Source organism: Glycine soja, chromosome 13 (assembly GCF_004193775.1).
Source record: "Glycine soja cultivar W05 chromosome 13, ASM419377v2, whole genome shotgun sequence".
NCBI classification, from domain to species: domain Eukaryota; kingdom Viridiplantae; phylum Streptophyta; class Magnoliopsida; order Fabales; family Fabaceae; genus Glycine; species Glycine soja.
The window spans coordinates 20745977-20806924 of NC_041014.1; the positions used below are offsets into that span (position 1 = coordinate 20745977).

General features: G+C 31.4%; 5 protein-coding genes and 1 pseudogene across 7 annotated transcripts; 2 read left to right on the forward strand and 4 right to left on the reverse strand.

The window, feature by feature from the left end:
- Positions 1-6612: 6612 nt before the first annotated feature.
- LOC114381198 lies at positions 6613-10735 on the reverse strand. The gene is made up of 10 exons (XM_028340394.1): positions 10674-10735; positions 10401-10516; positions 9989-10127; positions 9801-9887; positions 9068-9195; positions 7987-8083; positions 7809-7886; positions 7496-7721; positions 7107-7330; positions 6613-6995 (listed from the first exon to the last, which is right to left on the reverse strand). The coding sequence occupies exons 2-10, from the start codon at positions 10475-10477 to the stop codon at positions 6951-6953; spliced, it is 1101 nt and encodes a 366-aa protein (XP_028196195.1). The 5' UTR covers positions 10478-10516; positions 10674-10735; the 3' UTR covers positions 6613-6950.
- A 1627-nt stretch (positions 10736-12362) lies between these two features.
- On the reverse strand, positions 12363-16533 carry LOC114381457 (annotated as a pseudogene).
- A 1524-nt stretch (positions 16534-18057) lies between these two features.
- LOC114382502 lies at positions 18058-22421 on the forward strand. 3 transcript variants are annotated; one of them, XR_003660256.1, is made up of 7 exons: positions 18058-18187; positions 18269-18693; positions 18931-19023; positions 20142-20201; positions 20341-20415; positions 20784-21649; positions 21983-22121. XR_003660256.1 is itself a non-coding variant. In XM_028341971.1 (7 exons), exons 1-7 carry the CDS (start codon positions 18076-18078, stop codon positions 22355-22357), a joined length of 1221 nt encoding a protein of 406 aa, XP_028197772.1. In that variant the 5' UTR covers positions 18058-18075; the 3' UTR covers positions 22358-22421. The 3 variants fall into 3 exon arrangements, 1 of the variants encoding a protein (XP_028197772.1); XR_003660257.1 differs by having other exon boundaries at positions 20784-20958; positions 21983-22111; XM_028341971.1 differs by having other exon boundaries at positions 20784-20864; positions 21983-22421.
- A 12769-nt stretch (positions 22422-35190) lies between these two features.
- On the forward strand, positions 35191-43316 carry LOC114382244 (diacylglycerol kinase 7-like). The gene is made up of 13 exons (XM_028341527.1): positions 35191-35287; positions 35397-35789; positions 36184-36306; positions 36752-36889; positions 36972-37057; positions 37342-37429; positions 38011-38086; positions 38528-38610; positions 38878-38948; positions 40572-40649; positions 41274-41361; positions 41547-41663; positions 42853-43316. The coding sequence occupies exons 2-13, from the start codon at positions 35454-35456 to the stop codon at positions 43009-43011; spliced, it is 1443 nt and encodes a 480-aa protein (XP_028197328.1). The 5' UTR covers positions 35191-35287; positions 35397-35453; the 3' UTR covers positions 43012-43316.
- Positions 43317-47500: 4184 nt separating this feature from the next.
- LOC114382124 (glutamate receptor 2.8-like) lies at positions 47501-49570 on the reverse strand. Its single transcript, XM_028341361.1, has 3 exons — positions 49025-49570; positions 48434-48834; positions 47501-48081 (listed from the first exon to the last, which is right to left on the reverse strand). The coding sequence occupies exons 1-3, from the start codon at positions 49359-49361 to the stop codon at positions 47713-47715; spliced, it is 1107 nt and encodes a 368-aa protein (XP_028197162.1). The 5' UTR covers positions 49362-49570; the 3' UTR covers positions 47501-47712.
- An 8958-nt stretch (positions 49571-58528) lies between these two features.
- On the reverse strand, positions 58529-60724 carry LOC114381507 (glutamate receptor 2.8-like). Its single transcript, XM_028340781.1, has 4 exons — positions 60345-60724; positions 59885-60209; positions 59387-59796; positions 58529-59199 (listed from the first exon to the last, which is right to left on the reverse strand). Exons 1-4 carry the CDS (start codon positions 60690-60692, stop codon positions 58834-58836), a joined length of 1449 nt encoding a protein of 482 aa, XP_028196582.1. The 5' UTR covers positions 60693-60724; the 3' UTR covers positions 58529-58833.
- Positions 60725-60948: the final 224 nt, after the last annotated feature.

Consider the following 60948-nt stretch of genomic DNA (forward strand, 5'->3'; position numbering starts at 1 on the left):
TTTTATGTTATTAATGAATTATAAATTGCTTTAGTTTGAATTTTAAAAAATTTATTATAAGAGTTAACAAGTTCATCGTTATGACACACTTTGTGAATGAATAAAAATGTGAAAAACCTTTACATCGTCTAGTTGTATAGTATTTATTCATAATATAAGTATTGGGAACAAATTATTGAATGTATATGTTTGAAATTTTATTGCAGCAGTATTTAATCTATGTATTGAATTAGATAAATTTTTATTTTTATATTGTGTAAATTTTATTTTAACTTTATGAAGAACAATTAAAATTGTGGTCTAAATTTGTATTAATAATAATTTGCTAAGTAGTTGAAGAATGCATAGAATGCGTATTAATAATAACTAAAAAGTGAAATATAATCCATAGAATAATATATGATTTTTTTAATATTTTTCTTATACATACAATAAAGAAATGAAAAAAGCATTTATTATTTATTTAAATAATTTAAATATTTAAAAAATTATAATTTTAAGATATAAAAAATCATTTGATTATTTTTAATGTGTTCTTAAGACACAAACTAAAAATTAAACCTTATACGTGTGAGAGATCTCAAATGCCATATTGATTGAATGCTTAGATTTTGTTTTTGTTTTTCTGGTTGTTGATGTTAATTATTTATTGAGTATTTCAATAATAAATCTCTACTAGGAAACTTGTGTGTGAATCTGAATCTGAATCTGGTATAATTCAATTGGATGACATGTTGGTTGCTTAGTATATGATTATATTCAGTAATTCATATATGGAGTGAATTTTTAAAATTCAAACAAAACATAAAATTTAAATTAAAAGATAATTTAAAAAATTATAATTATAATTAATTAAAAAATGTTTAAGTTATATAAGATATATCCATATATAATAATTAATTAAAAGTTTGTATTCATACGAAAATACAAGAAATGCATAATTTGCTTTAAATTATTCAATAGACAAAATAAAAAATTAAGAATGATACATGTCATTTTGTATGGATAATAACCTAAATGACTATGACATTTTAAAGAGAGATGACATATTACAAATAAATCATAAATATTTATTTTATTATGTTATTGATATAAAATATGTATTTTTTTTATTGATGATTAATCTTTATCAGAAGATTTGACTGATTATTTTTTATGGAATTTTTTTTTCCTTTGAATTATATTTTTTTTTCATCCACAATATTCAATCTTAAAATTTTACTTAAATGATCAATGCAATTAACAACTTGTTGATAAAATATTTGACACTTGATACTAGTAATATCTCTAGTATCATATTTATAAAAATTTGACATTTGATTAACTAGATTGAAAGGAGATAAGCATATAAATTAAATATATATTGATAAAAATCAATTAAGGAATTTAATTTAGAAATTACAAAATCATAATATAATAAAAATATTAATTCCATTTCCTAATTTGTATTTTAACCTAATAAAGAAAGAAAAGAAAAAAATATGAACTTGTTTGGATAAAAAAAAAATTGTAAGTAGGAGATATTTTTTTTGTAAATTAAATCATAAATCACAAGTTGAATTATAATTTAATTTGTAAATTTTTTCTCATATTAGCTTCTTGAAAAAATTGATTTTCAACTTATGTATAAATTAGTTTTAGTTAAATAAATATTTTTTCCTTCTCTTGGAAGTGTTTAAAAAAAGTTTATGAAAATAAGCTTTATGTACGTTAATCAAAATGTCACCTTCAAGGTGGGGTGTTCCTCTAAAAATCACTGAATATAGTATTGGACATTTATTTAACCAATTTCCCAAAAAATCCCTATGTTGATTATATAATGTGGTTGCCGGTCGTTGTAGCAATAAATGATATTGTAATTGCAATTTATAAGAACCTCATGTGTTTATTATTTTATTGCTAAGTTGTTAAGTTTAACTGCACGAAATGACGGACGACGACTTGACTGATTGACTTGAAGCTACATTAAATTAACTATCCAGAGATTTCTCTAAACAATAATAAGAGTTCAATTCGTCGATCTAATTTAAATAAATTTAAAAGTTAATATTAAAATTAATATTCAAAAGATGATTTTTTTTTGCTAAATTCGATCAGCTTATAGTTTTTTTAAAATATATCTAAATAAAATTTATACATGTTTTTATTTATTTTTATCATAGAAATATTTATCATTAATCTTTTAATTTAATTTTTTTTATCAAATTAAAAATTAATTTACTGACTTAACTTTTCTTAAACATTAGAATTATATATTATACTAATTTTTCTTTAATTAATCTAACGTGATTGTGGAATCTCAATTTCTCAACTATCAATTTCAAATTTAAATATTAGATACTGAGGGACCATTCACTCAATCAGGTATCTACATTTGTCATTGGCAGAATTTTATTATGTTTATATCTTGAGTTAAATGTATATGTATAGCTTTAGCATGTTATTTAATCCTATATTATTATTTGAATTATTTTAAAAATTAATAAATTTAGTGTATACGATAAATAATAATTAAATAATTATGTAAAACTTTTTTAGATAAAAATCTGATGATACTCTCCCCTATAACTTTGGTTTTGCAGAATTTCTCTCTCTCCTCAAATTGAAACCATTTATTTAATATTGTATCTATATTTGTCATTAGCAAAATTTATAATGTTTTTTTTATATATTATATAAAAATCTGGTAACAAAACTTATCTGATCCTGCTATTTGGACATTTGTAACCTGATAACACTTTGAAAAGAACAAAAATGAAAATTTTACTGTGGTCAATGAAACCTAGCTATGCGTGTTTATATAATTCTTTGTTGTCAGCATTGTGGCAATCCATCCACTTTGAAATTAACTTGAAAAGTACAATGCTACCACCTGACATTCTTTGGTAGCTTCTTTGAAATTTCCTCATAATCATTGTGTTTGTCTTCTACCCTCAGCCTCAGTCCTCTCAGGCCACACAATTCGCTGTTCTTGTCTCTCAACACCGATAATTAGACTTGAACTTCAACTTAATTATAATCTCGATCAGCTTGCATGGCGTAATGGGAATTCGGCACCCAATATTGAAAATAGAAATCAAACTTTCTTAATTAAACTAGATTTACAATTTGCTGCTTATAGGTAAACACTGCAAATTAATTTAACTCTGTCCTTCTACCTATACTTTATTAATCTTACATTTTCATTCACATATTTTTCCATGTCCTTCCTGCCTCCGCAAATTAAATGGACTTAACTTTTCTTTTCTGATCGGGACATGAGCTTAATTAATACTACATATATATTTTTTTTTAAATTTAATGATTATGTATTATCAGTATAAATTGCACTGCTAATCAATAGTAGATTATCGTTAATATGATTTTTAATATAATTATTTAAAGTATTATAAGTATATAAGCTATTTTCTCTTATTTTTTAGTTATATTATTTTAATAATTAATCATTAAATCAAGTCTAATTATATATATTTTTTAAATTGAGATTGTTCATTTTCTTAAATTTTAAATGTTAGGTATGTCTGAATACCCTTTCTGAATGTATGTATTATGAAACTTTTCCACCAAATTTATAAAAGTGAGTTAGAAACTAGTTGGAAAAAAAAGGTAGAAACTAGTTATATCATGTATTAGATTTGATTTGATTCGATGTACGTCAGTCATCTCTTACGGGCAACCAAGATGTTAGATATTTTGAAAAAATTTCCTTAATTCTTATACACAATCTTAAACTGTAAATATTTGAAAACACGCATAATTTATTCATTTAAAGAAAGAGCAGCTCAGAGTGCCAAGAAGGGGAATAAAGAAAGAAGATAAAAAAAAAAAAGCTGAATGGAGTCAGAAACTTTCAGGTCAGAAACTAGTGAAAAGCAAGGCAATGATGTTGATTCCTTTGAGGTCTTGCTGGTGGAAGGGGAAAGAGAAAAAAAGAAAGACACATGCATATAACAGTTAGTACATTTGAAAGGCTTTATCTTTCCAAAACTATCATAAGTGTTAGGATAGGCTTATGCATTTATGCCACAGTATAACTGCTAGTACTATGCCCTTGACTTTTCCTTCTCCGTTAAATAAAATAAAACAGATATTTATCTATTTATGTGGTTCACCCTTTTCTCACATTCTTTTTCATTGAAGATCTTTTCCACGTTAAATAAACAACACAACAGTGGGAGTCAAAGTCCACCAATCAAGGAGAAAGAGAGAGAAGTACGTGGCAGTTAATGCAAAAACGTGAAATGGGTTGGTGCGAATTGTGAAAAAAAGCAAACGGAGGAAGCCCCTGAAAAATGACACCGACACTGTGTTGGAGTGCATGGCGAATTGACGTTGTTGTGATACGTGTATTGTGCGTACCATGTAACATGTCACACTTTCACGCCTGTGACTCTGATTTGCTCTCGGATCTTCTTATAATACAACAGCGTTCATAAATCTCTTGACTCTTGTTGCGTTCACTCATTCGGTGAATTTTTCCTTCATTCGACCACCAATTCAAAGATTTAAGAAAAAACAAAGAAATTATTTATTTCTATCTCATTGCCCCATTGATTTTGAAGGTTTTTGTACGGATCAATCATAGAGATACCGCTAAGCTTTTAGTTTCTGTATAGCATTGATTATCTAAAAATCTGACAGTGAAATTATTAGAGTTTTTTAATCTTACAATCCCTCTCCCATAACATAATATTTGTTAGCTGGAAATTAACTTTAAAAATAGTAGGGAATAGGGATTTTATGTAATTATTTATAGTTCTTTTGGTAATAAACTTGGCTTTTAATTCCAAGAAAACATATAAATTAATAAAAAAAAACCAGCATTGAAAATATTCCTAGTTTACTTGTAAAAATAAATAAATAATACTATTAATACTCAAAAAAGTTTCTCCATATTTCCTCGTTATTTATTTGGCAAAATTACAAATTGGTTCCCCAGTTGTAAAATCATGCAATGTTGGTCTCTCAGGCCACAATTAGACTTAACAAGTGATGTTGACAACTACGTGTTATGTTATTATTGAATGATGACGGTCACGTGTCATGTTCTGATTAGATGTCAACTCCATGAAAGATGAAATGAATTGTTGTTTTCATTGACCAATCAAAACATGACATGCGACAGTCATCATCCAATAAAAACGTGACATTCAACATCACTTATTAACGATCAACATCCAATTGTAACCTGAAAGATCAACATCCAATTGTAGCCTGGAAGATCAACATTACACGATTTTATAAAATAGGAGAACCAAATTTGTGAATTAAATTATTGGATGACTAAATCCGAAACTAAAGATAAACTGGAGGATAAAAATACAATTTTGCCTATTTATTTTTGAGGGGGTTAGATGTCCGTCTTTGTGTTGCCTAGGTTTGGCCCCACGCTGACCACCACAACTTTAGTTCCCTTACGTATGTTTCTTCAATTAAATGATTTTTTTTACATCTTTTTCGCTTTGGGAGCATTGAATTCTGGGTTCAACCACAACCTCTGATATTTTCTCTTTTTTGTCTTTATTCATCCGCCTTAAATTGCTAGATTTTTAGGCCTAGGCCCATCATGTGATTCATAACAAGGCATTTTTGTTGCTTTTGTTTTCGTTTATTAATTTATTCATTCGTCTTAAATTACTAAATTTATAAGCCCAGGCCCATCGCTTTCATAAAGAGGCCTTTTATCCGTATTACTAGACTTCTACAAAATGCTAAGACAATTCCTATAGTCACTACCCCCTCCCGCTAATACACTACCCTTTTAATTTTTCATTCCAATTATACCCAAAAAAAACTACACTTCCTTGATCATTTGAAAAGCTTCTCTAGATTACACCTCCCTCTTCGATCAAATCAAAAGCACACATTTTAGAGTCAAAATCCATAAACACCATTCCTTCTCCCCACAACAAGGGTTGAAATCCAAAGAGTTCTTCACGGCACCAAACTTGTTTTTGGTGACAAACAAAAGGGAATATGCCCCTTGAAGCTTTTTGCAGGCATCGAGAATTTCCATAGACCACATTGAAACAAGCCAAATTGAATGATGCTTCATGCATTCGAAATTGTAGTTCCTGCTGCCCGTGCACCAAAGCCAACAACAACAAAATTAGCCCTTTTGTACACCAAGGCTCCAAACCTATCCAGAATTGAATAGGCACCGTGCTCAAACATGATGATGATGATGTCATGGAAGGTTTCAAGTGCCAACAAATACACGAGAGTGAAATTGAGAATAGCCCCCAACAACCAAGTTCATTCAATCCAAAATTTGGCCTTGAAGCCTTGAAAAGACAAACGCACAGGTCATGGAGAGACGAGTGACAAATGAGGAGTGTATTTGTCAGGGTATTTTTGAATAAAACCAAGCAAAAGGGAGTGTATTAGCAGAAGGGAGAGTAGAAATAGTAATTCCCAAAGCAAATCATGAACCTTTATTAGGCCCATGTGTGTTATCAACGTGTTACTTTTTGTACTCCCACAATTGCTTCCTAGTGCACCCCATTGCATTCCGAATTGAGGTGCAGCATGAAGCATGAAGCAATAGTAGGAGTGCAGGAAATTTTGTGGGAATCTTTCTGACATGTTGAAAAAGACACAATAGTCTCATGGGCTGAAACAAAGTAAAATTATTATTATATGATCCTTGTCTGAACATTAATTTTGGGGAAGGGGATCTTTCTCTTTGTCCTAGTCAAATTGTCAAAATATCAAACACAACCAAGTTACTTGACACTAACATTTGACTTATAAACTCCTGAAAACTACCTATAAGCTACCAACTTACCCTTGTGAAAAAAAAGAAGAAAAAAAGACATTAATGTTATTTTTAGAGATTAGATGAAAACATTGAATCAATTTGGGCCATAGTCATTGCGTTATTTATCTGTAACTGCTGATACAAAAAGGCCATACATATTGCAGACATTAATGTTATCTCTGCCTGCCTATCAGAAACAAGTAGATTTGCATCGCCTTGGCCTAACAACAACGTGCTGTACAAATTAAAATAAGGAAAGGAGGTTAGTCATATCAAGACCTTGCAGAATAATGCTATGGAAGGAAAGAAAGAATTTGCTACTGCTATACAAATTTGAAGCCTTTACCTTAATTTGTGTCCTTTTATATGTATAAGTGACATGTACTCGCCCATCACTTGCTTGAATAACAGCAGGATATGAGAATTCCATTCCCAATGTATCCTCCAATGTAAGTGCCTCATGCCAGGAATCACCATCATCCTCAGAGAGGGCAAGTTTAAGCACACCCCTTGAAATTGTATTATAAGCAAGCAATAGACGGCCATCTTTCAGTTTAACCCCATCAATACCTAATACAACAAAAGATGTTTCTTATATGAGCCACTGATGCATGCATGACAAGTAAGGAAAACTTAGCCAAAACTTCAAAAGTAGAGAGCAATTAAAGATCAACTTTGTTATTGTAGTTCAGTTAAATATTAGAGCATGCAACATGAATAGTTTGGAAAGTTAACCTGAGTTTGGGTTGGGGAGTTGTGTAGGCTTTGCATACCCCCAACTTTTGCCACCATCAAAGGATTCTGACATGTAAATCCTTCCGAGGCCGGTGAAGGATCTAAGCAAAACACGCAGTGTCCCCTTTGCAGTCTGGTATGGTACTGGCTGAATCACACCATGGGGCTTATTCTCAATGTAAATCGGGCCATACTTTCTCCATGTCCCGCCAAAATCTGTCGTAACCTGTTACCATGCCACAAAGCTATAGAAGTTAACTAGCTAATCAAGATCAATTGCAATTGCATGACTATGATCAGTTCCATTAGAAACCTCTGCCCATGCTCCCCAGGAGTTCCAGCTTTCAACAGAAGATCCACATAGTAAGTCACCATTTTCCAGCAAGAGAGGCTGAAAAACAGTAATTGAATTCAGAACTAAGAACATAAATTTGTCCTGAATGTGAGCTCCAACGCACAGACAAAATAATATGAAGTGGTTTTTGTTTCACCTTATTCTTGATAGGTCCTAATATACCAGAAGGAAGTTGTTCTCTTTCTGTCCAAGTAATTCCTTTATCATATGAGCGTTTCATGAATCCACTCCACCTGAAATTAAATAATCTAATTCTTCTCATTTGTTCCAAATTAATTAGAGCCTCCTACATTGGAGTATGATGACAACCATAACTGATTAAGATAAAAGCATTTTGATTAAAGAAGCAGAGCTGGAACTCTTTGGCATGCCATTTAAAATGAATCTTCAATTGATATTGTCTTCTTTAAAACAATTATTTGCTATAAAACCTAACTTTCAAATAAAGAGATTTCCTGTTTCTCAATTGCAAATCATTATAATTTAAAATAACCATTTCTGAAAGGAATCTGTGCATTACTGAAAAGATTAACACGAATTTAAAATTAAAACGGTTTTACTACAAAGTGATATTCAGTACCAAAACATGGATCTCAGTTAATGGATTGTCACACATTCATATTTGGGAACGTAGACATTCCATAATGTATGATGCTATCACTAGCTGAACTCAACTTCTTTATTACAGGGATTTCATCTTAGGTATTAGACTGCAACTTTCTTCCAAATTTCATTGTCAAATAATACACTTCACAGATTCATAACCATAAAAACATACAAAAGCACCAATGAAAACAAAAACCAAGCTGACACAGTTGGGAATCATAGTCAATGTATCCATCCTACTTTATGTAGGATTTGCAGAGTAAAGAAACAGGTGGGAAATGTTCTTATAATTGCAATTTTCCATACAATAATTGGTACAGTGAAACAATATTTTGACATTTTAATACAGAGCCGAGAAAGACCAGTCCCTCTTTACGAAGGAATAGAATTTTACGGAAATTGAGGATCATTTCTCAATTGTGAAGAACATAGCATTATTGGCCTGTTAAGTAGTCTAGTCTGGTGGTGTATAAAGCGATTGTAATAGTTAGGCTCAAATTGATACCCAATTGCTTAATCAGAGGAATTTTACTACCAAATAAAAGGGAATGGCAGCGAGCATAACAGATATCCACACACACACAAGAAGATTGTAAGGTTTGAAGCTTTACTTTTGAACATCTAGGCCTATTTTGTAGAACAGCAGTAACTCATTGGATGGAAGTTTGAACAGTACAGGGTTCCACATAGGAACATTTGGCTCTTCATCAGCAATTATAGGTGATTTCCATCTGCCACTCTACCAATCAAATTTGCATTCACAAACTAAAGCGAGTTGTCAAAACTTCAAAGCCAAGTAACATCTGCCCCCAAAGTTACAATGATAGGAATAGGAAACAATTAATACAACTTCTACAAGGATGATTACAATGTTACATGTCACTTTTGCAAATTTATGTACTTTCAAAGTTACATTTTTTGTTTTATGTATTCTGTAAATAAAAAATGGCCAAAGTAAAATTATTAATTTCAGTTCTACAGGAGATGCATCTCCATTGATGACATTCAAGTAGAACCTCCAACTCCTAGTATGTCACTAATTTTGTTTTGCAAGAGCAATCCACAGGCCATATGTATACTCTAGCCACAAACCAAAAAAGAATACTAAACCAGGAAATTCTGGCAGTAAAATTTGTAAAAAAAAAAAAAAAAACACGAGGTTTAGGTTTCGAATTAAACATCAAAATTACTCTGACTGCACAAGTGTGCCCAATCTCTTATGACTAGACAGATAGTGGCAATGGGTTTTTTTTTTTTTGATCGGCAAATGTTAGATAGATGACAATGTAACATTGTATCTATCTATATATACGGTAGATTTAATTATTTAATTAATGCATCTACCTTATACGTCTGCAACCATATTTTTACATCTGGTGCCCCCTCAGATGAGCCACCGAAATAGGCAACCAAAAAATGACCCTTCCCAACCTGGCGAAGTAAAAATAGATATTCTGTTATAATACTATGACAAAAACCCAATGATTATTTAAAACAAGGACCAGAACAAAAACTATTTTGTAATTTACAACCTCAACAATGGTAGAAGCATGACAGCTGTTGAAGGGGGTTGATCTTTCAGGAAAAGTGAATTCCTCCACAACAGGCCCTTTTATGTAGCTGCTGTTTTTATTGCCTAAGCTATCGGCACCTGAATTTGTAGAGTTTGGCCTGCATAAGTTTGCAACTTGATCATAGCTTATTACAAGAATATTGAAGAACTGTGAAACTTAATAATTGCTTCTCACTTGAGTCTCATTTTAGATCAGAATATTATAGTCTACTACCCATAGAAACTTATAGTGTCAAGCATCAAGGCTTGTGAACATGAGCAGAAAGGAGTCAAAGGACCAACATAAAAAAGAATCATAGTATGAAAACGATAAAATCAAATCATGGTTCTTTCTGCGGTATGAAAGAGGAAGAGGTAAGGGGATTGCATACCCAGAGAAGGAGTAAGCTCTCTGAATGATACTAGAGAGTATGAACACCAAATGTACAGAGGTAAGGAACAAAGACATGGTTCCACTTCCACACTCCCTCCAACTGAATATTGATACCTGCAAAGCAAACTGTGTTCAACGTGGGAGGGAAATAACACATTGTTAAAACTATATATTCATATATACTAAAATTATATTTTTATTTTTACTTCTCTCAGCACATCACTTATGCTAGTTGTAAAAAAAATTACTAGAAATATAGAATTTCCCTTACTCATTTGTTCTGGTCGGTTTGGAAGTTGACTGAAGATCAGCCCTAAAAAATGTCATCTTTTGCCGTTCATTTTATTTGATGTATTGACCGGACATCACATGTTCTGTTACTACTGGCACTGTGCTGTCCATTAAAATATTTGCATTCTACTGCACCCGATAAGCATGTTTGTGTTTATACAATTAAAAACAAATATTTCGTACTATATAAATAAGATGATATCGAAATATTTTATTGTAAATTACGTTTGTAAGTAAATGAAAATTATTAATTTCTAAATTGTTTTATCTATAATTTTGCTGCCTTCTTTACATGTCTAAATCACCTAAAAGTACTCAATATTTTCGTGTTTAAGAAATAAATACACTAATTATTTAAGATTTTTGTCGATGTAAAACCAACAGGATTCCAATGTTGTTTTTCAAAATAATTTCGAGTTTCTTTTGAAAATTGTTTAATGGTGTTACAAACTGGAATCCAAATTAGAATAAATAGAATAACACACAAACTTGAACCGGACTAGGACTGGTTTTGGGGGTTAATTTAATGCATAAGCTCGAACAGAGATGAGAAGTATTCTTCAATTATATAACTTAATCCTGATAGAGCCCTTGTGAAAGCAGAAGGTTCCAATCAAATCCTGATATAGCATATTTGTAACGAATAACGAAGTGGTGGCCTTCTATGTATGATTTTGGTTTTGAACCTCGTGAAAGTTTTTCCGGCAGTTTTTTTCTTTATAGCAAGTATATTTGTGGAAAAAAATATTTTATTAATCATAAAAGTTTACTATTTACTAAAAAATTCATTCCCCTCAAATATGTATCCAACTACTAGCAAATACATTTTCTTCGTTGCATTTTTTTTTAATTTTTATAAAGAAGGGAAATTGGTAATGGAAAAGCCAAATTCCCAACGTATGTGCGCTGTGGTCCATGGATAAATAGACCTGACTCTAGCATGTGTCTCTCTCTCTGCTGTGATTGGAAATTATATCACGTAACGTCTCTCACTATAGTGGTAATTTTATTTGTTTTTCTTCTTGGCAATGTTTAGTTCTATTTAGCAGTTACATAAATATAAATTATTCACAACAAACAAAAGGAGCATTTCCACAAATTAACTCTTAATATCCTTTACAAATTAGGTTAAAATAATATATTTTAAATGTAAACAAATATTAAATTATATTACATCAGTGTAAAAAATTAATATATTGATTAAACTTTTTGTTTATAAATAATATAACAAAATTAATATTGATTAGTACTACAAAAAAATTATAAATACTATATATATTTGTTAAGCTCAATTAATCAATGTCTTTAAAACACTAATAATTAGTAAGACCCAAAGAATATATTTTTTAAGTTTTTACTCTTTTTTTCAAAAGTTTGTTTTATTTACTCCGCCATTTTTATTTGCCATTTAATTATATAACACATAAATTAAGAAAAATAATTAAACTTCTCTATATTAATAAATTATTTATAGTTTCCTAATACATCATTTATCTCTCTCATTTACTACTTTGAAATTTTATTAGCTATTATGTTTTCTCTTTTCTTGATAAGAGTATAATTGATAACAAGCAAACTTTTAGTTAGCTTTTATTGATCGAAGGATAGTACATATGATAATGTAGATGAATTCAAAAAAAATTTATACCAAAAAAAAAACTGTCCCGTATAAAAAAAATCTTTAAAAAATTAAGAATAACTGTACCCCAAATATAAAAATTGGAAATAAGAAGTTTGTAATAAACAATGAATACTCATGCTTTTAGTCCTAGCTCATGTGCTTACAAGTTACATCTACTGATGACAGAAAAGGCCACATATGATCAGAGACGTATAGGATTGGTTGCTTCTGCTTTTTCTAAATTGAAACAATTTACTCCTCATCAACTTGGCCGAAGAACGACATGCTGCCAAAAAAGAAGATAGGAGGTTAATATTATTAGGAAATGCATGAAACCAATTGCAGATTAATTAACAAAAAGAACCTCAACCATTGCTGGAAAAAAAAGTCAACCATCCTCAAATTTTATTTTGAACATAAAGTGCTTATTTCATTTCACTCAAAAGAAGAAAATAAATATAACTTGGTATATGATCAAACAGTTGGACACTAGCTTAAGATCAAGACGCTCTTGCCAAAGAATGAGTTTGGAATATAGCTGAGATACAATCTACATCTAGACATAATAAGCTGGAACTCAGAATAAGCAGTGTTGCAACTGAAGAGACTGTCAGCCCTCCTCAAATTATAACAACTGAAACCTACAACTTAAAATCAACTACCACATAAAAATTTAAGTTTGTACCTTAATTTGTGTCCTATTATATGTATAGGTGATATGTATTCGCCCATCACTATCCTGGATTACAGCAGGATATGAGAATTCCATTCCCGATGTATCCTCCAATGTGAGAACCTCGCACCAGGAATCGCCATCATCCTTAGAGAGTGCCACTTTAAGCACACTCCTTGATACAGTATTATAAGCAAGCAATAACTGGCCATCTCTAAGCTTAACCCCATCAATACCTAGTAAACAATGATAGACAGATGTGCCATTAATGCACAAAATAGGTAAGTAGCAAAAGAATGAAAAGGGATACTCAGGGTGTAGTAAAAACTTCAAAATTGAAGTAATCCATGATCAACTTAGTTCTTACAGTTCAGTAAAAAAATGTCATAATTATGCAGCAAAAATTTGAATGCAATATAGTTTGCAAAATTGACCTGAATTTGGGTTGGGGAGCTGAGTAGGTTTTGCATATCCCCAAGTCTTGCCACCATCAGATGATTCTGACATACATACTCTACCAATGCCATCAAAGGATCGTAATAAGACGCACAGCTTCCCATCTGCAGTCTGATAAGGTACCGGTTGAATCACACTCAGAGGTTCATTTTCAATGTAAATTGGGCCATGCTTGCTCCATGACCTACCAAAATCTGTTGTTACCTATTGCACACAAGTAGTAATAAACGCCAGCAAGTTAACATTTCTAAGATCACTGAAACAAACAAGTCAACTAGGATGAGTTCATTTAAAACCTCCACCCTCGCACCCCAGGCAGGAGTTCCAGCTTTCAACTGATGATCCACAAAGCAAAATGCCATTTTCTAGCAAAATGGGCTGAAACATAATAAGCAAATTCAGAAGTAATGAAGAATAAATTAAATAAAGCTATAAAATTCCAAACCTCTTGCCATTGATAAAATACGGTGAAATAGATTCTGTTGTACCTTATTTTTTATAGGTCCTAATATACCAGAAGGAAGCTGTTCTCTTTCTGTCCAAGTTTTGCCTTTATCATATGAGCGTTTAATGAATCCACTCCACCTGAAATAAATACACCCATTCTGCTCATGTAAAGACAAATATTAAACTTAAAATTACCTAAAGTCCTATATGGTGAGAAGGGGAGGGGTGAATAAATAACTTCATCCTAGACAAAGCCCTCATTCAAACATTTCAATCTAATGGCAGCACTGCAGCTTACTAGGGGGTTACAGTGAATTATGCATACATCTTTCCAATATATTATTTGTCATGGAAACATTTCCATATAAATTTCTAATTTTTTTTCTTTACCAGTTAGAAATGATTCTATCCATAACTATGAACTTTCATGCAGAAATTTTTCTGTTTATAGTATTCTATGAATATATTCGATTGGAACTGAATTTACTGTATAGCAACTGACAATGAAAGCAAACAAATCAGAGATGGAAAACTTCTCTGCCCTGCAGCAACAGCCACCCAAAAATGATTCTCTCCTATTTCATTTTCCCTTTCTTCCCTATATCCTACAGCCACTAACTTTATCACCATGCTTCCCACACCTATTGCAACATCTACAAGTTTCGTATGGTCTAAGTGGATCCCATTCTTGCCCTTAACCATATGGGAGTGCCTAATAATATCATTCTAACCACCCAGTTACCAGGATTTTACTAAGGAGAAGAAGTAACACATATGAAAATGCTTATGATGTTCTATACAGCATAGTTTTATCTGGACCAAAAGCCAGAACCACCCATGAATTTTACATAGGGTGAAAAAATGCTCTTGTCATATCATAAGACTTACTAAACTGATTAATAATTTAGACATGCATATGTTTTTATGATATCTCCAATAAAGACATCATAGTTGGAAGAAAAAGGACCGAGGAAAAAGTTGTCTTAATGACATGCAGGATAAACCAAGTTGTCTTAACAACTACCATATATAAAAGCATTGCAGCAATGAATGTCTGTACTGTCCCAAAATAGATGTAAGAGGACTGAGGACAAAAACTTTACTTCTGAACTTCTTGGCCTATTTTGTAGAACAGAAGTAGCTCATCTGATGGAAGTTTGAACAGTGCAGGGTTCCACATAGGAACATTTGGTTCTTCATCAGCAATTACAGGTGTTTGCCATCTTCCATTCTATCCACCAAAATTGTGTTCAGAAAGTTAGTGCAGCATTCAAAATTTTAGAGCTCAGTACTCTCCTCCTAAAGATGAGGAACTATAAAGACAGTTTATGACAAACAGATTAGACATCAAAATTTGTTGCCACTTTCTTGAGACACATTTATAAAACTACTTAATAGCAAACCTGCATTACCACATGCACTTGTACAAATTAATTTCAGCTGCACAGTGCAGTAAAAATGATTTCATTAGTGTACCAGCCAGATAAAACTTAAACTCTCCATGTCATGCTGAATTTGCCAGGCAAAGCAAACAGATAGTACACACAATGTAAAATATAGAAAGAGAGAAAGAAAAGAAACCCTGGCAGAATATACTAAAGCTTAGTTTCCTAAATCAGACACCAAATTAATATAACAGTGTGAGAAAGTCCAGTTTCCTATGAATTGAAAGACTTGGGGGTACAGCATATACGTTTACCTTGTAAGTCTGCACCCATATTTTCACATCAGGTGCCCCCTCGAATGTACCCCCAAAATAAGCAACCAAAAAATGATCCTTATCAACCTACAAAACAACATAGTATTGAGTTCATTTGACAAAAATTGAAAAAATAAAGCGAAGAAAATCCATAATATCTTTTATATGGGCAACGATTTTTTGTACAGCATCACCTCGACAATGGTAGAAGCATGACAACTCTTGAAGGGAGCTGATCCTGCTTGATAAGTGAACTCCTCCACTAGTGGTCCTTCTATTGAACAATTGCTCGCCATGCTTAATGGTTGAACTTGCGAGGTTGCTATGTTTTTCACTTTTACACTGCTCGAAATAATCATCTACAAAATTTATCTTCTAGTTTTGGTTCATGCTTGTTTAAGTAGTGGAAAATCGAATTGTGAAAAATGACATAGGAAGTGAAAATAGAGTGGTACAAAAATGTGTTGATCTGCTCTCATTGTTGCTTAAAAAGTGTCCAAAACCACTTTCAACTTACTTTCCTACTAATCAAAATTGTGAAGTGTAAAATGAGTTACACTCCACTTTCAAGTATTCCTAGCCACTCAGTTAAACAGTTTTTCAGGTTTAATTAATAAGAAGAAGAATGGAGGGGATTTGATTTTCCAAAAACTAAAACGAGGTTTTACATTCTCAGAATGCATCGACTTCAAAAAATTATATATTATATAAATATAATAAACGGAAGCGGGGAAAAGAACAGAAAGAGTGAAGTGGCGGAAAAGATAAGGAAGCAATGCAATGCGAAAATAATGGAGACGAAAGCAATAAAGAGTGTGAATTGAATGTATCTGACACTGACACGGTGAATTCGCGATAGTGCTTTCCCCATTCAGATAGATCCGATGATGTAGCTTGATAGTTCAACACACAAAAATCGCATTCGCCACTCACAAACACTCAAGTTTTTTAATCCGGTGGGAAAAATAATAATTTTTTTAAGGGAATTATAAATTATGACTCACTTTATATCAAACACAAATTAAGATACTACACTAAAGGCATGCTTTAATTCATTTATCGCTTTTTATTTTAAAAAATGTTCTTTAAAATAATTTTATAAATTAATTGTTAAAAACTAAGAAAAAACAACTGAAAGATATTTTCTAACATTCTTTTTCTGTTTTTATTTTATTCAATTTCTCTCTCAATTTCATAATATATCATAAAGTATTTCATAAGTGTTTAAGCAACCTTATTTAGTTATATTTTGAAAACCAAAATGGTTTTTTAAATTAATAAAATTAAGAGTTTAATATTTATACATAGATTGTGTAAAATAATTTTACACTATCATTTAATCACAAGTTATTGATTGAATTACTTTAAGATAATTATTTTAAAAATCAATAAACTTGTCATACATGATAAGTTATGATTAGATGATTTTGTAAAACTTCATATGCTAGTACATCATAATCTTTTTTTCTAAAAAATTAAAAAACCTAAGATCAAAGTTTTTTTTAGAAATATTCATGGATACGGGTCATACATTAACTTAAATTGATCAAAATCAACCCAAATAGTTTGGGTTTGGTATCGAGTTTTGGGTTAAATAACGAATTTTAATATCTCAATCCATTGACCCATTAATTTGAATTATTATATATATATATATATATATATATATATATATATTAAAATTTACAAAAATCAGTTACTATTATTATCAGACTCAATAACTAAGAGTAAAATCATTTCTTTTTTTTTAGTTCTCACCATTTCACTTAGTCAATCTCATAAAACTAGGATTTCAACGATCAGTTAGTTGTAAAAAAATCTATTTTGCTCTTCAATTTATTTCAAATTATTTTAAATATAATTAAAGTTTTAGCTGCTTTACTCATTTCATTATTTGAGAACATTGAAATTTCCAAACTATGAAGTAATAGTTATAATTTGGGGGTTTTTAGACTTCTTGAATGTGGTGTTTAACCATATTTAAATTTTAAACTATGTTTAACCTAGCATGTCAATCTATATGATGATAACAACAATGCAATTTCTCTGATGACCTTTTATTTCATCATTTGATTATATACAAGCAACTCAACCCCAATCCAATTTGTTTACAAACATCTTATTTTGAGTTAGGTTTTTATTTTTTTTTCTTAAAAAACAACTCAATCTAAATTAAATCCAAACCAAATAAATTCATTTAAATTTGATTAGACTAAATCATAGATTTGATGAAATGCAATCCAGATCGGCCCCATACACACTCCTATTTTTTTTTTTATTGCGTGTGGGATGTAAACGCCTAAAATATACTTTTAGTTACTATGTTACTGTTTTTAATTAAGTTAAAAAAACACTAGTTAAAACTTTTGCAATATTAAATAAATTTGCAAAAAAGAAACTTATTACATGCCTAACTGGTCAATGACTCAACCTTTGACTTGAGTAGTCAACAAAGAAAAGAGAAGGGGGAGTATAAATAAACGAAGATGCATGAGAAGAAGTGGGTTATCGGAACTGAAGTGATGCGCGGCAACATTTGGGAAACACAATGGTTGACAGTGAGCATAACCGTAACAGTCACCGCCATTTCCATCTCTGGTAGGCATTCATTCATATATGCTATTTCAATCAATCACTCACCATGCTCATATCTCTCTCTCACTGGAATTAATTTTGCAGCATACGTATTAAAGAGAAAATGGAATCATCTGAACTCGAAAATCGAGGAGCTGGAAGCATCTCTCAAGTCTTGCTCCGACAAATGCGCCTCCGAAAGGCAAGGCCGAATTAGGGCTCAACTGGCCTTGAGAAAACAAGTAACACAGTCGCAACCTAAATCTCAAAACCTAAACCTCACTTCTTATCCCATGATACCAATTGGTGTCGTCCACTCATGCTTCTCCACCAGGAACGGGACCCCGAGGCAACCGTTACTCGTCCCACTTGCTAGGGCCTGTTTGGTTTTCAACACAACGCGCGTTCCGCCGGCGTCTCTGGAGGGTTTAGCGGAGTATTCTCATTGCTGGATTCTCTATGTGTTTCATTTAAATACGGATCTCGAGAAGCTCTGGAAGCATCCGTCTAAATCAGGGTTCAAGGCCAAGGTCCGTGCCTCTGCTTTCAATTAATCATTTAGGTTATAAACACTCACTTCAAATAAGCTTAAATCAATTTTTTATATACTTTAGTTTTTGGAGGATTTAGATGAGGGAGTTTTTATAAAAGTTAAGTGCTTGGGAGGGAATTTATCCAAACATGATTTTAATTTAGTACTGTCATAGTTATGGGGCGTTAGTTTTTATTTTATGGAAGTCTTTTCATATGGATCAGTGGATGAATAGGTGAGGGTTCCGAGACTGAAGGGTGGAAGAAAGGGATTGTTTGCCACACGATCGCCACATCGTCCATGCCCCATTGGACTCACAGTTGCAAAGGTAAGGACACATATTGGCACTATGGTGTGGAATGATGCTTCTCACAAATGACATTTCTCTTGATTGACACTATCACTCTGATATGCATATTGTTGAATTTCGGAAACCAGCAAACCAGAGTTTCTCAGAAAATAGCATCGTGTCCTTTATTAATTATTGTACAATGCACATTACTAAAATGTTGTAAGCCTATGACAAATTTATTTCCAAGAGAAAGTTTGGGATTTCAGATCCTTGTTGGTAAGATAATTGCTTTTCTGTCGTTGTGAAAGAAGTGATTCCGTGTTTTTGAATTAATAATTTCTGTGTTAACATTTAGTGTATGGTTATTGCATTAGTTCAACTCAACCCCTCCCCCCAAGTATGGATTCAGTGTGGTGTGTTGTCAAGAAACTATTTTTTGAAAATGCACGTCATAAGTATTTTTGTTTTGAAAGGCCAAAGATAATTAATATTAATAGCAGCAAATTTCTGTCACAAGATGTGAAGAGATCAGCCAAATAAGGTAACATACATCAAGGACAATGTCTCTTGATAAAGAAAAAGCAGCAAGAAAAAACTCGTGGTGAGGCATCACAGCACGTGATGATAAGTATATCCAAAAGAAAACTACGATGTTTTGAGGCAGTTCGATGCCTAACAACAATGATTTGGGTAAACAAGTTACTCTCACATGTCATTTTGCTTAAGATTGGATGATAAAGAGTATGAATCAGTTACAGAAAAAAGGAAGAGCAGATCATGGATAGGTAGAGTGACAACTTACAAAGTTCAAACCTACACTGTGGCATATTGAAATTTTGGCCACACTGCTGGTAGGAAATTGATTTGACCCTTGTTATTATGAATTATGAAAATCTTGGGGTTTTTTTAGTGGTTACTTGTTTTGCATCCAAAGTAAAAGGTATACATATGTTTTTGTGGTAATACTTTAAAAGAAACAGTATTTTGTACCACAGTCCACATCTATGCAAAGGCTCTTTTTTTGTGTGTGTGTGTTGTCTCTGTTTCCTTTTCCATCCAATCCCTAGAATTTCAACCTTTTGTCTTCAAACAAACAAAAACAAAATGATGGACCTAGTTTTGTGACTTTCATTTGATCTAACTGTGTACTGTAGGTAGAGGCTGTACTGGGAAATATGATTTTGCTCTCTGGCGTGGATCTGGTTGATGGAACTGTAAGCCTCCATTGTCAATCCATACTTTTTATACTAACCTTCCTGGGATTATGTGCCACTTGTGTTATTGTTATCTAATTATGAATTTTATGCTTTTCTGTGAATGCATAATCATGTTGCTTCTGAATCTCATCAACAGCCCGTGCTCGATATCAAGCCTTACCTACCATATTGTGACAGCATCCAAGAAGCTGCAGTGCCAAATTGGTTGATGGTAATGCTCCCTTGTCTGTTAGCTATATCTGTTGCTGCTTATATTGGTTTAGTTTTTTTAATTAATCTTCAACAGATTCTATCAATTTGATTCTTCAATGACTACAAGTAAACCTCAAGCAATTGTTAGCTTGATGTCAAATTTATCTTCCCATTTTGGAAAAATAATATATAATCAATTATCTATACCTTTTACTAGTCACGGAAACTCTTGTATTCTAATTCTTTGAAAGCTTTATGTTATCATCCACATTTAGAGTCACCAATGAAATTGAAATGTATTTTAGTAATATTATACTTTCTTACATCCCTTTGTAAAAGTTTAATAATTTATTATCTCATTGTAAGAAAAAAAATTGTAATTTTCAGGAGGATAACTTGCTTTCTGTAGCTTCTATTAGCTTTTCGGATCACTTTACTTCAGCACTCGAAGATTGCTGGATAATGGCGGTGAGTTGTTAAGTACTTATCGTGTCATGTCCACCCTTCCCCCAATCCAATGAAACACAACCTTAACTGTTCTATTTGGAGAACTCAGTTAATGGTAAGGATTACATTGAAATGAAATGGTAAACTAAGTGGCTCAAATGAAAGAAAAAGAAATAGAAAATGAGGGACTGATATGACCTAGCTTGAAATTATAAGGACTAAACTTAATTAAGCCTTGATTAATTATTTGTTTGAAATTATTGTTAAACAGAATGGATGCACCCCATCAGTCCTCACTGTATAATTTAACTTTTCTTCCAGGGTACATATTTTAAATTAAGGGGTATGACTCTGATCGTCATACTTCTCTTATGTCTTGCCTTTTGATTATTTTCACTTTTTTTAACCTTAAACTTAGTTATTCAGTGCTGCTGGTTTTACTTGCTTATATTTCAGTTTTATATTTGAAAATATTGTTTTAGCTTCTTAACTAGCCTTACATGTTTTTTTTTTAATCCTTAAAAGTACCATGCCAATTTGACTATCTTTTATTTTTATTTTTATTGCAAAATGTGGGTGAGCCATGGTGCAACAGTCAGGTTGCTACCTTGTGACCTAGAACTCATGGGTTCAAATCCTAGAAACAAGCTCTCCACTTGTGTCATCCCCTAACCCCGCTTCGTGGGACTTGGGAGCCTTGTGCATTAGGACTTGTAAGTCCCTGGTTCCTAGTTACTATTTAGAAGAGTTGGTCAAACGGAGGAAACCCCCTTAATTAAAGGGAGAGGAAGCCCTCAACATCTCAGGTGAAATTGTTAAAAAAATGATTCAGATCTATTTGGCCTCTAGGAAAATTTGTTTCTTAACAAAACACAATAATGTGATTTGATCTATGTAGTTGAAACCACCCAGTGGGAAAAGGCATTGGTTATTGTTTTGTATTGCTATTGCATAATTTGTATGTTATTGATCACATGATTTTTTTTTTCTTTTCTCAAAAAGGCATTGATTATTGTTTTGTATTGCTATTTCATAATGTGTATGTTATTGATCACATGATTTTTTTTTTCTTTACTCACAATTTTCAATCTTCTTGTTTTTGCTCTAATATGGGTGATGAGTCTCCCTCACTGCTTCAGGAAAAGAAGTCTCTTTATGCATCAACAAGTGAGTTCCAAAGCTTGATAAAGCAGGTTCTTTCATGGGATATTCGGTCATTGAGCCAGCGAAATCGGCCACATGATACTCTACTTAAGAAAGAAAACGATGAACTATTAGGTAATACTTCTGATGTTGATGAGCACCAAGAAGAAACAACTTTAGTCCGTGAAAGAGAGCAGAATGCTTTAAATTCTAACGAAATAATTTATCACCTGATTTTGGAGGGACTTGATGTCTCTTACAGAATTGATCATGATGGTTATGTCATTGTAGAAAAGATATCAACTTCTGATGTCCAGGACAATAAGCCTAATTTCTGTAATTACTTGACATGGAAAGACAAGATGCAGTGATTTCTATTATTGTACCCAATTTGCTTTTTAAGCGATACTAATTTTAATTTCTTGTTTTACAAAATTGTTTTTGCTCTTTTATAACTAATTCTATTGAAGAAGAAATGTAAGCTTTAGAGGTGTTTCGTTTCTCTTGTGTATTCATTTTTAATTCATGTTTTCCTTAAAATTACAAAAAGACCTTGTTTTTGTTAATTTTTATTTTCAAAATTGTAAGGAAATACGCAACATCCCTTGCTACTTGCTAGTTTAGGCTTTGACAGTGTGCTGTTATTATTTTATCATTGGCATTTGAATTCAAATATTTAGAATAAGCGAATATGGGATGCTGATTTAGGTGTTATTTTCAAATTCAAATTAAAATTTTTATTTCGATAATTTATACAATGAATGTCGGCCTTTAATATTGGATTAGAAGGTAAAACTTCAATTTTGAAGAACACAATATCTATAAAAGAAAATGCATATAAATTTTAAACATCACCAAAGGCAAGCTAGAAAATACAAAAGATAGCACAACTCGTTACTTTTTTATCAAGCGTGGGATCTACGAAAAATAAGAGCATCAGGTGCTTACTTGAGAAATAATTCTATTTTTTTTTTTGGTGAATTCTTGAGCAATTAATTCTAATCCCTGACAAATGCACTTATGAGTTGCTTTTGTAAAAACAATTAGTATTGGAGTTGTCCTAAGCTTTTTGAATTGATGGGACTACAATCAAGAATCTTGTAAAGTGTATTTGATGGATATTAAGATATTGTTTTAGATTTTACAGTGGTTTTATTTCATTTTTAGAAAAAAAAAACATTTTAATCCTAATTTTTAATGGAAAATTTTGAAAACATTATGAAGAAATACTGAAATGTTTTGGACCAAAAACACATTTAATAAGAGAAGAACAAAAGAACAATTGCTCGGTAAAAAAAAAAGGACGTGTTATTTCTACCTCCCTAATTTAATTGTATATCTCTCTTTATAAAAAAAAATCCTACTGTTCTTCTACCTAAAATACATACCCCTTCTCTACACCTGGTTAGTTAAATATTTTTAGGTTTTCGGTTTTCCACTGGGTGTGAAAAAAAAAACCCTTAAATCCACGTTAGAAAGCTGAATGTGCCACGTTGGAGAGCCTCTTTTTGTTAGAATAAGCCAATATTTTTATTGTACAACTCATTTATTGATTATTATTGTAGTTAGATTAGTTGTCAATTAATTACGCCGTTAGCTTAGTTAGTTACAACTAAATCTGCATTAATAGACTAATTCTGTTTCACAGCTTTATTAGCTTCTTAAACAATGTAACAGTTTCTGTATAAATAGGAAATTATTCCTCAATCAATAAAGTGAGTTCATTTTCACAAATCTAACATGGTATCAGTTGTTAATTGCTCTCTCTGATGAACTCTCTCTTTCTTGTGATTCACGCTTTTCGTGTTCGGCATGTCTTTCTTTTCATCTTGCGCCATTGATTCTCTGAGTTTTTCTTGCAATTCTTCATTCGCGATCTCTACGACTCTTTGATTGCAATCTTTCAATGGCTTCTTCTGCTTCCGCATCTTCTACTCCTTCAACCGCGGTGACTTCCACCGTTTCATATGTTCAAGATTTCTTCAATCCCTATTTCATACACTCTAATGAAAATCCTTCGAACAAGATTGTTACAACAGTGCTTGATGGATCGAATTACCACGACTGGGCGCAAGCGATGACCATGGTGTTCAAAATGAAGAACAAATTAAGGTTTATTGACGGTACAATACATAAACCTAGTGATTCCGATCCTAATTTCGCTCAATGGAAACGATGCAACAACCTGATTCGATCTTGGATCAATCATTCTGTGACACTAGAAATTGCAACCAGCGTCATTTGGCTCACTCAAGCCTCTGATGTGTGGAATGCACTGCGCAATCGGTTTTCTCAAGGCGACTACATTCGAATTCTTCAATTACATTCTAATCTTTATTCTTTGAAGCAAGGTGATCTCTCGATCACAAATTACTTCACTAAGGTCAAGATTCTCTAGGACAAACTTTGCAATTTCAGGCCGATACTTTCATGTGATTCTTCACCCACTGGTTCATGCAAATCAATTGTGGCTATGCAGAAATATCGAGACATTGATAGTGTCTTGTGTTTCCTTCAAGGCCTCAATGATCCTTACAACCAGGCTAGGTCTCAAATCCTTATGCTTGATCCCCTGCCTTCTCTTGATAAGGTTTTCTCCATCATCATACAACAAGAAAGGCATATGAATTTGGCAGTTCTTCCCACTCCTACTGTTGTGTTAGTTGTGCAGTCTACACCTTCATTTACTACTGCCTCTCTAGGTTGTGGCAGAGGATACTCTAAACAAGGCCAATCTCGTCATTGCACACATTGTGGCATAAACAATCATACAGTTGATACTTGCTTTGCAAAGCATGGTTATCCTCCTGGTTGGAAGTCCAAGAAGGCATCTGTTAATCAAATTTCTGCTTTTGCTTCCTCTTCTGAAGAATTGAATTCATCTACTATTTCTGAGGCATTTTCTGGTCTCTCCAAAGATCAACTCACTAATTTGATTGCTCTGCTTCCTAATGCAAAGCCTACTACCATTGTTGTGAGCTCAGCAAATTTGGTCAGCTCTCACAATATATCTGTTCAACCATCTTTAGGTACAACCCCTTGGCTTTTAGATTCTGGTGCTATAGATTACTTTACATGTTCACTACATTGGTTTTCCTCTTTTCAATCCATTAAACCAGTTCCTGTCTCTTTGTCAAATGGAAAAACTGTTGTGGCTTTATATAAGGGCACCATTGTTCTAACCGATTCTTTGATGTTGCACAATGTTCTTTATGTTGAACATTTTTCTGTGAATATCATTTCTGTGACCAAGCTCACCAAAGCCCTTGATTGTAGAGCTGTCTTCACCCATAATCTGTGTTTTTTGCAGATGAATACATGCCTGAAGATGATTGGTACTGATAAGGAATTCAAAGGTCTTTACTATTTGATTCTTCCTGAGCATTTTAATTTTCAGACAGTTTCTCAATTACACAATGTAAACACCACTACTAGTCATATTTCCACTCATGATGTGTGGCATTATAGATTAGGTCACCCTTCTCATTCTTGTTACAAAATTCTGCAGCAATTCCATTGTAATATTCCCACATATATCAACAAACCGTATGATACTTGTCACTTGTCCAAACAAAAGCATTTATCTTTTAATTCCAACACAACATTAATTGAGTCTACATTTGATTTAATACATGTTGACATTTGGGGGCCTTATGCCACTCCTTCCATTCAAGGTCACAAATACTTTCTTACCTTAGTTGATGAGAAATCTAAGTACACTTGGCTTAAACTCATGAAGACTAAAGCTGAAACTAGACAACATCTTATTGATTTTATTGCTTTAGTTGAAACTCAATTTCATAAAGTAATTAAAATCATTAGGAGTGATAATGGTCTTGAGTTTGCCATGCCTTCATTTTTCCAATCTAAAGGCATCATTCATCACACATCATGTGTTGAAACTCCTCAACAAAATGGTGTAGTTGAGAGAAAACATCAACACATTCTTAATATTGCTAGATCTCTCATGTTTCAATCTCACCTACCTATATGTTTTTGGTCCTTTTCCGTAACACATGTTGTCCATATCATTAACACGCTGCCCACACCACTCTTAAACAATCACTCTCCTCATTTTCATGTTTACCATGATCATCTTGATCTGAGTAATCTTAGAGTTTTTGGTACTCTTTGCTTTGCTTCCACTCTTCAAGCCCATAGGACTAAGTTTCAGCCTTGAGCCAAGAAATGCATATACCTTGGTCATTCCTTTGGTACCAAGGGTTTCTTACTTTTTGATTTGCATACTAGAGAAATATTTGTGTCTAGACATGTTATTTTCTATGAGACTATTTTTCCTTATCATGACAATACATCTTCTTTCTCAGTTGATTCTATTTTCCCACTCAATTTACCTGTTATTGACATCAATTTTGATGTTGTCAATTCTGCTCCAGTTTCTTGCATTCTCTTAACCGAGTCTAACTCTTCTGGTACAGAGGCACCCATTGTTGTATCATCCTCCATTGATGATCACTTTGTATCAGCCCTTCTTCTCCTGTTTCGGCCTCATTGCCTGCTAATTCTGCAGCTTCAACTGTAGTCCTTGCAGATTCTATTTTTCCTGCAGCTAATGCAGCCCCTGTCCCAACCAGATTTTCTACTAGAATCAAAACTACTCCTAAATACCTGAATGAATACAAATGTAATGTACTTAATTCCTTGGGCAGTGAACATCATCATTCAGGTACACCTTATCCCCTAACAGATTTTACCTCTTTTACTCATTTATCTTCTCCTCACATTGCATATTTACTTTCTTTGTCCATTGTCCTTGAGCCTCAGACATATACTCAAGCTGTGAAACATGCTTGTTGGATAGATGCTATGGACAAAGAAATTGTAGCCTTGGAGAGTAACAGAACCTGGACTCTTACTGCCTTGCCTTTTGGTAAAAAGCCTATTGGTTCTAAATGGGTTTATAAGATCAAGAGGAAAACAGATGGAAGTATAGAGAGGTATAAGGCTTGTTTGGTTGCCAAGGGATATACACAACTTGAGGGTGTTGATTACAGTGAGACTTTTTCTTCGGTTGTTAAACTTACCATGGTTTGACTAGTTCTTGCCTTAGCAGCAGCTAAAAATTGGTTTTTACATCAACTCGATGTAAATAATGCATTTTTACATGGTGATATAATTAAAGATGTCTACATGATGGTGCCACTTGGTTTTCAAACGCCTAAAGAAGGTTTAGTGTGCAAGCTTCAAAAATCTCTTTACGGTTTGAAGCAAGCAATAAGGCAGTGGAATGCCAAACTTACTATTGCACTGCTGTTTTTGGGGTACCACCAGTCTTCCTCTGATCATTCTATGTTTCTTAAGACTCAAGACAAATTGATTACTATTCTTTTGGTCTATGTGGATGACATAGTCTTGACTGGGAATAATTTGGATGAAATTGTGGTCGTTAAAGCCTTTTTGGATAAGCAATTCAAAATTAAGGACCTCGGATCTCTTAAATTCTTTATAGGCTTAGAGGTTGCTCGGTCAAAATCAGGCATAATGTTGTCTCAAAGAAAATATGCACTTGAATTGTTGGATGATGCTGGTCTTTTGGGCTGCAAACCAGCCTCGGTTCCCATGATGTCTAATTTTAAGCTTGAGATTTCTGCTGATACTCTGCTGCCCAATCCAACAAGCTATAGGAGACTCATTGGGAGGCTTATCTACCTTACAAATACTCGGCTAGATCTGTGTTTTTTTGTGCATAAACTCAGCCAATACCTTGCTTCTCCTCATCAAAGTCATTATGATGCAGCACTTCATATACTTAGGTATGTCAAGGGCTGTCCAGGGAAAGGTCTTTTCTTCTCTTCCACTAATGATCTTAAGCTCACGGCCTTCAGTGATTAGTGATTTGGACTGGGCAGCTTGTCTGGATACCAGAAAATCTATAACTGGTTATTGTGTATTTCTTGGTCCTTCTTTGATTTCATGGAAGTCCAAGAAGCAACCTATAGTTTCAAGAAATTCAAGTGAAGTTGAGGATAGAGCACTCACAAATACTGCATGTGAAGTTCAGTGGCTGCAGTACCTTCTTACAGATTTACATCAAATTGCATCTCTCCCAATTCACTTATATTGTGACAATCAATCCGCCATCAAAATTGCCCAAAATCAAATTTCCATGAAAGGACCAAACATATAGAGATTGATTGTCACTTAATCAGAGAGAAAGTACAAAATGGAATCATTCATCTCATGCCTATTGCCTCCAAGGATCAATGGGCTGATATTCACACCAAGGCTCTTTCATTTCCTAGCTTTTCTACTCTTCTTTTCAAGCTGAATATGGTTGATATCCATGATCTAGCTTAAGGGGGGTTGTTAGAATAAACCAATATTTTCATTGTATAGCTCATTTATTGGTTATGATTGTAGTTAGATTAGCTGTCAATTAATTATGCAATTAACTTAATCAGTTACAATTAATTCTACATCTGTTAATAGACTAATTCTGTTTTACAGCTTTATTAACTTCTTAGCCAATGTAACAGTTCCTATATAAATAGGGAATTATTCCCCAATCAATAAAGTGGGTTCATTTTCACAAATCTAACATTTGGCAATCTACACACCTAGTTAATACTATGTGACTTTTTTTTATTTAGCGTAAATACTACGTTACTAGAAGCAATCCACGGCTGAATCTCAGGCAAGGCTTTGGGAAGTAAAATTATTTTAGGTGAAATCCATGTTATGAGGAACCTTTTTTTTTCCCATAACCAACCTTTTTGTGGGAGGAAGATTAAGACAAATAGAATCAACCCCAATGAATAAAAGATTAACTCCCCTTTTTTGTAAAGGTGAAGGTCAATCAACCATTTCTAGAAGCTAGTCCCTTAATTTGATTTGCATAAGCTTCACGTGTTCATTGTTGTTGTAATCCACCATCTCCCCACTACTCATGTTAAACTTATATCAACTGATCAATGACCTCCACTTTGTGTTGCCATAGAATCCCCACAACCTACGACCTCGCATCTGTAACCAACTCACTGGACAAGCTTTTTGTTCCATGTGGTAGCTGTTGGTTTTATCCTAGTTACTGTATGTAACTTTGTCCCTGGTACCCACATATATAAATATATTTCTATTTTGCTGACAAAGAAAAATAGCCATGGATTCCAACAACCTTTAAGTCATGGCTTTCATTAGATTAGTTGAGAGATATTTTGAAGGTGAGACAAATTTATTCATTTTGTCACTCATAATTAGATAATAATGTAAAAAAAATACATCATTAATATATTAAAATATTTTTGTTTTTCAACATTTATTTGAAAATTTTAATTAATTATCAAAGAATAAACTAATATGAGATTATTCCAACTTATTAAATTGTCATGAGTTGAAACTTAAATATGTAATTATTTTCCTCACATTTAATAGCTTTATCGGTTATGATAATCATATCTTACTTAGATAAGGTTATCTCTCATGTAGTTTCTAAAAATATAATTAAATTAATTGAGTTTTAATCATAGTGCGAATATCTTTATCCTCATCTTCTTAATAGGGTTTATTTATTTATTTATTAAAGTAAGGTAAATGTGATTTTTATATAATCAATTCTCATAAAATTAATGTCAAACATTTTTTTTGACAGCCATGTCAAACAATTAAATTTAAGTGAGATGTGTGCATAAATTATTCTCAAGTATAGTTTTATATTAGAATATGTGTCACGATTAAAAGGTTTGATTCTAAATGTTTTTCAAATATTAAGTGTTCGATTATATCTTAAAAGCACTTAGAATCTTAGTTGCAATAGTACAATTATTTTTAACATGGTGTTAAGTTTATTTAGATAAAATGTAGTAAAATTAAATCTAGACTCAATTATTATTTTAATAAAATTAATATATATACATATATATTGAAATAAAAATATAAAATACATAAATATTAACATAAAATATTCATATAATTAATTATAAACATTACTTTACAGATTTCTATACATCGTATAAATGAGTTAACCATTGCAAATTAATTTTGTCAACGTATATACTTTTCATACAAACTAGCTTATTTTCAATTGAATTTTAACTACAAATAATTTTTCAAAATAAATTTATTTAAGATCAATCTGTTTTTTTTTTAAAGGCCAAGAGGAATATATATTAATATAGGGTATAAAAATGACTAAAAAATATGAATATATATATTAAAATTACTTTTAGTTACTATAGTTTGAAAGTGATTTTTTTAGTCTCTATAATTTATATTTTAATTTTTTTTAGTCTCTATAGTTTAAAAGTAATTTTTTTAGTTCTTATAATTTATATTTTAATTCTCTTTTAGTCTCTATAGTTTGAAAGTGATTTTTTTAATCCTTATAATTTATATTTTAATTACCTTTTAGTTCGTACTGAAAAAATATAAAAATAATTAACTACAAATTAGTTATATAAATTATTAATTATTTTTTATTACAAATTATCTTACGATAAATTAGTTATGAATTATTTACTAATATTTTTGTAATTAATTGTAATTGATAATATTACTCATATTTTAATGATAAGGATGAAAAAGAAATTAAAATATAAAATACATGGATTAAAAAGATTAATTTTAAATTATAGAAACTAAAAAAAATTTAAATGCAAATGATAAAAACTAAAAAAATCACTTTTAACCTATAAAGACTAAAAAATAATTAAAATTTAAATAATAAAGACTTAAATAATTACTTTAAACCTATAAACACTAAAAATACAAATAATGCAACTATAAAAACTAAAAGAGTAATTAAAATAATATTTATAATATTATTTTTGTAATCTTTATATTGCACGATTTATCTTATTTTACACTTCTTTCTCTTGTCTCCTTATTTTTTTTATTTAATAAGAAAGTTAAATAAATTATACAAATAGTGAGCGTAACAATTCTATTTGCTGCTAGTCATTAGAAACGGAATCAACTGTCACAACCGCGTGGACCAATACCATTACTCACTGCCGCCAATAGACAGCTAGCCAATCTGGCATTCAGAATTTATATTTTTGTTATTCCATAATCGCCCTTGCGTTTTCTACCAAACTTCCAGAAGCCCCTTTTTAACTGCCAATTTCTTGGAATTTCCGTCAATCAATATGACCATTGTCGATGCATTAATTTTGCTCCATCTTTGCGAATTAATGAATTTCATTTATTTTTAATTTCAAAATTTCAGTCCCTTTTTTAAAAGTTTTAAGCTCCAACTACCCAATCTCATCTTAATTCTTATGTTAAAATCCATCCATTAACCTACCAACAAAGGGATCATTTTGTTTATCGTATAATTTTGCATTTTTCAGAATCATGGCTCCAAAAATATTATGCTTTGGAATGTTATTTTCATATACATATTTAGATGATATTTAATAATTGTAAAATAACTAAAATTTATTTAATTATTTTTTAAAAAATATAGTAAAATATAATGGAAATCAATAGCTATTTTAAAAATAACTTTTATTCACATGAAAATATGAAATACTTATCTCTTTTCATGAGAATATAATTTGCTTGAAAATGAAGATATAATTTTTTTGAAAACACAGCATACCCAGAAATATATTATTAAAAATTATTACGTTAGAAATTTAGTTTCTTAATCAATGTAACATTGGTTAACATTTACTTTTTTAGGAAAAAATGTTTTCAGTCCTTAAATTTGATTTTAATCTATGTATTTTTATATTGATGAATTTAATTCTTTAATTTTTAAAAATATGTGAATTTAATTATTCTTCCAACCTTATACTGATAAAAAAAATGTTAATTTTAAACATAAAAAGAGGATAAATTCTATATTTTAAAATTTTGAAAATTAAAATCAATTTAAAAGTATAAGAACCAAAATATAGTTTTCCTGAAAATTGAACAACAAAAACACGTTTCCCCCCTTTCTTTTGCGTGCAGTATCTTTTTTCATATATAATCATTTGGCGCTTCTTAGGGAAGGCCTACTACCACTGACTCATAGCCTAGCATTTCCTTCTTATGTTTTGGATTTTTTTATAAAATAATTGTTAAAATTGCTAAAATATATAGTTAAAATAACTGAATAACTTGCTAAAATATATGAATAAAATGCAAAACTCTATATTATTTAAGCCTAATATATGCTATAATTTTACTCCAATTCTATATTTATCATACATTTAACTCTTCAGTCTTCTTAATTGGACTTTGTCGGATGATTCACTTCATCTTAATCTCCGTATTTATGCAATATTATGTACCCTTCGATTCTTTGAGCCTTGAATCCAATAATTTCTTATTTAAGCCTGACATGCATTGGCATCTTAATATTGACAGATGATGACAAATGTCAAGGCAGTGTCAAATACACCAATATATATCCCTCCATTCTTAATCATATTTTTTTTTTCAAAAATTTGTTTGTCATTTTTTATAATTTCTAGATACATTAATTATTTTTTTATTATATATTTTTTATTTAATTATTCTCTCCAAATATTAATAAAAAACCATTAAATAAATATAAAAATAAGAAACAATAATTTTAAAATAATAATATAAATAATTGATAAATTTAATATAATTACTTAAATTAACTATTTCTTTTAAAAAAATATGAATTAATTATAAAAGGAAGGCTGGAATAAGTTGTTGGACACTAATCTTATTTACATATAAACATTTGGCCTTGAGAAAATCAATACACACTACCTTATGATATGGTTATCACCATCTGTGCCATTAGTGGTCCTACATAGCAATAATTTCTTTTTCTTTATTGATAGTCTGTTTCCTGCTAAAAAGTAAGTCATCGAAAGGATTAATTAGTTTTGTTTTTCCACCATAAATGATAACACTACGACGACTTTTTCAAGAATTTGTTTTTATTTAGTATTTTGTTTCTAGTTACTAAATATTTAAAAGACAATATAAAAGGATGTAACATTGCTATTGATGAAGCAAAGTTCAATTCAGGATTAAAATGGGGAGTTTAATCTTAATTACTAAAGGCACGTGAAAGGAATTAAGAAAATAAAGTAGTATATTTGACTTTTTTTAAACTTAAATATCGAGTATCTTCTATTTTTTTAAGAAGCTTGCAGTTTTTTAATTTTATAATCCAAAATACTTTTATTTTGGAGATTTTTCTTAATTTGTACTGCATTTGATTTAAATTTTCCATTTTATAAGAAAGAAAAGTAAAAAAGAAAAATGCTCAAAAGTAAAAAATGGCTCATCAATTGCAGCTGCAACTTCCCTTTTAAGTTTTAAGAGCAAGTTGGGTGTTTTGGAATTGGAACTATCTTTGACTGGAACCTGAAATACAAATATACAATAATGGAGTTACAATGAGCAAACCTTGTAATCGATAACACTGACCCCATTATTCTGATTTAGAAATAGCATTTCGTGGGTGTTTTGAAAATTGGATCAATTAACGTTAGTAATGTACCCGATATTATTTCCACTCGTTGAATGCGTTTTCTTTTGGTTTTCAGTTATTAGTTCCATTAGTTTGTTTGTCAGATTGGTTGATTAATTAGCTACTACTTTGGTTGAGAAGTTTCCTGAATATAAACAAATAAGAGAATATATTATATATCATATATTATAGTGGGACTTTTATTTAATTAAGTTTTTTGGAGAATAGAATTAATAGTGGAACTTTTATTTTGGTCATTCTCTTTATTAACTTCACATTTTATATAGTTATTTTCACATACTAGTATAACTTATAGAGTAATACTATTTCTGGTATTTTTTATAATAAATAAATAATAATAATGTTTTTAACACTACCATTTGTTTTTTATGAAAAAAATTAAAGGGAGTATTATTTTTTAAAGATTATACAATTTCTTTAAATTTCAATTTAAACTAATTATATATAGAGTCTTTTTAAATATGGTTTTGTTTGATTTTATTCCTTGTAAACAATTTTGTTACCTTTAAATCCTCACATTTTTTTAGTGTTCTTTTTTTAGTTCTTATCATTAACTTATTAAGTTTAGTGTTGACATGCATAACAAAATGAAGAATATTAGTAATAATTAAGATAGTTAAGGTAATAAAAATATTTTAAATTAAGATAACTAGATTATTTTTTAATAAAATATGAAATATTTAAGATTATAAATATACCTTTATTAGGAATTCTAATAAAATGTTTTTAATATTATTTCCTTAACTATTATTTTTAATAGTATCTAAAATAAATATTAGTATAATGTAGAAACTGATATTTATCCTATTATTACCAAAACTTAAATTACTATTTAAATTTTACAAAAATAACTTGACCATCAAGACCATCTCCAACGTGTTTACTAAACTTGTTCTATTTTATTGAACATGGAAGGATCCTAAATTAGTTTTGGGCATTGGAAATAGTTGAGTTGACAGCCAACTCTAAGCAACAACAACTTATCTAAATTAAATTATTACAGTTATTCAACTAAAATAGTTCTCAACATGTACAGATTTGAGTTACATTTTGGCCCATGTTGTTTTGTGTGCCTGTGTCTCAAATCAAAGAAAAGAAAAGAAAAAAAATTTGATTTATTAATCTCTATATCGTCACACCTTTAGTATACGTCTTTGATTTCATACGAGTCTTTTCTATCATTTTTTTTTCTCGTATGCTATCAGAGTGTCACACGCTTGATGCCTTCGCCCAACCCTCTCGTGTCGGTTGTGTTTGCTAACACATTCAGTGATTCACAAGATTAGAAGAGATGAAAGATTTTATTTAAACCTTATCATTTTTTAGAGAATGAGAGTATCTGCATGTGTTACTATTCATTCATTCAATGAGCTACACCATTAACATAGTAAATAAGTGCTTAAATTCCATAGAATAACTAATTAGTTTATTTGATATTTTACTATTAATATTTTTCGATAAAATCAATTTGAATAATATTTGAGTTTAATTTTTAATAAAAATAATTATTGATTACATTTTATTTATATCTGGCTCTAAACTTCGAAGTAATTAATGAGAATTATTTTCTCTTAATGGATTAAGAAAAAAAAACTTAAAAAAGAATAGTACTTTTCATATGTTGTTTTTTCTTTTATAAACAAAAAGAAAAACAAAGAGTTAGGCGAGCAATAATGATTAATGAAAAGGTGTGTGGGTTGGGTGGTGGGGATGGAGAAATAACACCTCTTTTGTAAATAACGGTAACATGAGAGGGCATTTTGCTATTTTCCAAACCCCACCCACATTAGTTAGAAAGTAAAAATTGGAGCCTCCAACTCAATTTCCTCATTGGACTATTTCGTCTTTGCCTGCGCACAGCGAAAATACTACAGTCAGAGTCAGAGACTCTTCACGCATACACAGTTTTTCAATATTCTTATTTTTTTTATTTATTACAGATTCCTCATCCTTCCTCATTCCTCTTTAGGATTTTAAATTTTGTGCAGAGGCCAACCGGGAGAAGAAAAGAATCTCATCGGAAAGAAGAGAGAAAGAGAGTCAAGATGGGTTCGCAGTCGACGACGGGTAACACGAACAAGATAGTGGTTCGGTCCTCGTTCGTGGAATCGTTTCGCGGTTGCGGTATCTCCGGGATCCGAATTGACAAGGAGGAGTTGAAGAAGCAACTAACCATGCCACAGTATCTGCGCTACGCAATGCGAGATTCCATTCGGCTTCAGGACCCCGCCGCCGGCGAGTCCCGCTACATTAGCCGCGCTGAGGGCGAGGACTCCGCCGCTCCTCCCTGTCCCATGGTCGTCTTCATCAACCCCCGCAGCGGCGGCCGTCATGGCCCCGCCCTCAAGGAGAGACTCCAGCAACTCATGAGTGAAGAGCAGGTACTCTTACTATTACTACTCCTTCTCAAATTGCTTGCGCGTGTTTTAAATTTCTCTGTTGCTCGGATTACGTGACACTGTACAGAGAAAATCGTGGAATTAATTGGATCTGGTTAGCGAGACGCTGAAACTACTGAACCTTTGAGAGAGGAAGTGTCGTTTTGAAGGATTCTACTAGTTGTATAGACACTGCTATTGCTTTGAGATTCACCATGTCCTGTTACATAACTGTTTTTTTTTTTTTTTTCCGAGTTCACGCGTATGTAAATTTAAGTTACTTTCGTGAATTGCTGGTGGACGTGGTTTCCTTGTTTGAATTTTTACTTCTGTTATTTTTTGTTAAAACTTTGTTTGTCTTTCCGTGTTTTGATTGTTGTTTGGTTGTACGCTGCAGGTTTTTGATCTGTTGGATGTGAAGCCTCATGAATTTGTACGGTATGGATTGAGTTGCCTGGAGATGTTGGCGGGTCTTGGCGACTCTTGTGCCAAAGAAACACGTGAAAGAATCAGGGTTATGGTATGTTGATAGAAGAACTGGAACTTACATTTCAATTCACATCGTAAAATGCAGTGTGTAATTGCACAAGTTGTTGTGATTTGTAGGTTCTTACACCGCATGTCATCTATAAATTATGTGCCAAACTTGGCTCCCGTGTTGGGTTTCTTCCCGTTGTGCACACTTACTTTAAAAAATTTGTGGAAGTTATGATTAGGAGATGATTAGTTATTTTATTCTATTTTCCCCTTCTGAATAAATCTGAAATAGATGAAGTATGATGATTGACAAGAGAATGGTCATGTAGTTATTTCTTTATTTTTTAAATGAAAAATGTTATTGTGTGTCAAGATGCATGTCAGACATGATGGGAATAATATTATGTACTGGATTCAAATATTAGATGTTATATTACCATATTGGCAATCACGTTGGAATGGATGAATGAAAATGATCGATTGGACAGGTTGCTGGAGGTGATGGTACAGTTGGTTGGGTATTAGGATGTCTAACAGAACTTCGTGCACAGGGTCGAGAGCCAGTTCCTCCAGTAGGGATCATACCACTGGGGACGGGCAATGACCTGTCTAGGAGTTTTCGTTGGGTAAGCCTCCGTATGCTTGCTAATTATGGGTTAAATGAATGTTGGGTCTACTATGCTAATCTGTCTTTCTGATATTTATCAGGGTGGGTCATTTCCGTTTGCATGGAGGTCTGCAATTAAGAGAACTCTACAAAGGGCTAGTAATGGGACAGTTAACCGTTTGGATAGGTATTGTGTGCTTCGCTTATAGTTTATATGTTTTTCTGTTACTGAGTTAATTTTGATGCTGGATGTGTCACGCTGAATTAAATGAATTTGGCTTTCAGCTATTGCCATTATTAGTTTCACATACAGTATGAGGACCTTAAAATGAAAATTTATTCTGCATCTTCTATGGATTGACTTCTAGAATTGTGAAATTTGGGTTTTATACAGAGACATACTTTTAATCAGTTCTCTTTGCTTTGTGGGCTCATATATATAAAGTTGGTAAAATCTATTTTTCAATGCAGTTGGCGAGTTTCACTTTCAATGCCCGAAGGTACACCTGTGGACCTACCTCACTGTTTGAAGCATTCAGAAGAGTTCTCTCTTGATCAGGTTGTGGGTCTGGTTTCTCATATCATTTAACTTGTTTTAGCACTGTATATGAATTGGTTAGGCTTGTTTTGTATTGGCAATGTTTTCTTGAGCATACATAGATTTGGTTCCCAAATGCATTTCCTTCATATATAGGTAGCGAAGGATTAGGTTAGTAGTAATCTTTGGCAATGTTTTCAAGTGTTTCATGAAATCACAACTACTTACTAAAATAATGAATATCAAAAATAAATTTTTTCAAGTGCATATGTTGACTCACTTGGGCATGGTTATTCTGTAAATTCTAACCATAATATTTATACTTATATAAAGCATATGCCTCATTATTTATTTATAACATTGTCCTTGTCAAGGTCTTTCTATAGATTTCATTTCATTTTGTACATGAATGGCTGTTTCTAGTACACTCAACTTGCTATGAAGTGTTAAATTTGGAATAGGCTGCAAAGTATAATTTGAATCAGCTTTGAACTTTTTACAATTAGTTTTTAAATTTTTTCTCAATTCTTATTGTCCAATTTATTAGCATAATTTTTTTTGGGGTTGTAATATACATTGTTTCTCGTGCCTGCTCTGTGCAGGGCTTTGAAATTGAGGGAGAACTACCAGAGAAAGTTGCAAGTTATGAAGGCGTGTACTATAATTACTTCAGCATAGGTACTTTGTTCGGTACATCAGTAGTGCCATATTTGTGCCTAAAATAAATATTTCTGGAGTTTGTATCATTTTGTCTATTTTAGATTTTTATTGTCTTAGATGGTGGATGAGTTAATCATTGAGAATGAAGTTACTATATGTCAGTTGTATAATACATTATTTTAAAGCTAAATTTCCCCCTGCATGGTATTGATGTATTCTAGAGAGACATTTCAAGAATGGTGTTACTGACTTATCATGCATGTGCTACTCATATTTTTAATGTCTGAAGTTTGGCTTATGGGCCTACAGCTATTTTGTGCAACAATTGCTTCAAAAGCTTAAGCAAGATGTTTTGTTTTGGTTTTCTCCATCTGTTTATGTCTGTGTATGTATAATATAGAAATGAATCTCTAATCTGTATATCTGAGCATTCACAGAATATCCTGTTATATTTTACAGGAATGGATGCCCAAGTGGCTTATGGCTTCCATCATCTACGCAATGAAAAACCTTACCTTGCTAGTGGTCCAATTTCAAATAAGGTATCTATGGAGCTGTGGAATGTGTTTTATAAATTACCTTCTTGCTTGCTTTCTTCAGTTTACTTAATTTGATGTTACAGTTCTTAGAAGGTAATCTATATTCTTTTTTTTCTTTTTGCAGCACACTGTATTTGGCATTAACATTTTAGCATAGGTGTAGGTGTTAACAGTCTAATGGCTACCATGTCTCTCCTAAAAATGATAATAATAGATTTTAGTCAATAATGGATTGTGATCATTGATCAATCCTTTTCTTTTTGGTTGCAGATTATATACTCGGGTTACAGTTGCACACAGGGCTGGTTTTTCACACCTTGCGTAAGTGATCCAGGTCTAAGGTAAGATAATGCCAGCTAAAGCAGTTTTATCCTTGTGATAAATCAGAAAGAGCAAAGTGCTCCTGATGACTTTTGCCTACAGATATTACTCTTCATTTGAAAAAGATTATTTTACTATTGCAACAAGAATTGTTCTTTTCTTACTGTAAAAGAATTAGAAGTTCTACCCACCCTCCTGTCTTTGGAAATGATTTTTTTTTACAGTGAGGAGTTTCAGATCATCTGTTTGTGGATGGATACTCACATGTATATGTTAGGTTAGGTCATATGCAAGTTGTGTCTATTTCTGTCTATTTTTTATAGGAACTCACTTATTCAGTGACTATCAAGAGAGAGAGACACACACACAAATGAGAATCCATATCCCATTTGTTTAATTTGACATTATTTCACCTTTTGAGTGCAAGCTGAATATAATATTTATGCTATTAAGTTCCAACTGTGGTGTGATTGCTTGTGATTCTTTTAAGTCCTATCCAGAGTTATCAATAGCATGCTATAGCTGTGTAGTAGTGCGTGACTACCCCTGGCCACTATATGCACCACCGTGGTGTTGCACTTCACTGTAGTGGCTGCAATAGCGGCATTTTGTGGCACTGTAGCACCACTATGCTGATGGTGTCCAAAATCCTGGGAATGGCCTCTAATATTAACGTTAGAGGGGCATTTTATGGAGGTTTGGGTAAAAAGAATTTCAGCTTGTAGAAAACCCTTTTAAAGTTCAAAACTATCATACCTCATTTGTCTCCTCCTCCTACCTTATGACTATTGCACGACCACTTTGTGACACTGTCCAAATATAAGCAGTTAATCATTTCAACTGCAGTGGATGCCATGACTGCTGAAACAAGATGGAGAAATTCTCACTTGATTTTATAGCATATGCTTGTTATAAACATGAGATTGGGTAATTTCAGTTGAGAAGAGCCATTCCAGTCTTCCAGCATGGTCCATTTGAATCTTCTTTTGTGTCCAGCATGAGTCTGTTATGTGACAAAGAAGCAGTGTAGTGTCTTTGGATTTATGGTGGCCTGCAACTTCTTTCCGTGGATTTCACCATGGCTGTGTGTTGATACAAGTTATCGTATGAGTGATGAACTTGTATTATGATATAATTTATGTAGAAACTCAATGGCTGAAGAGATGCAATGTTTAAGGTAGATTTGCAGAAATTTTAATAGTCAAAATTATATGGTTAAATCCAGAAGGATGATGCATATATAGGCATTAGAGAAGATCAGATTTACCTTTAGTGTACTTTTTCATTTTCTTTTTTGAAAAGGACTCAGTGACATAGATACTTGCCTATGAGTTGTTATAACAAAAGAGCTTTTGCTTTGCGGCTCAATTGGCATAGGCATAGATGTGCCACTTAATCTGAATTTGGATTTGGTTTTCCTAAGAGATACATTGCACATCTCTTGCTATCTCCCTGTGCTTTTACTTTATCCTAAATATTGGCTCTCCATATGTGTTTCTGTTTACACTTCTTTCGTGTATTTTTGCCTTAAGAAAAAACAATGTACGGATTTGTTGTGTTTTCTATAATAAATGAAGATGACCGGCTTAATAGCTAATTAGAATATCCCTTGCTATATTCTTAAAAATCCTTTGTGTCATTAGGGGACTCAAAAACATTTTGCGGATGCATATCAAAAGGGCCAATAGCTCAGAGTGGGAGCAGATTGCAATTCCTACAAGGTACTTTTCTCATCCTATAGTACAATTGTTGCTGGTGCATATTATTAACTGGTAAACAAAAAGACAGGCTGAAAGATACCCGTTAGTGATTACTTAGGTGTCTGTTAGTGAGGGAGTTAGTTTGGTTAGTTGGACAGACTCAGACTCATTGTAGAAGAAATAAAGCATATCACCTATAAATAAAGACCGGGGGTGGGGGGGGGGGGAGGTTGAGAGAGAAATCATATTGCCATTTGAGAAAGACACTTACAAAGTGGGGAGAGGTATAGTGTCTCGTGAATATCCCGGGATATCGTTCATTTTGTATCTTCTAACCCTAGCCTAAGTCTGCTACCACATTGGCACAACAATTGGGATTTAGGTTTATCAATAAAAAATCATTCTTTTCTTTAGATTCTGAAACAGTTGTATCACAGGACGTTTCCTTTTACCATTTTTAGTTGCTGGCAAGTGTGCATTTCTTCCGTGTTAATAGTTTTGACTTCTTGCTGCAGTTCTTGGAAATTATAATTACTTAAAATTTACTGCCTAGAGAATTTAGCAAGAGTCACACAACTCAATCTCTTTTGTGAAGTTTTTGGTTTGGTCCATTTTGCATGATATGGTTATGCTATTTCCTTTCAGTGTAAGGGCAATAGTTGCTTTGAATCTTCATAGCTATGGAAGTGGAAGAAATCCATGGGGTAAACCAAAACCAGAATATTTGGAAAAGGTATGTTGCCTAAGATAATACCTCATTAATGTGATATGAAAGCATTCAATCTCATGTTCCATTTATTTATAAAAAAATATAGGGATTGTATAGCTGAAAATATAAGCTAACTAACTTGATGAAACTGTTAGTGTTATTCAAATTTGATCATGATTGACTGAATAGACTTATTGGTGTACTTCCAGAGAGGCTTTGTTGAAGCTGATGTTGCCGATGGGCTCTTGGAAGTATTTGGTTTAAAACAAGGATGGCACGCATCGTTTGTCATGGTGGAACTGATCTCTGCTAAGCACTTAGCTCAGGTACCACAGTTTATTGTTTATGTTCTTGAGTGAATTGCTTGCTTTTCAAATGCAAAAATTTGAACTTTAGATTCCCTGACTGCTTATGTCTGAGAGGTTGTCACATTCTAAATGATAACTGCTTGTGTTATTTTCTGGTTGCTTTGGCTTGTTGGATTTGAAGAGTCTCATACTATTCTGCATCTGTGTTGATTGTCTTCACTTAGTATAATCTTATCTTGACAAGATCTAGCAACAAACTTTGCACATAAATATGGCAAGATCTAGCAATAAACTCTGCACATAAATATGCCAAGAAACTTGGTATATCTTATCTTGACCCCCCTCCCCTGAGTGTCTTTCTGGGAAAAGGTGGTGTAAAGCCACTCACAGGGAAAATGAACTAGCCACTTTATAGGAAATTCATTAACTATATGTCAGTGAAACAATATATCAGCTGCAGCTGACTAGTGAAGGATGCCAGCCTTATTTGCAATACGGCTTGTATCCGGACTAACAATTTTAAAACTTCATATTACAAGTTCACTTTCAAATTAAATTTGACGTGAAAACCTTTTTTCTGCCTGCCAATATTTGAGTTCACTAACAATTTTTAAACTTCATATTTGAGTTCACTTTCAAATTAAATTTGACGTGAAAACCTTTTTTTCTGCCTGCCAATATTTGAGTTCACTAACAATTTTAAAACTCCATATTTGAGTTCACTAACAATTTTAAAACTTCATATTTGGGTTCATTCTCTTTTCTTTTGTATGGAATGTGTTGACAAATATCTGGTCATAGCCCATCTCTCTGAAAGTGAATGGTCTTGGTCTCCCTTGTTTCTTTATATTGCCATAATTTGCATTGTGAAAATTTGTCTTTCTCAATGACCAGTCTCACTGTTTTCTCTGTCTTGGTCCCCCTTGTTTCTTTATATCGCCATAATTTGCATTGTGAAAATTTGTCTTTCTCCATGACCAGTCCTCCTGGTTTCTCTGTCTTGGTCCCCCCTTGTTTCTTTATATTGCCATAATTTGCATTGTGAAAATTTGTCTTTCTCAGTGACTAGTCCCACTCCACTGGTTTCTCTGTCTTGGTTCCTTGTTTCTTTATATTGCCATAATTTGCATCGTCAAAATTTGTCTTTCTCAATGACCAGTCCCACTGGTTTCTCTTGACTCTTGAGTTCTGTTTATAAATCTTTCAGGCATCAGCTATTCGATTGGAAGTCAGAGGTGGACAGTGGAAAAACGCCTATATGCAAATGGATGGAGAACCCTGGAAACAGCCATTGAGCAAGGACTTCTCCACGTACGTGGAAATAAAGAGGGAGCCTTTCCAGTCGCTTGTTATCAGTGGAAAGTAACTTATAGGTGGTTGACTGGTTGGCTGTTCCATAGCTGAGATTCATGAAAGGCTTGTGTATTATATGTATTCTTAGGTATTGGCTCTCCATTACATGTAAAGTTTGATGTTGTAAAGAATTAATCTTCTTTTGTTTTATCGAGAAAATCTTGTTCTGATTAGTGAGTGTAATTCTTTGATGGTGGATGCCTGGTGGTAGTCAAGGAAGGCATGTGTATTCTATGTAAACTTGGGCATTGAAGCTCCATTATATTTATATGGAAAAATTGTTGTGAAAAAAAAATCGTTTTTTTTTTCCTAATAAAATCCAGTTTACACTTTACATAATCTTTAGAGTGGGCAATATTTTCACTCATTTTTGTTTCATGGAAGAAGCCTCTCAGTCCTAGAGAGGAAGAGGAGTTGTCATATGGGAGCAATGGTGTAGTCGAGAGACAAATGAAAAAATATCACACTTTTTTTAATTTTAGACTAAACTATTAATTTGGTATTTTTTTTAGCAAAATATACAAACATCTCCTCAAGTTTTGACATATAATAGTGTATTTCTTTTGTGTGTGACTCTTATACAAACATTCATTATTTTAGAATTTCAGCTATACTAGTATCCCTTCTCTAGTAATGATGTTAATTTTGTTTACTCGAAATAATCACGTGTTAGTCACATGATCCTTTAAGAGAAATTTTATGATAAAAATATTCATGTTTTCTTCCCATCAAGAGTTTAAATTATACATTTTAGGGGTTCTTCATGCTTTGGTTTTTGTTTGATTCTTGTTGACCAAATCGATTTCTTCATACCCTTGTTTGATTTCTTCATATGCGTTTGTGAGTTATTGATCATGGGTCGTGAGTTTCATTTGCTTTTGTACTAAAGGTTTCATAGTTTGACACAAATCATAATTTGTCTCACAGTTAGTAGAAGTCAAACACCACCGTGGAGAAATTAGTGGAAAAATATAATTTCAATCCAAGCATACACATGCGGTGGTCGTTGAAATCCTAGCAGAACCCGAGAAAGAACTCAAACCCTAACAAAACACATTTTGGGAGTTTCTAATTTGGGGATTTCAGAACATGTGAGGGAGCAATGAAATGAGAAATTTCAGAATTATGATGGGTAATTTCAATCTTTCCCAAACACACTAACAACATTAATTAACAGATTTGGTCAAGAGTGCAAAAGAAATGCATTTTAAGAGAGGGGATGCACATGTAATATGTCTAAACTTAAGAGGGTGTTTGTGTAATTTGCTCTTTTTTTTAATCTTATTCAAGTTGGTCTCTCTTTTAAAAAAAAAGGTCTATTTTAGTCCCTTATTTTTTCAAAGAGAAATACTAGCAACACACTCTTTGATCAAGTGAAATTTATTGGAAATGAAATTTTTTTATAGGCCCCACTTGTTATTTAATGAATCTTTTTCTTGATTTTGTAGTTTTCAATAAATTCTAACCAATGATAGAGTGTGTTAAAAAAAGTGTTACAAGTATTTTTCTTTATTAAAATGCTTGAATGCGACTTTTTTCATCCAATTAAAATTGACACATTCAAACATTAATAAAAAGAATTAAGTTGAATATGAAAAGAGTTATATCAAGGTATTTTTAGAAAATAAGAGTCTAAATTGAACTTTTTATCATACAAATGGATCAAATTGAATAAAATAAATAAATAGAGGCCAAATTAATATTTTAGCCTTTGTTTTTTTTTTATTATTCTTGTTTAAGAGGTTGCTTTCTTTTTTTTTACAGGTCGACTTTTATTTTATTAGTTGTAAATTTGTAATTGGTATTTGGTTGTGTAAAAAATTACTCACTTGCCATTGGAATCAGACACCCCAAATTTCTCCTAATACAACCACTAACAGCTAGCAACAACTTGCGTACTATACTATTTATTATTACAATCAATAGAGAGTAGGTACCATTAAAAATACTCAATATTTAATATCCGCTTAATGAGCTTACCGGTGACTGTATAAGTACTGATAGATCATAGATGTCAATGTAGTTGACTTGTAGGGGAAAAGAGCCCGCCGAGGAGAAACTTTTAGAAAGATTGCCACTTGAGTTTAGGCTCCTAAACGTTTTAATAAAACAATAGACGAATGCGATTTTAGTCATCTTTGAAATGAGCTGCGCATGTAACTATACATATAATGCGATCACATAGATATTACAAACTTAGCAGACCCTTTTAGTCATGATTCAATTTCCAATCATATGCATGATGGATGTATGCATTTTTAATATACATTTAGGTAAGAGATTCAATTGAATTCTAAAAATTGTGCGAGATAAGTGTTGACTTAATAAGGTTAAATATGAGTTATTTTTTATAATAAAAATATCTTTAAAGATATTTATTTAACAATTATGTTTGATATAAATAATATGAATTGATAATTTTTTTATCTATAGCTTAAAGATATTTATTTAGCGGTTATTTTTTGTTTAAATGATATGAATTGATAATTTTCTTATCTATGACTTACAGATATGAAAAGAAAAGATTAAAAGATTCAAAAAATATCAAAAACATAAATTTGGAAGATTTTTTGTATTAAGCCCAAGTTTATTTCAGTAACTATAAATAGAGAGTCAAACCAAGGAAAAAGACACACTGAGTATTAGACCACTCTCACTATTAACCTAAAGCCAGATATTATCTTTATCCCAAAGCGATGTATGATGTACTTCATATCTATCAATGGAACAAGATTTTTTTCTATTCTATTATTTTTTTCTGCTTTTATCTTGCATTATTTATCTTTATATTCTTTTATGGGTTAGACGTTTGGCAGATGATAACTTCTAAATAAAATTTAAAGAAGATATGCATGCATTAGTTGTAGGGATTAAACACTCGAGAGAGAATAACTTCTAATAGAACAAAAAGAAATGATTTCATAAGAAAGTCATTGCTAGACATAAAATGATTATTTTATGTCCATGCATTCTTGCAAACATCTAGAATTCATAATTCATGCATTTTATTTGTTGAGTCTTTCTAAAGAAATTTAGGAGATAGATAAATAAAATACGTTTGTCATCGTGAGGAATCAGGAGCAAGTAAGTGAACAGATGTGGGTAGAATAAAATCACCTAAATTGATAAAAAAAAAATCAAAAACTCGTACATCATAGGCAAACAAGGCATGCTAGGTCCTAACATATTCATTCCATTGAATTTTCTCTTTACTTTTTTGCTTTTAATTCTTTTGCTTTTTATTATTCACTATTATTGCCTACTATTTTTTCTTCTACTCTTTTCTTTTATTATTTTTCTCTTATAAATTGAAAAGTATGCAAGATAAATACAACACAAAATCTTTGTGGAATCGACACTCGGACTTCTGAGACTTTATTACTTGGACATTTGGTACACTTGCCAAACGCCTAACAAGTTTTTTATTTTGATAATTGCTAAATATGAGTTATTTTTTATGATAAAAATATTTTTAAAGATATTTATTTAGCATTTACTTTTGGCTTAAATGATATGAATGGATAATTTTCTTATCTATGCCTTGCAGATATGAAAAGGAAAGATTAAAAGATCTAAGATATCAAAAAGATAAATAAGAAAGATCTTTTACATCAAGCTCAAGTCCAGTTGAACAACTATAAATAGAAAGTCAGACCAAGGGAAAAGACACACTAAGTTTCAGAGCACTCTCATTACTACCTAAAGCCCAGAGGACTCTTCTTCCTCTTTTTTCTGTTATTATCTTTGTCTCTTTCTTTCTTTCACCCTCTCATTATAAAATCTATCAATGACCATGAGTGGGTAAACCCTTAGTTAAGGCCTGATAGGCCTAAAAAGTCAAGTGATGTATGATGTACTTCTCATATTTATCAATGCAAAAGAAGTTCTTTCCAGGTTTTTCTATTCTATGATCTTTTTTGTTTTATCTTGCATTCTCATCTTTACATTCTTTTAGGGGTTAGACACTCGGGAGAGCGTAACTTCTAATAAGGGTTTTAAAGAAAGTATGCATGAATGAGTTTTGGGGGTTAGACACTCGGGAGATGATAACTTCTAATAGAACAACAAACAACAAGAAATGATTTCATAAGCTAGACATAGAATGATAGTTTTATGCTCATGCATTCATGCAAACATCTAAAATTCATACTTCATGCATTTTATTTGTCGAGTCTTTTCAAATGGATTTGAGAAATAGATAAATAAAATATATTTGTCATTGTGAGGAATCAAGGGCAGGTAAAATGAATAGATGTGGATAGAATAGATCAAATTGCATTGACAAAGAAAAATCATTGATAGATCCTAAGTAGACAAGGCATGTTAGGCCCTAACATTTGCATTTCATTGAATTCTCTCTTTAATTATTTTGCTTTTAATTCTTGCATTTATTAATTCACTATTATTGCCTTTTATTCTTTCGTCTACTCTTTTCCTCTATTCTTTTTCTCTTATAAATTGGAAAGTATCCAAGATAAATATAACACAAAATTCCTGTAAAATCGACATTCGGACTTCCGAAATTTTATTACTTAGACATTTGATATACTTGCCAAACGGCTAACATGATTGTTGTAACGTAATTCTGCATGTTAAACTAAAGTTCGGACATAACCCCTCCTAATTAACTTGTTTGCAATTACCAAGCCATACATATGCATACAAACATAATTTAATTTCCATCTACAAGGAATCTTTGAGAAGGTCTTGTTAATTAAACGACGTCTATTCCGTGGGTTGAATCATGAGTTGGAGGAACACTTGTTTTTGTAGAAGGTGGAGCCGTGAACAAATACCTCTGACCGTATGCTTTAGCTATCAAAATGGGCTTTTGCCATATAACAGTTTCTGAGACCAATAGCGCTAATAAAGTAGAAATCCCTGTAATGAAGAAGAGCCCTGAAAAGCAATGAAAGTTGAGACTTGGAGTAGCAGAAGAAATTTCCGCAGACGGGTCTTCTCCTCCAATATCATCATTCTTCCCAAAGTATTTTTCCTCAATTTCTTTCATTAAATCACTTTCAGTCACCTTCAAGATGGCTCTCGAAAAGTAAGCCGTGAGATTGGAGTTTAAAGGGAATGCCTGATAAATTAAATAAACACAACTAGTTAGAATACTATGTATAGATAAATGCAGATTATGCAGTCACTATATTGTACATGTATATATAATTTGATATTGAAAAATATAATTAAATTCCTTTATTTTTAAAGCAAGACACACAAAATCAGATTTTGTAACTAACAACTGATAGACTAATGAATTGGTTACAACTTCTATGTGTTTAATTAAGTATACTTTAAAAATAGAAATCAAATGAAAATGAAACTAAACAGAGCACAATAATAAACATTCTGTTATGTTCTGTTTACACACCAAAGGCAAAGGCTACCGTGGATTGTTCAAGAATGAGAAATAGAGAGGAGGCACTTACAAAACCAAAGCCATCATCTCTAAATGTCTGGCCAGCCAAGATGTAAGAGGATTTGGATCCGTATTCTTGAAGAAATACTTTAAGGTAAGGCACTTCATCGAATATAGCTGCAACACCACCACCTTGACTTCCAGATTTTAAAGCATTATAATACTCAGCACTGTTGCTATATGGCCTCAGCTTGGATGGGAGAAAGTTAAATTGCTTAACCAACACATCTTTAACGAAAGATCCAGTTTGATATCCAACATAATAATCCCCTTTTCCCGGAAAACTGGGTCTTAACTGTTCCAAGGTCAATATAGAAGTCAAGTTTGCAGTGTAACTTTGCATGAGCACGAACGCCAATAGAAGCCATACCATCAACACAAATCTCGAGCAGTTCTTGACGACTACTTGTCCTGAAAATTCATAATTAATATACACTAATTATTTCATACATAAATTATACTTCTCCTCTCTCAAAATAAGTGTTGTCTTAAGTTATTTTACACAAACAAAAGACAATTTTTTTATTCCAAATATGATACTTATTTTGAGACGAAAGGAATAGAAAATTAAAACATTAATTAACAATATCTATATGTTTACTTTCGGGAAGAATGGCTTGGGAAATTGGAAACCATAAGATGGTTGCAGGGCTAAGCTTTGTTCGATTTGGAGAATCCTCATGATGAGGAAGTGCATCTACATTTCTTTCCATGATGAGTATGGAGACCCCTATGAAGGTAGAGATGATGACTATGCTCAACCAAAGATCCCAGCTGAAGGGTTTCACAAAAATCCACATGGTTTGTTTCCTCCCATGTTGAGCTGGTACCAACATTTTAACTCCCGAACCTGTATATGGCAGCGTGAAGTCTACGAAATTCGAACGGTTGGCAAGAATTGTTACATCCCCTACCACAACATCGTACTCCTGTTCCATCTTTTTTATTTTCAGTAAAGAGAAAGTAGAGAATAGCAGTCAAATTTTCTGGCTTTATTATATATTTTTTCTAAATAAAAAGGCATATATATAAGAGTGAAATTTACTAAGCTTTGTTGGTATCTGTTGGAGAAATGAGTCGTATGATCCAGCTCCAGAGCTGTCACTTGGTGCAACATCATAAGGTAGAATATCTAGCGAAACCTTGAAAGGTAAAAGGTTTACAACGGCATTGAAGACGTCTATGCAATATCCAGATACGTGGTGCTTTTGTTCATGAGAATCCCAAACTACATTCACAAATTGGCGAAAACCATCTTTCTTGGGTACCCCTACTCTCAACTTTACCGGTGTTGCATTTGACCCATTCCCCGTTTGTGTCTGTAGCAGCACAAGCAAAAAAATCAGAAACCAAGTGAGAAGCGCTTAGCCATATCTTATTAGATTATGGCTAGTATATATTATGCATGGAAACACTATTGTCAACTTCCTCCTCTTTATACAGAGAGTTTGAGTTGGAGAATAACGGTTTTACCTTTCTTTATTTTAGGCATTCCACTTGTATCCTATGTGTCATATCTTTCATAATTTTTTCAGCTTTTTAATTAATGATCTTGTGTATTTAAACGTAGAACATGTGGGATATGACATTTTTAATTTTCTCCCATATCTATTTTCAAGTAATTCCTTATGTCTCTTGCTAAAATTATAATGTATGTACTTTATCTTACTTTTACGTAAGTGAAAGTCCTTAGTTACCAAATTAAAGTTTACTTCCAAATTCCAAAGTTAAAACTCAATGTTAATTACTTTTCTTGATTTCAAAATCAAAACTTATATCATCCACATATTAAAAGGCATGCAGTTAGGAACTCTTAACTTGATTAAACAAGTAAGGACTTGAGACTAAATTTTGATGTAATACTCTCCTTGTAGGAAAGTATTTAGTCACATTTTTTAAAGTTCTCGCATTAGTATCTTACCTCTTCATGATGTCTTGTATAGTCCAGATGTAAGTCAAATGAGCATTTTAATTTTTTTTTTCTCCAAAGTCTTACGCAACACTTCTTTTGATACTCAATCATAAATATATATTTTCAAATTAATAAAATTAGGATTAATTATCTTTTTTATCCTTGAACTTTTTTAAATTTTCATTTTTAGTTTTTGAATAAAATTTTGACTAATCTTAATCCTCCAACTTTTATTCTGTTAATACTTTTACCCCTACCATTAAACAATGATGGTCATTAATTTTTCGAATATTACTTAGACAAAACGAGTCAATAATATTAAAAAGTTTTTGACTATTAAAACCCGATAGAAAATGTTTTTCCTTTTTTTTCATTTTCTCTTGGTAAGTCCTGATTAAAATCAAAATAAAATTCAATAGACCCAAATCCAAAATCAGATTCAATAATTAGATTTTAAAAATTAAACAGTCAGAATTGTTTAATCTTTATTAGTGCCCTCCACCACCTCTTCCCCAAAACGAAGGTGACATGTGTTGACTGCGGAGTGTTACAGCCAGAGAATTTCTCACCATTGGGGAAGTTCTCGTTTGGGCGAAAGTCACGCCTTACGTGGTCGTAATTCCTAGCCACGTTTCAGAGGAGCACTCTCCCCCGTTTCAATGCTTCCCCATCTTGGACATAGTACGAGGGCGTTCGCACGGCTAATTACATCAATAAATCACCCATTGGTGCTTCAATTCATAACCTGCCTAATTAATAAGTGCTTCAATTCATAACATTCTATTCTATAATTATTTCATGATCCTTTTAAAAGAATTTATTCCATGATGGATGACTGCTAATTTACATTCTAAAATTATACTATTGATTAACAAATATTTTTGGTAATTATTGATAATTAATTAATATGTGATATTCAACTATAAATTCTCTCTTTTGTAACTTGCCCTGAAGTATCCACGTACCGAAATTAATTAATTCCTGATATGATCCTTTAAAAAAAATTATTTCATGATGTGACCATGATGGATGACTGCTAATTTACATTCTAAAATTATATTGATTAACATAGATTTTTGGTAATTATTGATAATTAATTAATATATGTGATATTCAACCATAGATTCTCTCTTTTGTAACTTGCCTGGAAGTATCCACGTACCGAACTAAAATGAAAATATTTTGTCTTGTACTAATTCTGTGCAGCTATTACATTGCCAGTATATTGCTATCGTTTGCTTGTTCTGTGACTTTGTCAATGAGTAATCACTATTGACTAGAAAGTTGAGGTCTCTATCTTTCTGCGAAAATGCCTTATACAAATCTACCACTATATTTCCTGAGTATTACATATAAAAAGAATAATTTTAACAAGTAAATAATAAATAATATGTTTTTTAAATTTGTAAAATATAAATAAATGGATAAAAATATTTTAAGTTATTAAAATATAACTAACTTAAGAATAACTTAAAAATTAAAATTATGCATCATTAATTCAAAAATAAAATAAATTAAAATTATATTATATAACAAGTACTACTATTTTAAAGAGACATTAATAAAAATATAAAACACCCATAAAAATATTTTTTAATTTAATATATAATTAAATGATACAACTCAGACCCATCACACTTCCAAGTCATATGTTAGTCACGTCATTTTCAAGACCCAGTTCAAAAACATCACCACGTGGTATGTATAACTGAGAATTGCAGCAATTGTGACTGTTGTAGTCATTAAAACATCTTTAATGCTGAGTCTTTGAAAAAGATAGATTTAAGTTTTGTCAGACAATAAAATATTTCTCAAGATCTTCATGCCATTTCTTGGAGAAAAAAACTCTGTAAATTTGCATAATTTTTTTTTAAAATAAATTATTGTTCATCGAGTAACAATAGAACGTGGGGGAGAAAAATGATAAAAAAAAAATAGTTGAGATGGAGAGAAGAAGGAGATAAAGAAGAACAAAGAAAAATAAATCAATAACTGAAGATTCAATAAAAAAATAAATCAACAAAAAAGATCCACGAAACAAAAAAAAAAAAAAACGTACCAAAGAAGGGGAAGGGACACTTAGAGGATGGGGAGGAAGAAAGCCGGGGGGGGATCACACGGAGGAAGGGAAGGGGGAAGAAGAAGTGGGTAAGAAGGGGTGCTAAGGAGAGAGAGGAAAAAAGAGAAGAGTGAGGAAGATGAGAGGGTGGATCAAGAGAGAAGAAGGAAAGTGATGAAAATGAGAGGTTGGGTGGGTGGGTGAGATAATTTGAAAAGAGAGAGGAAGAGACTCTCAACTAGGGTAAAAATAATAAGGTTACTCGTCAAAATCATTGGTGTGTATAGTAAACATTGACTATAAAAATTTCCCCGTGAGAAATAAAATTTCTAGATTTGTTTAGTCATTACACAATGTAATAACATTTTATAAATTGTTTCGGTATACACAAAATTTCTACATATAATTTTCATTCTTATTTTTCATTCCTCAATCTCAATTCTTCAATCTAAATCTTAATTAAATTTTATTTTTGTGAAATAGATTCAAATCAATTTGATTGACAAATTTATATTTTTTTATTTATAAAATTATCACTTGTCTTCTTCAATTCAAAATTCACAAAATCGTTCTTGTTTTTTTCCTTTCCTTTTTTTACCATCACCACCACCACCAAATTATTTTATGTCAAACACTCTAACCCTTTCCACAGTAAATTCTCAACGTTCTCAAACATTTCCTTCAATTCCACCAAAAAAATTTCACTGTGTTTTCAAATGAGAAAGTTGGTTTGCAATTTTCACAATTTTTTACCCAAATTGAGCTAAAAAATATCACCATTGAGTAATACGAGGCTCTTCTACAAAAAGGAAGTCTCAACTTGCTTTTACAATCAAAGAAGATACACACCTCATTAGTTCATGGCTCAATATCTCAATCAATCCAATTGTTGGTGTTGGTCAAGCATTTTAGTTGAGAGTCACAAAAAATTACAATAAATTTCAAAGTGAACTACGCGAAAAAATAGTGAATCAACTGAAATTATGATGACAAAAAATTAATTTGAAAGTGCAAAAGTTCAAGGGTCATTACAAGCAAGCGGTATCATTGAAGAAAATTGGTTGACGGAGAATGATGTCATGCTTCATACATATGCCATTTGGAAAAAGGACAAAGAAAGCGATTTTGGTTTGAAACATATTTGACCACTTTTGAAAGATCAACCAAAATGATTAGACCTAATAACATGAAATTGTATAATTATTACATTCTGAAATGATTATTTGATTATACTGTATAAATTATTAACAATTATATATACAACCAAATAACTTGTGTTTTTATATACGTAATTTAAACAAAAGAAAATAGTTATATTTATTTTGTCATGTGAATTGAATTGTTCCGAGGCATGAAAAATATTTAATTGTAAATAATTTATACATTTTTACTTTGTAAAATATTATTTCAATTTAATTTCAATTATACATACTTTGATAAATTTATGTTAGATACGTACATTATATACTAAGTAAAAATATTATTATGTTATTTTATATGTGCTTATTAAAAGTTTGACAAGTCTTATTTGAATATTATTAATATACAGTTATAAATATATCATCAGCGAAATAGACATAAATTAAATATAATTAGTATTGTTTAAATATTTTTGTTTATTCAAAGATTGACCAACCATTAGTGAGTCTTGATGAAGAAGGCCGTCTACATGAAAAGAAAAGAAAAAGATATGGAAAATAAACGAAATGTATCTTATATTATAATTTGAAATAATATAAGACAAAAGTCAAAACATTGAAAGTATAAAAATATATAATAAAAAAAAACATTGAAAGTATACACATGGCTAAAAGTAGATGGATAGTCTGTCTCTGTACAAGACAATTTCGCGGAAAGGCAGAGTTCATATTTTCTGGGTGACGATATTTGTCCATCAAGACTTCAACCTTCTAGACTGTGACCTGACAACCAACGAGAACAAGTAACTTGAATGTTTATTAGTTTTGTAAAATTAATTTTAAATGATTAATTTCATTAAAAAAATAATTTTGAATTGATATAATTAATATTTAAAAATTTATTTCAAAAATAATTTAGCACAATTTTTTATTCAAGTAATATCTTATACCGCACGAAATTAAATTGATAAACATAACGTATTTTCTTTTTTTATTATGATAGAGTTATTATTATTATTGTAAATATGTATCTATTTTCTCATGTATTTAATTTACTACACTTATTATTCCTTTCTTTTAGTCCCAATCGATCGAAAGTGAAATGGACGCTTATATTTTGCTTCTATACATACTTCCTCTTCGAGATACTTCCAGGCAAGTTACAAAACATAGAATCTATTTCGTTGAGTATATCATATATTAATATTATAGAATGTAAATGGTCCCATCATAAGAATAGTTTTGGATTGAAGTGCTTAATTATTAATTAGGGGACGAAACTATTTAAATAACTTGGTGTAGTCATGATGCGTAGTGGAAATATAAAAACGTTTAAAACACAAAAGTCGTCTTAAAGTTGATTTATTTTGGAAAAATATTAAAAAGTCATTTAAAAGTAAATTTCTGTTAACTTTCCTCTTCAAGAAAAAGTAAATGACTTTTAGAATTATTTTAAGTTTGGTAGTAGATTATATTAGCGAAATAAAAAAAAAAAAAAAAAAACACCGTCCAATACCAATTTTTTTTTACGGGTTTGGTTAGATTTAAGAAATCAAACCGGTAATAATTTTAAAACAAGTTTGAGTTATATTTTGAGTCATCTCAAGTAAATCTAATGCTACATATCTTTTAAAAAATATATTTTTTAAAATATATTAATAAAACAATTTCTTAACTTAATAAATAATATTTTTGTAATATGATACAATAGTATGTATAGAGGGAGAATTTTTAAGGAAACTTCAATTTGGGAATTTTGATATTGTTAGATTTTTAATCAATCAAATTATATGTTATTTTCTCATTAATTATATTTTCAAATTAGTCATTGATTATTATTTTGATATATATATATATATATGATGTGTCATACGAGAATGATTCTCTTATGTAAAAATAAAAATAATTATTCTGATGTGTTAAGTTGAAATGAAATATCAAGATTAAAATATTTTAAATTCAAATTAAAGTTTCATTTAATCATAAAATTTATATAAGATTTATTAAATAGGAAATTAAATATTTTAAAGATTTAATTTATGTCAAAATCGTCACCACAATCACAATCACCACCATCACCACCACCATGATTGCCATCACAATCATCGTCGTCACCACCAACATGACCGTTGTTGTTGTTGTCTCTACTACCATGGTCATAATAACCGTCATGATCACTGTCATCACCACCAACATGACAACCACTATCACCATCGTCGTAATCGTCGCCATAACTATCATCGTCGCCACCAATATGATCACTGATGCCACCAGTGTCATCGCCACAAACATGACTACCACCGTCGTCATAGAGGGTGTTACATATGAAAATGATCATCTTATGTAAGAATGAAAATGACTAATCTCAACTATTAAATTAAGATGAAAGGTCAAGATTAAAACATTTTAAATTCAAATTAAATTTTCATTTAACTATAAAATTTTCATAAGATTTACCAAACAAAAAATTAAATATTATAAAGATTTAATCTATGATGTCCTAAAATATTTTAAACTTATCATCACCATGACCATCACCATAGTCATGACCATTGTTATCATAATTATCATGGTCGCCACCACAACAACCACTATGATCTTCAATCATTGTCGTTACCACCTATATGATTGTTGTCACTGTTATCACCATTGTGACCATCGCCAGGCTAAGGTAGTGGTTATGGTGGATCTTGAAGTAAATTAAATCTTTAAAATGTTTGATTTTTAATTTGGTAAATCTTATAAAGATTTTATGGTTTAAATGTAATTTTAATTTGAATTTAAAATGTTTTAATCTTGTTCTTTCATTTTAATCTAATCAAAATAATAGACGGTTAAAATTAAAATATCTAAAAATTCAAATTAAAATCTAATATAACCATTAAATTTCTAAAATATTCATTAAATAAATCATGTCCTAAAATATATAAAATATGGTTAATCCATCATCATCACTATAATCATGGCTACCACCACCTTCTCTGTCATGACCGTAGTCGTTGTTATTGTTGTCACCACCACGCCAACGTCGATGATAGTGGTGACAACAATGACGACGATTATGGTTGTAGAGGTGACGACAACAACGACGATGAAAATAATTGAGATCTTTATAAATTTATTTGTTGTTTGATTAATCTTTTAGATATTTGATGATATATTATATTTTAATTTTAAATTTTAAGTATTTTAATCCAAACCATCTATTATTTTTAATTTTTATTCTCATATAGTGTTCTCAGTCGTATTTATTTTAAGTCAAAATATATGAGATTTTTAAAAATGAAATAAGAAGAAAAAATGAAATATGATTTTTTCATAAGCTAAAAATAGTTTATTTATAATTTAAAATAAGTTTTTTTGGAAAAAATAAATTTTATAAATTAGTTTATAATTTTTTAAATTTTTATTTACTTCTTATTTATAAAATAAGTTTATCTAAGTACAATCTAATTATATTGATCGTCGATAAAAACTTTATTATTGGAGCAGTGGGTTTTGACTTTTAAATGTAGTATGAAGGAAAAAAAAAGTAGCATTAATAAAGTTAAGGCAAAGTGACTGGTCATAAACTTAACTTCAAATAAAGTAACTTTTAGAAAGATTGCCTCTTGATCAGTTTAGGCTCGTAACTGTTTTAGTCAGCTTGAAGTAATGCATTGGGGAGAAGATGGTGAGATTAGGTAGGAATTATTTTCCCATACACTTATTGTTGAGAAAAAGATGGTGAGGTTAGGTAGGAATTATTTTTCCCATACAAATTGTGATTCACTCTAAGCTTTCTATATGTAAATTTGGGAGTTCTATGTCAAAGATAAGGAAATATTTAGTTTCATAACCAAGCATCGCAATTACGAAATAAAAATAAAGATGATATATCAAGTGTGCGAATACTCAAATATAATTTTTAATTATTGAAAAAAGAAGTGGTGTAAAAAAAATGTGTGCAATTTAGGGTATATTATGTGAGAGAATAAAGGTTATGAAAGAGAGTTTACATAAACTTGTGAGAGTTTTATATACTAAATTCGTTGACTTAACTAGTAAATTTGTAAGAGTTCACTTTATATAAAAATAATAATAAAATATTTATAAATAACATACCAATTAAATATTTCAACAACATAATAAAATAAAATCATAAATCATAAATTTTATAATACTTAAATAACCAAATATAGTAATGCATCACTACTAGATAATAATTTGCATATGTTATCGTAGTGGTAGAACATTTTCATCAAGGGATGATGTTGTTAGAGAACAAAGGATTGATATTATTATACAATTGGAGAACAACACACAAAATGGAAATATATTAAACACTAACCAGATAAAAAAAAATTCAAAATGATTTGTATTTTTGTCTAATTTTTTTAACTTGTTGACTTGACAATAAATTCGAGAATTTATCGAATTTACTTAAAGTTTATTGAATCTATCTAAAATGTACTATAACAAAAATTTACACACAAATCAATTCACAAAAAGTAAATAAATTAGTAAAAGTTAGCTAATTAACTCAAAAGTTTGATAATCATATGAAAAGTCACATTAGAAATGATAAGAGTAAATATAAATCATATAACTATACTGATAATTCAATATTATGTAATTACCTAAAAAATTTGTCTGATATTTTAAAATTCACATGATTTTGTATGTTTTAATTTTGATCATTTATATTAAAATCTAATAGTGAATATTTATTTTTTACTTTTTTAAAAACATAGTAGATCATTATGGGTTTTATAGTTGTATCCGTGATATTTTTCTTGATGTTCGGTAATGGTGTGTGGAGTCTTTAGTTAGGCGTATCTTGTGCTCAGTTTAAGCTTTACTAATTAAATAAATAAAACTTGTGTGTCCTGAGGGATGAATTACTACAACGAGCAATCATTATTGTTTATTTTCTCATTATTTTATGATTAAGAGTAATCACTTATTAAAATAATTAGATTTTAAGAAAATGAATGATAAAAATAAAAATAAATCTTTTAAAATGATTGTAACTCAGTATATAATTTACTTTAAAAAAGAACATTATCAAGTTACTTTTGGAGTAGTCCTACCAAACTTAATTATAATTATCTCAAAGAAAAAAATACAAGGGTTCTATGTTAAATAAATAAATAAAAAGAAGTCCAAAAAGTGCGCAAGAAAAGGGTTGTAACATAACCCTGCATGTTAGTCTTCTGTCTTCAAATAAAATTCAGACATTACCCCTAATTAAGCTTGCTCCTCCTGTTATTTTTGCCATATACAGACGAGAGTCTCTGAGATGTTAAAAGAAGGTCTTGTTAAATGGCCTCTATTCCGCGAATTGAATCATCATGAATTGGATGAACGCGTGTTTCGGTGGGAGGTGGAGTGGCGAACAAATACCTCTGGCTGATTGCTTTAGCCATCAAAATGACCCTTCGCCAAATAACAGTTTCTGAGACCATTAGTGCTAATAAAGTACTAATCCCTGTAATCAAGAATAGCCCTGCAAAGCTATGAAAGTTGAGGCTTGGAGCAGCGGAAGAAATTTCCGCAGACGAGTCTTCTTCAATATCCTTCTTCCCAAAATATTTTCTCTCAATTTCATTCATTAACTCACTCTCAGTCACCTTCAAGATGGCTCTCGAAAAGTGAGTGGTGAGATTGGAGTTTAAAGGGAATGCCTGCAATGTAAAATAAACTACTAATTACAATACTACAGATAAATGCTGTCACTATATATATGTATATAATGGGCATTCAATTAATTAAATTGTTGTTGAAATTTAACTAAATTACTTCATTTATAAAGCAAGATACACAGTCACATTTTGTAGCTAATAAGTAACGAATTAGAGAGAAGGCACTTACAAAACCAAAGCCATCATTTCTATATCTCGAGCCGGCCATGATGTAATTGGATCCGTATTCTTGAAGGAAGACTTTAAGGTAAGGCACTTCATCGAATATAGCTGCAACACCACCACGTTGGCTTCCAGTTTTTAAAGCATTATGATACTCAGCACTGTTGCTATATGGCCTCAGCTTGGACGTATCAAACTTAAATTGCTGAACCAACACATCTTTAACGAAAGACCCAGATTGATATCCAACATAATAACCACCTTTTCTTAGATCATTTACATTAAAAAAACTGGGTCCTAACTGATCCAAAGTCAATATAGAAGTCAAGTTTGCAGTGTAACTTTGCATGAGCACGAACGCCAATAGAAGCCATATCATTAACACAAATCTCGAGCAGTTCTTGGCCACTACTTGTCCTGAAAGTACAAAACGGTAATTAAGCACGTTCATACATAAAGTAAAGTAAATTAAAACATTAATAATTAACATTATATGTTTAATTACTTTCAGGAAGAATTGCTTGTGAAATTGGAAACCATAAGATTGTCGCAGGGCTAAGCTTTTTTCGATTTGGCAAACCCTCCTGATCAGTAGGAGCATTTACATTTCTTTCCATGACGAGTATGGAGACCCCTATGAAGGTAGAGATGATGACTATGCTCAACCAAAGATCCCAGCTGAAGGGTTTCACAAAAATCCACATGGTTTGTTGCCTCCCATGTTGAACTGTTACTAGCATTTTAAATCCAGATCCTGTATATGGCAGTGTGAAATCTACCATGTTTGAACGGTTGGCCAGGATTGTTATATCCCCTACCACAACATCGTACTGTTCCATGTAAATGTTTTAGTAAAGAAAAATACAAGTACAGTGTCAAATTTTTTGCTTTTTTTTCTTCCAAATAAAAAGGCATATAAAATAGATAGATAGATAGTTACTTGTATGAGATTGAAATTTACTAACCTTTGCTGGGATTTGTTGGAGAAGTGAATCGTATGATCCAGCTCCAGAATTGTCACGTGATTCAACCTCAAAAGGTTGAATATCTAGAGAAACCTTGAAAGGTAAAATGTTTACAACGGCATAGAAAACGTCTATGCAATATCCAGATACGTTGTACTTCTTTTCATGAGAATCCCAAACTACATTCACAAATTGGGGGAAACCATTTTTCAGGGGTACCCCTACTCTCAAGTTGATGATCGCTTCCGACTTTGATGTTGCATTTGAACCATACCCCGTTTGTGTGTGTAGCAGCACAAACAAAAAAATCAGAAACCAAGAGAGAAGGGATGAGAAACACTTAGCCATCGTATCGTATAAATAAAATGCAACAATAAATTGTTGTCACTTCCCTCCTCTCCTTCCTTTTTATATACCATGTCTGATGGCTTTACTTAAATAATATAATCAATTCACAACAAATTATTACATCTAAATCTAAATATTATTACAAAAAAATAAATAGCACGACAATATTTAATTATTAAATTTTAAATATGATTAGTTGGCTATACTTTATAAAATAAAATTTAAAAACTATATAACCAAATTGTTCTTTATAAAA

Bases quoted from the DNA above. Each gene is read 5' to 3' on its own strand.
- LOC114382124 (XM_028341361.1), bottom strand. From the start codon at position 49,361: ATGGAACAGGAGTACGATGTTGTGGTAGGGGATGTAACAATTCTTGCC. The intron at 48,835-49,024 runs GTAAACATATAG...ATGAATTTTCAG, and splicing joins CCAAGCCATTCTTCCCGAAA to GACAAGTAGTCGTCAAGAAC. The intron at 48,082-48,433 runs GTAAGTGCCTCC...TTAATTTATCAG, and splicing joins GAGATGATGGCTTTGGTTTT to GCATTCCCTTTAAACTCCAA.
- LOC114382244 (XM_028341527.1), top strand. From the start codon at position 35,454: ATGGGTTCGCAGTCGACGACGGGTAACACGAACAAGATAGTGGTTCGG. The intron at 37,058-37,341 runs GTATTGTGTGCT...TTTTCAATGCAG, and splicing joins ACAGTTAACCGTTTGGATAG to TTGGCGAGTTTCACTTTCAA. The intron at 41,362-41,546 runs GTATGTTGCCTA...GTGTACTTCCAG, and splicing joins AACCAGAATATTTGGAAAAG to AGAGGCTTTGTTGAAGCTGA.
- LOC114381507 (XM_028340781.1), bottom strand. From the start codon at position 60,692: ATGGCTAAGTGTTTCTCATCCCTTCTCTCTTGGTTTCTGATTTTTTTG. The intron at 59,797-59,884 runs GTAATTAAACAT...TTGTACTTTCAG, and splicing joins ACAAGCAATTCTTCCTGAAA to GACAAGTAGTGGCCAAGAAC. The intron at 59,200-59,386 runs GTAAGTGCCTTC...TTTACATTGCAG, and splicing joins GAAATGATGGCTTTGGTTTT to GCATTCCCTTTAAACTCCAA.
- LOC114382502 (XM_028341971.1), top strand. From the start codon at position 18,076: ATGCATGAGAAGAAGTGGGTTATCGGAACTGAAGTGATGCGCGGCAAC. The intron at 20,416-20,783 runs GTAATGCTCCCT...TGTAATTTTCAG, and splicing joins CAGTGCCAAATTGGTTGATG to GAGGATAACTTGCTTTCTGT. The intron at 20,865-21,982 runs GTGAGTTGTTAA...TCACTGCTTCAG, and splicing joins AAGATTGCTGGATAATGGCG to GAAAAGAAGTCTCTTTATGC.
- LOC114381198 (XM_028340394.1), bottom strand. From the start codon at position 10,477: ATGTCTTTGTTCCTTACCTCTGTACATTTGGTGTTCATACTCTCTAGT. The intron at 9,888-9,988 runs GTTGTAAATTAC...TTACTTCGCCAG, and splicing joins ATGCTTCTACCATTGTTGAG to GTTGGGAAGGGTCATTTTTT. The intron at 7,722-7,808 runs GTTTCTAATGGA...GCATGGTAACAG, and splicing joins CCTGGGGAGCATGGGCAGAG to GTTACGACAGATTTTGGCGG.